The following is a 72,089-nucleotide window of genomic DNA, read 5'->3' on the forward strand; positions in this document are numbered from 1 at the left end:
GTGTCCTCAAGTCTACACAACATACTACCTGATAGCTGAAGGTTGGGACAGGAAGAGTAACTGAGTACAGAAGACGAAGAGGTCTTGTATGAAAACAGGAAACATTGGGGATGCATCCTGTGGCTATGAGGAAATGTTGTGTGGGGCAGAGTGTTAAGGTAGCAGAATGCAGTCTTAGCTCTCGCTCACAAACTGAAGGTTGCGGGTTCAATCCCCACATGCTTCTGTTACGTCCGCTGGGTGCACTCAAGCGCTGGGTGCACTCACGCGAAAATTACGTTGGAGGAAACACTTTATCATTAAGGAGAAAGAGGAAATGAGGGAATTGGGCCTTGACTTTAGCGACCATCCAGCCATTCAAACCCTACAAGATCTAGAGGACGAAAACCAGAGACCAGCTGGAATTGGGCCCTTCACGAATTTGAAACCAACAAGTCGTGCTAATCCACCATCCTTATGTAGCCCAGAAATAGACATATTTGAAAAATTGGTTCTTAAAGAATTAAAAGCATTGAATCCTCCAAAATATAATCGCTCTAATCTTACTAAAGGAGAATCTTTTGCCCTTAAAAAACTTGAAAGCAATAAAGCAATCATTATAAAAGCTGCCGATAAAGGCGGGAATATCGTCGTGATGGATCGAGTACAATATGTAGACATGTGTCAACGTTTACTGAATGATACTACCACCTACGGTATTCTATCACATGACCCAACAGTTGATTTCTTACGGGATTTACAAAAAATGTTACAAAAAGCCCTTGATCTGAAGGTTATTGATCACACTGAATACCAATTTTTGTATTCCAAAAAACCAACCACTGCTACTTTTTATGCACTTCCAAAAGTGCATAAGGGCCTTAGCCCACTCAGGGGACGACCGATTGTCTCTGGAGTTGACAATCTAACCCAGAACCTCAGCACATACGTCGACAGAATTCTAAGACCCTTTGTATCATCTTTACGTTCTTTTGTCCAGGATACGATGGACGTTTTACGTATTCTGGAAGGCCTCACAGTCAATCCTGACACGATTATGGCCTCCTTGGACATTGAATCTTTGTATAGTTCTATCCCACATCAAGGAGGCCTTAAAGCAACAGAATTCTTTCTCAAACAAAGAGGTCCTTTGTTCGACACACATAACAAATGTGTCCTGGAATTTCTGGAATTCATCTTATGCCACAATTTTTTCCTGTTTGAAGCCAAGTACTTCCACCAGCTCAGGGGTACTGCGATGGGGACTCCTTGTGCCCCATCGTACGCCAACCTGTACCTGGGCTGGTGGGAGGAACGGTTAATCTTCAACAGTGACAACATTCTTGAATTAGATAACATCTTATTATGGATACGATATATAGACGATGTGTTACTGTTCTGGAATGGCAGTCGGTCGTCCCTTGAGTCTTTTATTGAGAATCTTAATCACAACGATCTAAATCTTCGGATTACTTCAGAAATCCACACCACCACATTGTCTTTTCTTGACCTTCAGATCAAGAAAGACCCATTGGGTCAAATAACCTCTTCCTTGTATCGTAAATCCACGGCTACAAATAGCTTACTCACTTGGGATAGCTTTCACCCTATACCACTTAAACGTGGTATACCTAAAGGCCAGTTCCTCCGCCTTCGGCGGAATTGTTCAGATGATCTCAGTTTCGAGTTGGAAAGTAAGAAATTATACAATCGTTTCAAAAATCGCAAATATCCCGAGCATATTATCAATGAAGCATTCCATTTTGCCTCAACACAAAGAAGAACTGATCTTCTCCAACCCAAAATACGCCAATCTGACAACAAGGCTAGGATCATTGGTACATATGATACGTGCTCAGTGCAAGTAAGGAATATCCTTGAATATTATTGGGATATCCTCAAACGCGACAGAGACCTCCAAGACCATCTTCCCGACAAACCTTCCTTAACATTCCGCCGAGGCCATAACTTAAAGGATCACCTGGTAAAAAGCCATCTCCCTCCTAGTGAGTCCCAAATTACTTGGCTTGGTTCCAGCAGACCTCAGGGTACCTTTGCATGCCATGGCTGTCTCGCCTGCCCATTTATTCTACGTGGTAACACCTTTAAATCATCTTCTACTGATACGGTTTATTCATGTAGAGACTTCATAAATTGCAGGACGCAAAATATAGTATACCTAGCTACATGTTCTTGCCCCATGAATTATGTGGGCAAGACGATTCGACAATTCCGGCGTAGAATACTTGATCATCTGGGTAACATTAGACGTCACGAGTCAACCCCTCTAGCTGACCATATGTGGAATTTCCACAATGGCGATACAAAACTATTGAAGTTTCAGGGTATTGAAATCTTAAGGACTCATGGTCGACGTGGCGATATAGATAAAAAATTGTTATGCAAAGAGGCTGCTTGGATTTACCGTTTGAACACAATCAACCACAACGGTTTAAACGAGAATCTCTGCTTTAATTGCTTTCTATAAAATTCCTTTTGATTTTTTCATTACTTCGGAGTCTACAATCGATATCTACAACCATTTACTCTATTATGAGATTATCATATCATCTTTACATTAATGATCACTGCTGCGTCCTCTTATGGACTAACTAGAATTGGCCTACCTATATTTACCATCCGCGTTTATCTGACATGATATGTATCGTAATTACCGTACTACTGCTTTAGGTCCGGTTTATCAATCATATGGCATAACATAAGAATTTGTGTATGTCTCTTGTCTGATCAAGATTAGCCTTATACCTCTGTTATAACATCTCTTTTATTTAACAAGTTTATATTGAGGTACTTATACGTTTCATTCCATCTTGAGCCAAAGGAATCATCTTCCCAAAACCTCTATAAGAAACATCAAGTAGTCTTTACCTTCAGTTCGGCGCTGATTCCTGTATCTTGGATCTACTTCTAACATGTTTTACTTACGGAGTTATCCGATCATGTGATGTTACTATGTCATCCTATCATATGACCGCCGTTACCGGGGTGATGCATTTTCCCCGTTGTAATAAGCGGTATCCAGCGATATCTTGAACGTCATGACGCCGATCACATGATATAACGTGATGACGTCATGACGTAACGCGCATAAGCGCGATTAACAGTATACTCTGTTAACCCTCTCAATTTATCCCTCATCACATGATCGCCGTTGCTAGGGCAACGTATACTCTCCGTTATATGAAGTTTATCCCACGTCATGACGTCGGTCACATGATGAACGCGATGACGTCACAGCGCCGCGCGCGCATGCGCGATTACACTACACCACGGCGATTCTACTACGACTAATCTCAGACCTAAAATGATCCATATGGATCATCAGTCTATGCGGTAAGATCTCACTCCTTTCCCCTTCACCGATACTATCAGTAAATGTTAGAATAGCGGATGGAATAAAGTTTTTTTTTTTTTTTTTTTTTTCTTCATTAATGAACTGGGGCTATCTAGCCCCACCTACTATAACCTATGATTGGCCAACCACTTATACCAACCCCCTTTCTGGGTATATTAGCAGCAGCACACTGGGCTTTCAAACAGATTGCCTGAACTCACCATCAGAGTTCTAGGCTCTACCATTTTTTTATTTTGAATGGATGTGTGTGATAGTTAGCTCTCCTAGCTGGGTAGCAAAGATATCGTTCTGCTCCCGCTATTATGCTGTTCATGTTTGACTAACTTTGAATGAATGGGATCCAGTTGCTCTAATAATGGCTGGGATTTATTCCCTTTAGAGGATGACTGTCACTATTTGTTTCTGCTTAATTTATCTAGGCAGTAATAGGTCTTGATCTGAAAACTACTCTACCTCTACATAGAGCTTGGGAATCAATTATCATCTCAATTGGTATCCCTGATGCCAATTTTCATTCATTCTGTCATCTACTATCTCTCACTAGTCCATGGACAATATACACTAAGGTTATATTATCCTTTTTGAACCTGTGTTCCACATTCTACCTGAGAGCTCTTTTATACTATCACACTAACGATAGCTGACAGAGGCTACCTTACTCTGTTGTGTGATAGTTAGCTCTCCTAGCTGGGTAGCAAAGATATCGTTCTGCTCCCGCTATTATGCTGTTCATGTTTGACTAACTTTGAATGAATGGGATCTAGTTGCTCTAATAATGGCCGGGATTTATTCCCTTTAGAGGATGACTGTCACTTAATTTATCTAGGCAGTGATAGATCTTGATCTGAAAACTACTCTACCTCTACATAGAGCTTGGGAATCAATTATCATCTCAATTGATATCCCTGATGCCAATTTTCATTCATTCTGTCATCTACTATCTCTCACTAGTCCATGGACAATATATACTAAGGTTATATTATCCTTTCTGAACCTGTGTTCTACATTCTACCTGTGAGCTCTTTTATACTATCACACCAACGATAGCTGACAGAGGCTACCTAACTCTGTTGTGTCTCAGATTACCACTGTGGCACTTTTTGAGACTATATTCTCTCTTTTTGCCAAAAGATATCAGTATGGCAAAATATCTTTGATGATACTGTCAACTCTAATTGACTAAAAACTCATTTAACCGCTCCTGATGAACTACTATCTACCCTGGTAGGGAAACGCGTTGAGCGTCAATTAATCCATCTGAGAGGACTACTCTCCTTCTCAAGTGGTTATGAGGTTATGATACCCCCAGAAAACTGAGGAGACACCATTACCTCCCCAGTTAGACGGGTCCTTGAGTTTCTAAAAAATACCTAAAATTTGAGATCTTCATCTACTTTTGGCGTTACTCTTATCATCTAGATATTGGTGTGGGTCGCTTCTTAAATATATGAGATCCTTGGATTTTTCTTTTTACATCTTCAATACTGAAGTCCAGCGCTGCTGACTTTTGAATTTAGTCAGCCTCTGCTGTCATTCGAATTATTGTCAACACCACGCTCTTTGAGGGTAATTTTACCTATGTGGTGAGTGGCTTATGAATTGTTGCTTGGTATCGCACCTAGCCACATAAACCACATACCTCTAATTTTGGAGCTTGAGCTCTGTTGACTACTGAATGAATTTATCCTGTGACACTATCTTAAGTAATCTATACTCCACATGTATGTGTAGCTTACGTATCAATGATTGTTACTGTCACAATCTAAGATCATCTCGCATCACATTAGCGACCACCTAGTCTCAAGTATCTACAAGTTTAGTTTGGGTACTACTACCTTTTTATCTACCCACGCTGACCATCTCTGTTCTCTGTCTCTATGTATGTCTGGTTTGTCTTAGCCCTAATTGTTTTATAAATATTCTTAAATAAAAGTTATATTTTAGTTGTCTTATACTGTGAAGGGTTTCGATTTGATTATTGAGACAAATTCTGCCCCTGCGATTCTTTTGCTCCACAGGTAGGATGCAAACGTGTCCATTTGAAACTGCAACCACACAGATATAGTACTTGCATGGACCAATTGCATCTCTCCAGGAGGAAGAATGAACAACTCTCCCTAACTGATCAGGGAAAGAGGGGCACCTCTGCCTAAAAGCGGAGCCATAAAGCGGAGCCATAACCCCACTGTCTTTCTCTACTGACTTGGCTATCCCTAATCAGGGAGCTAGAGAGATGCACTAAACACTCAGAACACAACACTGTTCACACACACACTGTACACAGAACAGTACTGCACAGACCTAACATACGTCGCTGTAAACACCAACATATAGTGTAACACATACCACATAGAACAGGACTGTACACATCAAATGTCTGGCCACTTGCACAGACATACAACACAAGTCACTGTTCACACTAACATACAACAGGTAGTGCATACAACACGGACCCCACCCAGAGCTCACATGCATACCAATGGCAAACCAAAGCAGCCAAGTGTCCCCACTCCAGGGGAATAGGGAGAGTCAGCCACCATGCTGACATAGGGAGCAGTGTCAGGCATCACCCATCTGACCCACACATAGGACATCAGACGTCTGCGGGCCGCACCTGCCCAGGGATAGGGAGAAACCTGCAGGTCGCCTGCTTCTATGTGGTCACAGTACCGCACACTACACAATGCACTGACCCCAGAAACTGTAAGAAGGGGAGGGACAGTAGGTGTCCAGACCATCTTCAGAGGAGGAGAGAGACACTTCTAACAAGCATGCAACCACTAGCTCTGTGTGAGATAAACAGTGATACATAAGGCACTAAAATGACCAGCAATCTCTCCCAAGAGTTTGCTGGTATTTATCTGCTGCAAACCAGGGGGATTGGCTGCTGGAGGATACCACATCCAGCTAGCTCAATTAACCCCTACCTGTGAAGGTGTGCACGAGGAAGCCTGTAGAACCACAGGTCCCAGATGCACAACTGTAATAGGTTCGGGTAGCCGGCTGAAGATTAACTCAGCCTTCTATCCTTCTGAAGTTGGTAAAATGAGTACCCAGCTTGCTGGGGGGGTAATAAATAAAAATTATTGGAAAGTGCTGCGGAATAAGTTAGCGCTATACAAATAACAAGCCTTCCCATTTTGGTGTTTTAGCTATCTGGCACAAATACACTGACTGACTTGGGTAGGGTGCAGACGGCTTTCCCATTGCAGTGTTTTACCTATCTGGCACAAATACGCTGAATGACTTGGGCAGAAGTGTGGCCCGAGGTCCTGGGTGGGGTGAAACTCTGCCATATTTGGGCACTCTGATTTCTTCATGTGTAATACTGTCTTTGGGTTTCATGGACTCGCCTATGCTGTGGGTGCACAAAGATTTCCCATTGCAGTGTTTTAGCTATTTGGCACAAATACGCTGAATGACTTGGGCAGAAGTGTGGCCCGAGGTCCTGGGCGGGGTGAAACTCTGCCATGTTTGGGCACTCTGATTTCTTTATGTGTAATACTGTCTTTGGGTTTCATGGGCTCGCCTATGCTGTGGGTGCACAAAGGTTTCCCAGCGCAATGTTCAGCTATCTGGCACAAATACACTGAATGACTGGGTAGGGTGGAGGCTGCTTTCCCAGTGCAATGTTCTGCTATCTGACACCTACACAGAATGAAGTGTGTGGGGACACACAAATTTGCAATAGCTATATAACTCATGGCACCTTGGGTCACACAAGGTGGAGGCTGGGACCGAGCCTGACCCTGGGCCCGCTCACATGCTTCCCACACAGAGTATTGCGGGTCCTACCTCGGTCATGGTTTCTCAGGCTTATTTTGCCACCTCCTCTTCCTGCTTGGGGTTTGGGGATCTGCACTGGTCGACATGTATTATCTCTCGTGCTACAAATTAGCACAGTTATCTGAGATACTGGATTGGAGCGTTCACAGGAAGCGTAACAGATTTATTGAGACTTTCACAGGGTCACTGTATAGCTGTGGTGGCTACTTTTGCGACACCTCCTGCTTGAAACCAATCTTTGGTATTAGTATGCGCTGCTGTATTGTGGAGATGTGTAGAAGTGCTGGCACCTGAGTCCCCTTTATGCCCACGTTCACACGGGTGACAAAGTCGCACGATTTTGCAGCATTGCTACACTGCTACAAATCACATGTATAAGAAGCCCCTGCTTTCCTATGGGTTACTTCACACATGCGATATTGTGCAGCACGCGACAATCAGACACAAAAACCTCGTGGGTCCCGCTATATGCACGCGACTCGTAAAGTTTCATAGTTCATGTTTCCCTATGAAGCCTTTCTCTCTGTTGCATTGCACGAAAATGTGATTTTTGCACGGTGCGATGCAACTATGACAGTAGGAAATACTGCTTCCAAAGCTAAAATTTAAGCCCTGGCTGCAGAAAAGAAAAAAAAACCCACACATACTTCACCTCTCTTGCGCTGTCAGCCCGGCCGCATCTGCTCCCCAGGTCCTGGCATTGATCTTCTTCTCTTCTCGGCGGGGATTCAAAAATCACAGCCATTCATCGAGTGCTGGCTGTGATATGAATCCCCAGCCAGAAGAGAGGAAGATGATCACTGCCGGGGACCCGAGGAGAAGATACGGCCGGGCTGACTTTGTAGCACCACATGTGACTTTGTAGCGCTACAAAGTTGCAGCATCACCGCGATAAGTAGCAGCGATATCCCATGGACCAGCGAAGCGCTATCACTGCAATTTTCCAGCAGCTATGCCGTGTGAACGAGCCCCTAGCAACACAGATTTCCTGCTGCTGTTGTCAGTCACCAAATAATCTGTCCGTGGAGCGATGAGATTAATAACTGAAGTCCCTAATCTGCATGAAACAGTTCAAGGTTAGGGCTCATACCCACAAGCTTTGCGGTATACGCTCGTGGATTTACGCCATGGAAGTAGCAGGTTTAAAAACACTGGTGCCGGCGAGTGGTCGCGGAATTCCGCCACAGATTTCCGTGGGCTCCATTAATACTATATTTATGGAGACCTTCGGCTGTGGAAATCCACAATAAAATAGAGCATGCAGCGTTTTTTTCCCACAGCAGAAATCCGCGGCAAAGTTCCGCATGTGAGCACTGGCAGGCAGAAAGCTATTAGGTTCAATAGAAGCTAATAGCTGCGGAATTCCATCATCGGAAACGCAGAAGAAATCCGTCCGTGGGCATTAGCCCTAAATCGCAGAATGAGACTGAATTCATTGTCTGGTAAGAGCATTTTCTTATCTAGAATCTTATTTAGAGGTTCAGATCTATAAAAGTTTCTTTTTATTGCAGGTAAACAGAATTTTTAAAAACTTGAGGTAAGAGAATAAATATCAGGGCTTGCAGATAACCCGCTAAAGAACAGAAACCTCTCAAAGTTTTTCAGGAGCTAGAACTGTTTTTAAAATTTTTCTGTCAACATGCTGTATGAGGGTTTGTTTTTTGTGGGACAAGCTGTATTTTTTAAAAGCTTTATTTATTTTGCCATACGATGCATTGAAAAACTTTTAAGCATTTTTAAGTGGAATGAAATAGAAAAAAAATACACATTTAACCCTTTCCAATCCAATGTCGGGCCTGCCCCGACATCATAATTTCCCTCCACAGCTCCGATGTCGGGGCAGGCCCGACACTGCAGTGCAGGAGTGCATCTGCACCCGATCATCAGACACATCGGGTACAGATACACTCCTGCACTGATCCTCATTGAGGACCCCCGAGGAGAAGGCAGAAAGGGTTTTTAACCCTTTCTGCCTTCTCCTTTACACATTACATAGCGCTCAATTAGTGCTATGTAATGCACAGAGATTCCGGCCGGCGATCATGTGACCGCCGGTGTCATCTGATCCCCAGGGGTCACATGAATGCCGAGCCGGGAGCCTGCACCGTGGGGGGGCCTGCTTACCTGTCCGGCATCTTCCGCATTCTCCCTTCTGTCTCCCGCCTCGGCGATCATGTGACCGCTGGGTGCCACCTGACCCCAGCGGTCACATGATCGCCGAGCTGGGAGGCAGAGGGAGAATGCGGAAGATGCCAGACAGGTAAGCAGCCCCCCCCCCCCCCCCCCCACTGGGGATAGTTTGTCTCATTGCGATTAGGAAGCAATTTCAGAGTGATCGTTGGATCTTTGCGACCGAGCCCGCTAACCATTGCACCATTAAAAAATTATTTCTATGGCAATATACTAAGACCCATAACTTTTTTTAGTTTTCCGTTGGTAATGCTGTGTGGGCGCTTGCTTTTTGCAGGGCGACTTTGTAGTTTTTATTTGTACTATTTGAAGGTACGTATGACTTTTTGATCACTTTCACTGGTCAACACTGAAATTGTTACTGACTTTAAAAGGCCCTAATCTGTAGTATCTTGGTGTGCTGAACACGAATATGACCATGAACATTTTTTATTGGCTCTCGTTTTGACGTTTCAGAAAGGACGGTAATCTGGTGTTCTGTTCCGATATTGAGGGCCTCATGAATGCCTTAGAAATCACTCATGACCCAGAAGAATGGAGACTATTTGTAGACTCTTGGAAACTGAGTCTTAGGGCTGTGCTTTTGCACAATGGAAACCATCTTCTATCAATTCCAGCAGCGCATGGTGTCCACATGAAAGAGACGTACAATAACTTAGAGCAGCTACTGAATTCCAAGTACAGCTGACACCTCTGTGGTGATTGGAAGGTAGTTGCCCTTTTAATAGGACTGCAGCAGGGATATACAAGATACATATGCTTCTTATGTGAGTAGGATAGCCGAGCAAGGGCACTGCACTACTTGCGGAAGGAATGGACTCACAGACAAAATATAGCAGTTGGAGAGAAGAATATCCAGCACCCAGCTTTGGTCAAGGCTCACAAAATCCTGCTACCACCCCTTCACATCAAACTAGGTTTGATGAAGAATTTCATAAAAGCCATAGACCGGACTTCGCCAGCTTTCCGATACCTTCATGAAGAATTCCCATGCTGGCAGACTCTTGCTGGACACTCCACAGAGATGCTCCCGAACAGCTGGACAAGAGACAAGCAAGGAAATCTAAGACGTAGTCTATGACGTGATGTTCTTACAGGTGTTAACCAGAGGCCTATTACTATTGGCATGCATTTTGTGATGTAAACGACTATTGCAGATTACAAAAAAAATAGAGCCAATTTTGCATTTTGTGTTGAACACATGTGAAGTGATAAGAAATGACTCATTTTATTTCAATAACATGAATTTTGTAAACGTTTGTTAACCAGTGTTTCTATTCCAATTTCTTTAGGAGATGGGATGCACAATAAAAAAGCAATTTTGGCATTGTTTTTTTTCCTAAGACGTTCTCCGTGTAGGACAAATAATTATATATTTTAATAGCTTGGACTTTTACAGACGTGACAATACCAAATAGGTTTATTATTAGAGATGAGCGAACACGTTCGGCCCCGCCCCTTTTTCGCCCGAACACCGAACCTTGCGAACACTTCAGTGTTCGGGCGAAAAAGTTCGGGGGCCGCCGTGGCAGCGCGGGGGGGTGCGGCGGGGAGCGGGGGGGAGAGGGAGAGAGAGAGGGCTCCCCCCTGTTCCCCGCTACTGCCGCCCGCGCCGCCGCGCATCTCCCCGCCCCCCGGCGGCACCCGGACACTTACGCGCGAACACTGCAGTGTTCGGCAAAGCGGGTGTCCGGGTGCGGATGTGTCCGTAACGGACACGTTCGCTCATCTCTATTTATTATATTTAGTTAACTTTTAAGTGAAAAATGGTCTAGGGCTCATTCAGACGAATTTAATGAATGGCTGACTACTGCCTCTGATTGGCTGAGTTCTCTGACCAATCAGAGGCAGCGCTCAGCTGTCATTCAATGAATAGCTGATCGCTCACTCTGATTGGACACAGCGCTCAGCTAATCAGAGGCTGCGCTTTCAGGAGGCAAGGACTTTTCAATCCCCGACCCCCAGATACAGATGCAGACTGACAGGGATGGGGAGAAGAGCCGAATAGCGGTTCAGGAAGGGGGGGGGGGAACATTTTTTTTTCTTTTTTCACAGCTAGGGATGATTTTCAGGGTAGGGCTTATATGTCTAGCACCCCTTCTGAACATCATCACTGCAGGGGTTGCCTTCATCCCATTGCTTTCAACGGGGTGGCAGCAGCGCTGGCCCCATTGAAAGTAATGGGATAGCAGTGACAGGATTCTTTCGTCCCAGCTACAGCCCCCTCATCACTGAACACTGTGACAGTCCTGTCAACAATCTCCTGCTTTGTTTACAGGTTGCCATAGAGACCATCGGCTTGTCAGAAGCAAGCCGATGGTCTCTGTGGCAGGGAGAGCTAGCGCTTGGCTGTGAGAGGACAGCTAGGTACTAGCTCTTACAGCAGAGATCAGAGAAAACCTCCGATCTCTGCTGTGTTAACCCTTTACATGCTGCAGTCTATGTGACTGCAGCATGTAAAGGGCTGTCACTGCATCATGTAAAGGGCTGTCACCATCGGACCCCCGGAATGTGATCAGACAATTAGACCATTTTAAAAAACCTGCCCTGGTGGGCACGACAGGGTGGTAGGAAACCCGCCACTCAAGGGGTTAATGCCCTGTAGATTAAAATGATCATACTATGCAGCATTACACATAAAAACGATATTCTGCTAACCTTTTTATTCCTTATCTTCTCCTTGTAAAGCTGACCTAAAGATGGCGCCACCAGGGTAGTTCCCATGATGCGCTGCTCTCTCTCCTCTTGAGCGTGCGTGCTCCTGACGATGCCGGTCACATGACTGAAAGACTGGCGTCATTAAGAGAGGCGCGTGCTGTGATGGGAAAAGCAATATCAAGCTGTGAGTGACGGCCTGATATCGCTCTCTCCATCCATGTGAGTCTCCTGGATGCGCGGCGTTTCATGTGAAAACAGCCACGTACCCCTGCGGGGAATCCCTTTACTGCTTTCAACGGGGCCGGCAGCCGTGCGGGACATTGCCTGTCTTTTCAATGCGGCCAGCGGCAGCCCCGGGCACGGCGGGGATGAAGAAATCCTCTGCCACAGCTGTGACAGCTGTGGCAGAAGTGCAGCATGCTATCCCATTGCTTTAAATGGGATCGGCGTTGCTGCCGATCCCATTAAAAGCAGTGGTTTTTGGAAAACCCTGCAGCATGATTTTCGGGGAAGGGCTTGAAATATAAGCCCTTCCCTGAAAAATCATCAATAAGTGGTAAAAAATTTTTTTTAAAAAGTACTCACCTATCCGCTGCTCACACGCGTCCTCCAGCTGGCTCCCCGACACTGCTATTGGCTGAGCGCTCAGCCAATTACAGATAGTTCTTAGCTATTCATTCATGAATAGCTGAGATAGTGCTATTCATTAATGAATAGCTAAGCACTATTTGTAATTGACTGAGCGCTCAGCCAATAGCTAAGCACTAGCTGCTATTGGCTAATCGCTCAGCCAAGCAGCACAGCACTTTCAGGAGGCATTTTTAAATCCCCGCCTGCTGAAAGTGCTGGATAGCAGTGTCGGGGAGCCAGCCGGAGGACGCGTGTGAGCGGCGGATAGGTGAGTACTTTTTTTTTTTACATTTTTTTACCACTTATTGATGATTTTCAGGGAAGGAAGGGCTTATATTTCAAGCCCTTCCCCGAAAATCATGCTGCAGGGTTTGCCAAAAACCACTGCTTTCAATTGGACCGGCAGCAGCGCCGATCCCCTTGAAAGCAATGGGATAGCATGCTGCACTTCTGCCACAGCTGTGGCAGAAGTCCACGGTATTCTCCTCATCTTTTCAATGGGGCTAGCGTAGCTGCCGCTTGCCCCATTGAAAAGACTGGCGATATCCCAGTTTCATTGCGGCTTCTTTCTTGCGCTGTGAGGCAAGCGTTTTCACTTGCTCTCGCAGCGCAAGATAGAAAATGTCACCAGTGGGTGTCCGCCCTCAATGGGAGAGCATTGCGATCACTTACCACTGCTGGTGATAGCTCTGACAGGAGATTCCTTCAACTCCCCGGCATGTCCCCTCATCACTGAACACTGTGACATCATTGTCACATCATTATCACATCATTGTCACATCATTGTCACAGTGTCCAGTGATATGGAGACATGCTGGGGAGATGAAGGAATCTCCTGCTACAGTTGTCACCAGCAGGAGCAGGAGATCGCAATGCTCTCCCATTGAAACTATTTAAAAGTGAGAGTATTCCCACAGTGGCCCACACAAACACACAGTGGCCCCCACGATGCACCTACATAGTGCCCCCACAGTGCTCCTACAAGGTGTACCCACAGTGCCACCACATGGTGCACCTAGTTAGTGCCCCCCATGGTGCACTTAGATAGTGGCCCCACAAGTAGCACCTGCACAGTGCCCCCACATGGTGCACACACAGTGCCCCTACATGGTGCACCTTTATAGTGCCCCCACACAGTGCCCCTATATGGTGCCCCCACATGGTGCACATGCATAGTGTTCCCCTCAGTTCTCCTACAAAGTGCCCCTACATGGTGCCCCCATATGGTGCACAACACGGTGCCCCCATGCTGTTCGCACAGTGCGCCCCCACATAACATAGTGCCCCCACAGTGCGCGCCTCCCTGCACAGGCAGGATTACACTGAGAGGAGACACCTATATATAGATAAAACAGGACCCAACATTCACAATAGTCACTGCTCACCTCCTCCCATCACTGCACAGACAGGATTACACTGAGAGGAGACACCCATATGTAAAAAACACAGGAGGCACCATTCACAATAGTCACAGCTCACCTCCTGCCATCCCTGCACAGACAGGATTACACTGAGAGGTGACATCTATATATAGATAACACAGGATCCACCATTCACAATAATCACAGCTCACCTCCTCTCCTCCCTGCACAGACAGGATTACACTGAGAGGTGACATCTAGATATAGATAACACAAGACCCACTATTCACAATAAGCACAGCTCCCCTCCCTGCACAGGCAGGATTACACTAAGCGAGAACACCTATATATAGATAACACAGGACCTACCATTTACAATAGTCACAGCTCACCTCCTCCCCTCCCTGCACAGGTAGGATTACACTGAGGTGCTCCCAAATAGTACCCCCATAATGCACCCCCAACATAACATAGTACCCCTATACTGCTCCCGCATAGTGCGCCCCCACATAACATGGAGCCCCATAGCGCTCCCACATAGTGTTCCCACATGGTGCTACCACAGTGCCCCCACATAACATGGTGCTCCCACATAGTGCCCCCACACGGCGTACCCACAGTGCCCCCACATGGTGAACCTACATAGTGCCCCCACAGTGCCTCTAGATGGTGCACCTACATAGTGCCCCCACAGTGCCTCTACATGGTGCACCTATATAGTGCCCGCCCATACAGTGCCGCCACATGGTGCTCCCATAGAGCCTGCCCACATATCATAGTGCTGCCATATTGCTCCCACATAGTGCTCCCACAGTGTACCCCCACAGTGCACCCCCACATAACATAGTATCCCCACAGTGCTCTCCTCCCTGCACAGGCAGGATTACACTGAGAGGAGACACCTATATATAGATAACACAGCACCCAACATTCACAATAGTCACTGCTCACCTCCTCCCATCCCTGCACAGGCAGGATTACACTGGATGGGAGGCTGGCTGGGTCAGTCAGTGGCAGCGCCAGTAATACTACCCCTCACAACTCTTATTGTGCCCCCACATGGTGCTACCACAGTGACTTCACCTAGTGCCTCCACATAACATAGAGCCCCCATAGTGCTCCCACATAGTGCCCCCACATGGTGCTACCAGTGCCCCCCCCCCCCCACAGTGCCCCAACATGGTGATCGTGCAGTGTGCCCCCAACTAACATAGTGCCCCCACATAGCATAGTGAAACACTCCATAATAGCCACAGCAGCATCAGCGCCCCCTCCATATTAGCCTCAGCAACATCACTGCCCCGACAATAGCAGCCGCAGCAGCATCAGTGCTCCCCCAATAGTTGCTCCAGCAGTAATAGTAACCCTCAATAATTGCCCCAGCGGTAATAGTGACCCCCAATAGTTGCTCCAGCACTAATAGTGACCCCCAGCAATTACCTCAGCACTAATAGTGCCCCCCAATAATTGCCCCAGCGGTAACAGTGCCCCCCAATAATTGCAGAAGTGATAGTGACCCCCAGTAATTAGCACTGCTGGGACAATTATTGAGGGGTCACTCACTGCTGGGGCAATTATTGGGGGTCACTATCACTGCTAGGGGAGTCACTATTTTTGCTGGGGCAACTGCCCTAGCAATAATAGTGACCCCCAATAATTGCCCCAGAAGTGATAGTGACCCCCAATAATTGCCCCAGCAGTAATAATATGGGGCTTCACTATCACTGCTGGGGCAATCATTGGGGATCACTATCACTGCTGGGACAGTTACCCCTTAATAATTGCTCCAGCAGTAATTGTGACACACAGTAATTACCCAGCAGTGATAATGACACCAAGTGATCATCACTGCTGTAGCAATTATTGGGGATTACTATCACTGCTTGGGCAATTACAAACCTGTCCCAGTACTGCACCCGAACCGAACAGTGACAGCCCGACAGCGACCACCCCGCCCTCGGCACAACAAGTTACAGCAACAGCCCCCCCTCCGGCCACCAACCCGCCCCTGTGCAACAAGTAATGGTAACAGCCCTCCCTCCCCACACCCCGTGCGACAAGTTAGGGTAACAGGCCCCCCTCCCCCATGCGACAAGTTTATGTGACAGCCCCCCCACCCCCTGTGTGACAAGTAATAGTAACAGCCCTCCCTCCCCACACCCCGTGCGACAAGTTAGGGTAACAGGCCCCCTCCCCCGTGTGACAAGTAATAGTGACAGCCCACCTCCCCACACTCACCCACGCCCCATGCGACAAGAAATGGTGACATCCCCCCCATGCAACAAGTAATGGTGACAGACCCCTTTCCCCCACCCAACCCCCGTGCGACGGGTAATGGTGACACCCCCACCCCCCAAACGACAAGTAATGGTGACAGCCCCCGCCCCTAGTAATAATACTTACCCTCCAGCTGAGACCGGCGGACCCTCACCGCGAACTGCCGTGCGAACCCGAGACAGCAAGCGCTACTGCGCATGCGCGAAGACACAGGCACGCACTCACAGCCCAAGGAGCGCTACTGCGCATGTGCAAACAAACGGGACGCGAGTCCACAGTTCGACTAGAGGAGAAGACAGAAGCAAGAAATTTGTCGGAACCAGGGACAACAGGACCGTCAACACAAGAAGGGGACACTCCTGTAAGTATATATCTTCTGTATGGCTCATTAACAATGCACAATGTATATTACAAAGTGCTTTGTAATTGCCATACAGAAGTGCATACATACACTTGTCTTGGCCAGACAACCCCTTTAAGGTATTTTTTTTATTTAAATAGATTTTATTTTTGTAATATTTAAAAAAAAAATTAATAATCCTAATTTTTTTTGGTCCCCATTGGTGATTTGACCTTGCAACAGTTTGGTCACTTCTACAGTAGTATATAGTATTATTAACGATGCTTTATTGAGAGCTGACTGTGACAGAGCTTAATAGACTGCAATACATGGCAGACCCAGGAACCTTCCCTTGATTCTGGGCTGCCATGTGAACCCATCTGCACCTCACAATACCTTCATGTAGAAGCTCCTCTTTTCATTTTACCCATGAACTCATAACCTTTTTACTCATTTAAATAAAGAAAATATCAATCTCGTAAGTGTTCTATCTTCCTTCATTAAATAACATGAGGTATTGGTTTATATCTTGGCCAAAATACGCAAACATGTCAAGTTCCACCATATTGTTAACTTATCCAGGTCTTAGGGCTTCTTCACATGGCCGTGTTTGTGCACGTTTTTTCATCACTGAAACTGATTCTTCATTGTGTGGATGCAAATGAACAATAAATAATATATTGAGGAGATGCCAGTGACTGCTCAGTGTGTTTATATATGCACTGGGTATGGTCTGCCAGAAAAAAAAAGTCATGCACTGACAATGCAGTGGCATGAATATATGACCTGGCAGATACTCCAACACCCCAAGTGCACCAAACGTACTAACACCACGCTATGCCAATATAAAATCAAAGTGTATGGACAAAGTAGAATGCAATACAGAGGTGTTAGTTTCCACCGCTTTTGGCCAAGATATGTAAGCTCGCAACCCACGTCAAGGGTCCTCATTACCTTGCGAGTTCCCTATCCTAAAAAAAAAACAACAAAAAAAAAACCAGGCAAACACACGGAAAACAAGCTCCATGCACAGCAGATGTTGCCATAGCCAAATTTCTAGGGGTTGTTTAGTTGTGAACTTTTGGTGGCCTATCATCAGTTTAGGTCATCAATAGTAGAGTGATGTGGATCCATCACACAATACCCTTACCAATTAGCTGTTTACCAGGCCAGGGTGATTGTACACTGAGCTGATTTCTGTAGGAAGCATATAGCTCCTTTCACATTGTAGCGGCCTTGCTTTGTGGTGCAGTCCAAATTCCCTTTGAAAACTGCCCTGGGAATAGAGCTGTCTTCTTTCTGCAGAAATCAGCTGAGTGCTTGACTACATTAACCTATGTCTGTGAATACACCCTGGCGGATATGCTAGCGATGGCCTATTCTAAAGATAGGCTATCAATCATTTGCAAATGGACAACCCCTTTTAATTATGGCCCTACAAGGCAGCAGTGATAATCTCTAAGACACCATGCTGCCCACAAATACATAATAACACAGGCTGAAGAGAGACAATGTCCATCTAGTTCAGCCTGCCCCCCCCCCCCTGTTGATCCAGAGGAAGGCAAAAAACCCCCAATGAAGCAGAAGCCAATTTAGCCCATTGGAGGAAAAAATTCCTTCCCGACTCCATAATGACAGTCAGAATAATCCCTGGATCAACATTTTGAAAGTTGGTACAGCAGATTGATGTTATCTATGCAGCAAGACAAGATGGCCAATATTTCTAGCAGTAGAGGAAGAGTTGAAGCATGGAGAATGTCAGCTGAACTGATAAGCCAATGGTGAATGTGGAATGAGTGGTTGTTGAGAAAAGGTAGTAAATTAGATTGATGTTTTCTCAACTTCTACACATTCTCCATCGACTTATCAATTAAGCCCACATTCTCCACGGTCAATATCTTTCCCTTCTGCTCCCAACATGGGGCATCTTCTCCTGCTGTATAGAAAACATCAATGTGCTGAACCACCTTTTGTCACTTTCCACACATTCTACATTCTCCCTCGGCTTGTCATTTAAGTCCATGTTCTATATGCTCAAAATCATTCTCTACTGCTCTAAATGTGGCACATGTTGTCCTGATGCATAAATACCATCATTCTGCTGTACCACCTTATCATGTTAATCCAGAGGAAGGCAAAAAAACCCCAATGAGGCAGAAGCCAATTTAGCCCATTGGGGGAAAAAATTCCTTCCCGACTCCATAATGGCAGTCAGAATAATCCCTGGATCAACATTTTGAAAGTTGGTATAGCAGATCGATGTTATCTATGCAGGAGGACAAGATGCCCAATATTTCTAGCAGTAGAGTAAGATATGGAGCATGGAGAATGTCAGCTGAACTGATAAGCCGATGTAGAATGTGGAATTAGTGGAAGTGGAGAAAAGGTGGTAAAATAGATTGATGTTTTCCCAACTTCTACACATTCTCCCTTGGCTTATCATTTAAGTCCACAGTCCCCATGATTAAAATCTTTCTCTACTGCTCTAAATGAGGCACATGTTGTCCTGATGCATAAATACCATCATTCTGCTGTACCACCTTATCTTGTTGATCCAGAGGAAGGCAAAAAAACCCCAATGAGGCAGAAGCCAAATTAGCCCATTGGGGGAAAAAATTCCTTCCCGACTCCATAATGGCAGTCAGAATAATCCCTGGATCAACATTTTGAAAGTTGGTACGGCAGATCGATGTTATCTATGCAGCAAGACAAGATGCCCAATATTTCTAGCAGTAGAGTAAGATGTGGAGCATGGAGAATGTCGGCTGAACTGATAAGCCAATGGTGAATGTGGAATGAGTGGTTGTTGAGAAAAGGGAGTAAATTAGATTGATGTTTTCCCAACTTCTACACATTCTCCCTCGGCTTGTCATTTAAGTCCATGTTCTCCATGCTCAAAATCTTTCCCTACTGCTCTAAATGTGGCACATGTTGTCCTGATGCATGAATACCATCATTCTGCTGTACCACCTTATCTTGTTGATCCAGAGGAAGGCAAAAAACCCCCAATGAGGCAGAAGCCAATTTAGCCCATTGGGGGAAAAAAATCCTTCCTGACTCCATAATGGCAGTCAGAATAATCCCTGGATCAACATTTTGAAAGTTGGTACGGCAGATCGATGTTATCTATGCAGCAGGACAAGATGCCCAATATTTCTCGCAGTAGAGTAAGATGTGGAGCATGGAGAATGGCGGCTGATCCAAAATAATCCCTGGATCAACATAAAATAGATTGATGTTTTATCATTGCCCATTTCCCCTCCCTTCCAATCGCAGGCTTACCTCTTGTTCCTCCCCGCTGGTTCTGTGCAATGGAAGGGGCGGAGCTAAGCATAGGAGCCCATGCAGCGGCCGATGTTCCTGGACTATCTTTTGGGCCCAATGTAAAAACGCCCAGAGCTATATTGGCTTGGAAATACGGCCGTGTGATCTGATGCATTGGAACACAGGTTGTGTTAAATTGCTGTCTGTCAAGGCTCTGGACGATATTATGGTCATTTCCATATGCGGGGAGCAGCCCATGAATACATTGCGGCAGAAGGAAAGGCTTCTTCACCTCCGTCTAGAAGGGATTCCCAATTCTGAAATCACGTGGGAAACGGCACATTCATCTCCAATATTGTCTTTAACCCAAAGTCTGCCGGCCAATCCAAGGAGCAGACTTGTTGTTCCAGGTACTGAGCCAAAAACTGAAGAGGAAGATACATGGGAGTGCTGGCATAGCTCTTGCCCAGTGAGACCAACTTCAGGTTCAGCAGTTGCATCCTGTCGGCAGCATCCATCTCTACGCTGTCCTTCAACTCTGTTTGTATGATTTCCTTCCATATCTGCTGCACCAAGAAAGCATTAGAAAAAGAAGCACATCTAAGGATTGCAAGCTTGCACTCTGAAAGCTGGAATGGGTCTGCAAATTTCTCATACAGAGCTGTAAGGTCCATTACCTGTGAATCAAGCTGCGCCGCAGCAGTCTGTGCTGGAGGATGTTGGGAGTATTTCCTGAGTAGCACTTTCTGGATTTCAAGCTGTACTTTAGCGACATCCATTAAGTCTTCCAGCTCATGTATGAGTTCTGAATCTTCAGCACGTCCATACTGGCCATTGGTGGTTCTGGCACACAAGATGGCTCTAGATAAGTATTCAATCCTTCCTTTCAGAGAGATGTTGGGGCTCTCGTAGTCCGCTAGTTTGGCCATCACCCTGGCAGCTTTGATGGGACTTCCCTGCTTCTGGTAGTAACAGAACAATAAATTCATGTAGCGCACTTCGTTGTCCTCATGGTTGGACATGCGCACCAAATGAGACTCCAGAAAAGGTGACTTCAGCTCCAGCAGGACGTCTGTGAGATCAACCTTGATGAGCCAGTTGAATAACACAATATGGAAGAATTCATCTGCAGAGCGCGGAAGCAATTCCAGTATCTGGTGAAAAAGAAGTCCAGAGGGGCCGTGCTTTGTGGTTACTCTTCGGGGAGCAGATTTCCTTTGGTTGACCAGCTCTTGCAGTAAATCAATGATGATTTTGTAGCTGTGCATCTTGGTTTCAAATGCTTGTAAGCCCAACTCATCGCCTTCGGGCTCACCGTTCTTCAGATAGCGCAAACCAAGGCCTTGCGGATCCTTGTTTCCAGCATATGTAAGGCACAGCTGTACTACACCCTCATAAAAACACTGCTGTCTGTACTTGCCACAAACACTAGCCAAGTCAAGAAGGTGACATACTTTCTGGTACTCCTGCAGTGACGCGCGCAGCAATTGTTCTTTATCATACTTGTTGTTGACTTGAAGGGATCGTTGTATAAGTACATAAGCCTTGGACAATATGGCATCTTCACTGCTGTAAAATATCGGGCACATGTGCTGCAGGTAAGAGATCACCTCATCCGTATTTACATTGTGACGGATATGGCAGTCGATCAATGATGCGATGAGAGTCTTGGTCAGCTTCTTCCCCCGGATGACTAGATCTTTAAAGGTCATGTTTTTCAGCTGCTTCTGCAACTCCTTGCGAAGCCCAGACACTACCTGGTGAAAGTGGGGCTCACAGAACTGGTTCCACACCGCTAAGGTTTGGCAGGTCTTCTTCACCAACTGGTGAATTCCTTGAAGGGAGGTCTTCTCCGTTAGCGGGGCCTCAGTGTGACACTCGTCATGTACCTCTTGGTGATGGCAGGTGTTGGTATCACGCTTTAGGAAACTGAAGGCTTTTCCAGAACTGTTCTTCAGCTTCTGCCTTGTGTCGGTGGTCGCCCTGTTGCCACGAGGGATCGTGCTCTCATATTTAGACTTTAGATCTCTGAGGGTGCCCGTTCCAAAATTAAAATTTCTCTCCAGAAATTCTTGTAAGTCTCTGAGGTCTCGTAGAGCTGATTGCAGAAGTTCTCCGGAGATGCCACTATCCATTTTTATGAAGTCACCGTTGTCATTCTTGCATGTTCTTTCGACTATGAGGTCTTTATCCCAGATGAGGTGAATAATGCTGGTAAAATAGATGTAAATCCCATTGTGTCCTCCAGAAAAATGTTGTTGAGTTGAACCCTGGAAGCGTTTATTTGGTATCTGGCTACGTGTGGGTAAGGGTGACCCAACAGATATGGTGTTATTTGCCCTGGTGTTATTGGGTGCGGGAAGTGAAGAGTTATTCTTCACCTGCGCTATTCCTCCATATCTGAAAAATACCTCAGTAGCCCAGGTAGACAGCTTCTGATCGGAGGCAGCAGTAGAACACGCAAGGTGTAAACTAGCTGCACAGGCCTGGTCCGGGTGATACACCTTAAAAAGTTGTTCAGTCTTCTGCTCATCTTCATCTTCATAAGCGTCGATGAGAGGATCCTGAAGCTGCTCCACCGGTCTGACCAGAGAGAAGATATGGCTTCCATGTGCGGAGAGCACAACAAACATCTTGGCTGGAACCATATGTTGTTGGACGGAAGAGTCCTTGACAGACGCAATTACACAGGAATGACCCCGCAGATGTTTTACGGCATGTGTTTCCATTAATTGGTTCTGAAATGGGACGCAGTTATGGTTGATGCACCATAGTTGGTCATAGACGGCGTTTTCAGCAGCTGCCATAAGGAAAACGCCATCGCTATAAAGCACTTGATGGACGTTTGATGGCTTGTCCACGGTGGCAGAGTCTATAAATCCGGGCGGTAGGCGAATATGGACTAAATCCAATCGCCAGGGCTGAGCTGCGGGCCGCTTTGACGGGGCGGATGTAAAGTAAAGGCGGACGCCGGCGCCAGTAATAGCCACCAAGTCACAATTCACAGATTCTGAATCTTCAATGACAGCAATCTGAATGATGGGCCTGAAGAGTGACGGGTCGGCTGTCTTGGCGATCCCTACAGCAGCGGATACAATGGCGTCCTGGAATACTGACGCCTTTTTGGTTATTCCGCTGCCATCTGGACCCAAGTCATAGACCTGTAGTACGCCGCTCTCAGAGCGGGTATACAAGATGTTCCGGCTGTCATCCACAGCGATCTGAACGACGGGGTCATGTCTGCTTAGAAGCCAGGAGGCGAGCAGCACGCCGGCCGCGCTCCGCGTACAGTTAATAATCTGCCACTTGGGGCTAAGCCAGCCGGCTTCAGCCCGGTAGACCACTTCATACAAGCAGCCGGATGTACCAGACAGAAAGATGCGCCCATTGTGTGTGCCGGCGACAGATACGTAGGTATCTTCTGCAGCGGCAGAATACAAGGGCTCTTCTAGCAGCTGGATCTGCCCAGAAGGGTTGTCATGGGGATCTTCAGGCTGCAGACAGCTCACTCCTAATACAACAAGTGTGACCGGAGTGGCAATGATCAGCAGATGAGACGTCTGTGGCTGGACGACACCTTCTTGAGGTCTGACCAGTCCAGCACACACGATTGTGTCCCTGAGGCCACCAAAGCGAGTGACATTCCGGCCGGTGCGGAAGTCCCACAGGAAGAGGTCACTGCTAATGGCCAGCCAAGCCTGGCTGATCTCAGGGAACACTCCCATCATGCAATGAGTGTTCTTCATGGGGTTAAAATAATCTAACATCTCCGGGGGAAGCGGCACTGTGTGCACAGCGCTGACCACCGGGAGTGTGGGGGCGACACCGAGCAGATGAGGGGCCTGCAGAGGGTAATCAGCAGGGGAGTTACCTGACAGAGCAGGGCTGTCCCGAAGGTCCAGGGAGGATGACAAGTCCCTGTAGGCTGAGGCCTCGTGCAGCAGGCGCTGGATCCTCTTCTTGGCTGCGTCCATCGCGTCGTCCATACGGGTTGAGCGCGACTCTCAACTGTCAGTTGAGCCGTGTGCAGTCTCTTGTGACATCAGGTGCGCGCGGGAGGACACGTGACCCGCGGAGCTCGAGCGGGGTTTGACAGCTCACGTGACTACTGTCTCTTCTTCCTGCAGAACTGCAACACAGAGTAGCCGGGAGGCATATTTGGGATTTCAGCCGCAGTTCAGTAGCAGTGAGCGATTCCAGCGACCTGATTGGTTGTTGGGGACACACCCCCTTTGGAGATGTGCACGTGTGGCCGGGTAGTTAAACAAGCAGCAGCACGGCCGTAGGAGGGTCGGCAACTAAGCCCAAGCCTAAACCCTAACCCTAAGGTTGCTTGAATTGCTGAGTTTAGGCAGAACTGGGGAAGAAAAAGTTAATATGCCCTCCGCAGGATTACATCATGGTGAGCGGCTCTGCGGAGCCTCGGAGCTCCTACTGCCGAAGGAGAGAAGCTTCACTCTGCTGCACGTCTGGTGTATGTAGTCTGCTCATATGTGTGTATATTTGCTGTATACTATGTATGTGTTAATATGCTGTATACTATGTATAGTGTGTGTATATATGCTCTATACTATGTTTGTGTGTGTATATGGCTGTATACTACTGGTATGTATAGTGTGTATATATGATGTATACTATGTTTGTGTGTGTATATGGCTGTATACTATGTATGTGTGTGTATATGGCTGTATACTACTGGTATGTATAGTGTGTATATATGCTGTATAGTATGTGTAGTGTGTATATATGCTGTATACTATGTATAGTGTGTATATATGGCTGTATACTACTGGTATGTATAGTGTGTATATATGGCTGTATACTATGTATGTGTGTATATTTGGCTGTATACTACAGTGTGTGTGTGTGTATATGGCTGTATACTATGTATGTGTGTGTATATGGCTATATACTACCGGTATGTATAGTGTGTATATATGGCTGTATACTACAGTGTGCAGTGTGTGTATATATGGTAGTATAATACACTGTGGGCATAGTGTGTATATTCTATATGTAGTACACTGTATATAGATATGCCTGTATACTATGTATAGTGTGTATATATGGCTGTATACTATGTATGTGTGTATATATGGCTGTATACTATGTATGTATGTATATATGGCTGTATACTATGTATAGTGTGTGTATATATGCTGTATACTATGTATGTGTGTGTATATGGCTGTATGCTATGTATAGTGTGTCTATATGGCTGTATACTACCGGTATGTATAGTGTGTATATATGGCTGTATACTACAGTGTGCAGTGTGTGTATATGGTAGTATAATACACTGTGGGCATAGTGTGTATATTCTATATGTAGTACACTGTATATAGATATGCCTGTATACTACACTGTATAGTTGGTATACATTGTATATGACTATGGTCCCCTGCACACGGGCGGAAATTCCACGGCGGGATTTCTCGCAGAATTTCCGCCCGTGCCCGCCTGCATAGGATTGCTTTGCAAAACGCAATCCTATGCAGACGGCCGTGATTTGTCCGTGTGAAATCACACGCGGTAAACAAATCATGACATGTTCTATTTCTGTGCGGGTCTCACAGAGGCCCACACAGAGATGTCACCCCTGGCACGCCGCCTCCGCTCTGCGCATGTGCCCGCTGGGTGGCAGCCTGCACATCACAGAGTGGAGAAGACGCGGAAGAAGGTGAGCCGCACTGCTCACTGCCAGGGCGCGGGTCGGATCCTGCTGCGAGAATTCTCCGACCCAGCCGTCTGCAGGCGGCCTAAATAATACACCGTGTGCATGCTGTGAATGCACATTATACCTTGTGTGCATACTGTCTGTATATGATGCTCTGGATGTTGTATAACGTTTGTATATGTGTGTTCTATATAAATATTCCCAGCGCTGCAGTGAACGGACTCCAACAGACATATAAATGTGCCGGACCTACTTCACAGGGTGCCTTACACCGAGTGCACCCCTCATCTAAAGAAGCGTTGTATAATCCCCTGGGCCCGCCCCTTCCGCATGGTCCGGACCGCTCGCTGGGGATTTTTATTTAGTTTCTGCTATTGTCTATCTCTCTCCGGTTTATACTTATATATTCGTATTTCCCTCCGATGCTCTCCATGATGTGATGTCGTAAGGACTGGCGACCAGCATATCTATCACCTCAACCACCCGATTATCTGGTTCTTCCTGCTGGCCTGGATCTTTGACCCAGCGGCGCTCCCCAGGGAAACCCGGTTACCGCAGGGTGAGATAAAAATATTATATTTATTAAATTGGTAAATATAAATCCCCCCCCCCACTCTGGGGCGCTGCCTTCTGATCTCTGTTCTGTATATATATATATATATATATATATATATGATAGAGTATATGTGTCCAACCCCATATTCCTGTGTAGAAGGCGTGTATGGCCGGTGGATGATGGTGCTGTATGTATGGTGTGAGCGCTATGCGCATACGGGTGTTGTGTGTGTATATATATATATATATATATATATATATATACTGGCTGATATACTCGGCTTCGCCCCAGTTAGTTTGGTACAGAGAACAGGAACCGAGGATTATAGTATGTTCCCCATTTTGCCTGGTTCTTCACGTTACCCAGGAAACACCGCGTGGAGGTGACCACGTGCTTCCTTGGCTAGAATTGTATAATCCAGTTGTGACCCCGTTACTTTTCCTACTTAGGATCTAAGGAACAGTTGCGCCAAATGTCATGTTTGTCCGCCATGGGGAGTAAGGCCGCTCTCACACAGCCCGCTTTTTACTGCGATGCTTAATCGCGGCACAACGCCTCCATTGATTTCAGTGATGTTCTGCCGACTAGCGCTCGGACGCAGCATGTCTAACGCTGTGATTTTCAAGCGCTGTCTGCTCTATTTTCGTGCATTTTAGCACTTTTTAACGCACCTCATCACCCATAGTGGGGCGCTTCAAAAAACGCTGACAAATAGTGGAATGCCTTAGAAAAGGCCGCGCGAAATCGCAGTAAAATGCCATGATGTGCTAATGCGTGCGTGAGAGCGGCCTTAGGGAATTAGTGATGAGTCAGGCCGGCTTCACACGGGCAAGATTCTCCCACGAGTCTTGTGCCTTGCGGGATGTGAATATGATCCCCATTCTTTTGAACGGGGTCATACGCATGAGCGATTGTTTACCCACATTGCACCACAAAGCGATACAGGAAAAGAATCGCGACACGTACCGTCTTTGGGCGCGCCTTCACATCGCAGCGGCCATTGTTGTCAGTGGGGCCGGCGGCAGCATCGCTCCATGTGCTAGATGCACGCGATGCAATGAGGCGTCTCACCAATGAGAACGATGGGAGAAACTCCATGATCAGCCGCGGCGGAGGATCGCTACTTCTCCGAAGTGATGCCAGATGTTTTTAATACAAAAGACGCCTCGCATCCGCGGTGAAATCGCACGTTGACGAGCGCAGTGTGAAGTCAGCCTCAGAGTCGGTCAGTGAGGGCTCACATTATATATAAAATGTGTGATAACTGTCGTTATCTGTATATACAGGGGGCATATGGGATGTACAGAAGTGTATATATGATGCAAGTGATGGTTATATATTTTTTGCTCTGTATATATGTGTTTTAACCCCTTAATGACACGGCCCTTGTTTTTCCATTTTCGCTTTTTCCTCTCCCCTTTTAAAAAATCATAACTCCTTCATTTATTCATCGACGTCGCTCTATGAGGGCTTGTATTTTGCGGGCCGAGTTGTGTTTTTCAGTGGTACTATATAATGTACTATATAATGTACAGAAAAACTTCTCAGTGGAGTGAAATGGAAAAAAAACTAAATTCCGCCATCTTGGGTGTGTCTTGTTTTTACGGCGTACAGACTGCAACAAGAATGACCTGATAACTTTATTCTATGGGTCAGTACGAATACTTATAATACCAAAGTTATATAGGTTTTTTTTGGGCTGTACTCCTTTTTTTTGTTTTTCGAAGATATGTAATTTTTAAAAATTATTTCCTGCTGCCATCGTCTGACAACTATAACTTTTTCATTTTTTCGACATAGTTGTGTGACATCTCATTTTGTGCGGGACGCCCCGTTGTTTCCATTGCTACCATTCTGGCGTACATACGGCTTTTTGATCATTTTTTATTAAATTTTTTCTTGGATATAGGGGTGACCAAAAAAGCACAATTCTGGTGTTCTTTATTTTTATGTTCTGAGGTGAGCGAACCTACTCGTTTCGAGTAATTACTCAATCGAGCACCGCGATTTTCGAGTACTTCTGTACTCGGGTGAAAAGATTCGGGGGGCGGCGTGGCGGAGCGGGGGGTAGCAGCGGGGAACAGGGGGGATCCCTCTCTCTCTCCCTCTCCCCCCCACTCCCGCTGCACCCCCCCACTCACCCACGGCGCCCCCCGAATCTTTTCGCCCGAGTACGGAAGGTCTCGAAAATCGCGGTACTCAGGCAAAAAAGGGGCTTGGCCGAGTAGGCTCGCTCATCTCTAGTTCTGATGATGTTCACCATGCAGGGTAAATAATGCATTACTTTGATAGATCAGACTTTTACGGACGCTGCGATACTAAATATGTATTTTTGTATTACTATTTAGATCCCTTTATTATAAATATGGCAAAAGGGTTTTTTTTTAACTTTTATTAGCTTTTTTAATTTAATAATCAGTAAAAATGTAATTTTACCTTTTTCTTTAGTCCCCAGAGGGGACAACAACTTGTGATGCGTTGATCGCTCCTACAGTATGATCTAATGTATAGCATTACATCATACCGCGATCTGTGGTCCTGTGATGTTAAGCGGTTAACCCCTTATGGACATGGCCTATTTTGGGCTTAAGAACGCAACGATTTCTGAGGGATTTTCATTTACAGTTTTCAAGAGCCACAACTTTTAATTTTCCAGTCGACACAGTCGTATAAGGTCTTATGTTTTGCGTGGTCAACTATAGTTTTTATTAATTAATTCTGCCATTGTTTTAAATTTTTTTTTTTTTACAGCGACAATCTAAGGCCTCATGTCCACGGGGAAAATCAGGCCCGCCGCGGATTCTTCATGTAGAATCTTGCAGCGGGTCCCTCCTGCCCCGCGGACATGATGCCTAAAAATCAGAATAAACTCACCTGCTCCGGAGGATGCGGATCTTCCTTCCTTCACGGCCGGATCTTCATTCTCCGACCCGGCGGATGTGCTCGACACGCCGGCGGCGTGCCGCGCATATGCGCCGGGCACATCTGCCGGGCCAAAGAAAGAAGATCCGGCCGCGAAGAAGGGAAGAACCGCATCGTCCGGAGCAGGTGAGTTTAATTCTGGTACGGGTCTCCCGCGGATCCGGACGGCTTCGATAGGCCTCAATAGAAGCCTGCGGGAGCCGTCCCCGCGGGAGACCCGCACGAAAATGGAGCATGTCCATTTTTTTTCCCGCACACGGATCCGCGCCTGACGCGGGAAATGACATCCAAAGGTATTTAACTACCTTCGGGTGTGCAATGCATCCCTATGAGGCGCGGATCCGCGTGCAGGAGAAACGCTGCGGATTCTAAGCGCGTGGACATGAGGCCTAACAGTATAAATGACGCAATACATTTTTTCTGCGGTTCGATACGTTTACAACGATGCCAAAAACATAATTTTTTTAGGTTTTTCCACTTCATCACATTCAAAGTCACATAACGTTTTTGATTTTTTCATGGACAGAGCTTTGTCAGGGCTTGTTTTTTGCGTCACGAACTGTAGTTTTTATTTGTACCATTTCGGGGTACATATGGCTCTTTGGATTGCCTTTATTGCTCTTTTTTGGAGGTATTTGCTGCGCAGGATAGTTCGTGTGCTCATTACGGACACAATGATACCACATATGTGAGGTTTTTCTGAAATTAGTAATTTTTTTTCTTGCAAATAGCGGTAAACAAGTAAAAAACCAAGGTATTTTATTTTATTTCTTTACATTATTTCTTTAGTTTATTTACACTGTTTATTTCCCTGAGGGCTTATTCAGACGTCCGTATATTGTCCTGGTTTTTACACCCGCCCAATATACGGTGTCCCTTTCTGCAGGGGGAGGAGGCGGGCCGGGAGCAGTGCACTGAGCTCCTGCCCCCTCTACGCCCCTCGCCACTGTTTACAATGGGAGGGGCAGGAGGGTGGGGATGGCAGAGATAAGTTCCACCTCATCCTGCCCCCTCCGATTGCATATAGTGGCGAGGGGCAGAGATGGGGCGGGAGCTCAGTGCACTGCTCCTGGACCAGCCCACCTCCTCCACCTGCAGAAAGGGACACCGTATATCGGACAGGCGTGAATAAGCCCTGAAGCGGACCTGCTCCATAGCAGCAGTGATTGCTATGGTAAGGCATTCCATGACTTCTGTACAGCAATACCTTATCGCTGGTTATAGCGCTCATAATCAATGGGTGAAGCACAACAGCGCCGCTAGACTTAACATAGGAGCTTTGACCCGGCCTGAGAGTCACTCAATGCATCAAACTCTAATTTCATGATTTTACGGCGGTGGTGAGGATGTCACAAATCTAATGACACCAAAATCATCCACCAAAGGTCACACAAAGGGGTCAAAGTGCGGTGCAAGAAAAGCCTGCAGGCGGTTTTATATAAGATTCGTTTCTCTTCCCCACATTCAGAAAATCCTAACCGTTTTATTTTTCCGATAACGCAGCTGTCTGAGGGCTTGTTGCTTCTTGTGGGGCGAATTGTAGTTTTTTATGGTTCTCTTTAATGCACCATATAATGTATTGTGAAGCTAAATAAATCCGCTGTGGGATGTCACTATGAACACTGAGGTCGCTGTGCGCAGTCACTATTACCGCTGGGGCGATAAATAAGTGGGTTTTGGGTTTCAGTTTGGGCACTCGGTCTCTAAAAGGTTCGTCATCACTGCTATAGGGTGTCTGGGGGACGCCAGGTCTGATTCTGCTGCGATATTTCACAGGTGGAAATGGACCCGGCCATGGGCATGAGGCCATACTGTGTAATGCAGTACCATAGTATTGCATTATGCTGTATGCTGACAGTCAGTCTCTTCATGGTAGCCTTGGGAATCTTCAGGAGGCCCAGGGTGTCATGACAACCAAACCGCACCTTGCAATCTCATCGCGAGGGGGCTGTTTTGGACCACTAAATGCCGATTGGGGCATTTAAATGCCGCTGTCAGATCGATTTAAAGGATTAACAGCTGCGATTAATGTGAACGCTGAAGGCGGCTGTTAGGGCGAGCACCCACTGGCGTTTTTTTACCTGCGTTTTGCGTTTTTCCTGCACAGCCATAGAGATAACATGTGTTCCTGTCCACTGGCGTTTTTTTTGCGTTGCGTTTGCGTTTTTAACATAGGAACTGTCAGTTGCATATGTGTCCTTATTTTTCTCCTAATGCACCCATGAAAGTCAATGGAAATTAATGGAAAAGCCGCGAAAACGCCGCGAAAAACGCGCGGAAAAATCGCGGGAAACGCGGCGAAAACGCTGCGTTTTTTTCCAGCGGAAAACGCAAACGCCAGTGGGTGCTCGCCCTTACAGGCGGGTGTCAGCTGTCAGAGACAGCCGCCCTGCCATGGATGGAGCGGATGAGGGGTAAAGTGGTTAGTCTTCTCCACTGCTCCAGGCTTCTTCGCTGGCTTTTGTTGACATGCTGCTGGGGTGACATGTTCATATACACACATGACTGCCGTGGCCAACCCCTGACCCCAGCCGTGTGCGGCGGCAGCGCTATCCCAGCACATGAGCCAAGGGGGGGCTATAGCATATTTCCATCTGGGTGGAATTTGTGTTTTTTATGAAATAGTGAAAGGAATGTAGCCGCGATCTGCTGTCAGCGCAGTTCTGTACGTTTCTGGTCTTGTCATCTTTTGCTAGGATATAAAGGTTTTGTGGGCTGTATACATGTGAGCGCGGCGCATAGGTGCCCATGAGAAAATGTACACCACCTACCATAAGGCCTCATGTCCACGGGCGGGTCGGATTCCGTGGCAGTAGCCCGCAGTGGATTCCCACTCTGTCCGTGGCCGAGGACACTGCTTACCCGTCCGGGTCTTCTATTTTCTTCACTACGTATGTGTGCGGCAGTGCCGGCTGGCGTGCCGCCGTACATGCGCAGTGGAGGATTTTTTTCAAGTCTCCTGCTTTCCCGCGGGATCCGCTGCCCGGCGGCACAGTTAGATACGCGTGGGCCGCGGGTCAGACTGCTTCCATTGACTGCAATGGAAGTCGTCCATGAGGGATCCGCACTGAAATGGAGCATGCTGCAACTTGTTTCTGGACCGAAAGGTCCGCAAATCAAATCCACATGCTTTATTTCATTGCGGACGGCCATGTTACCCTGTGTGTATCTTTCGGTTGGGGACATTGGGCCTCAGTGTTTGCCCTTGAGCCTTATTGATGGTCATTACAAATGCTCTGGTCATCAGATGCGCTAGAGCTGACTTGTCTATATGCACTCCTCACTCAGTAACGGCCATGTTCTGTGATTGACTTGTCCTTGTGAGGCGAATTACAGGAAGAGCAAAAAATGGATGGGAAATACAATTGTCAAAATCATTTCTTACACAGCTAGGGTAAAATAAAAGCTGTGCTGTGATTGGTTGGTATGTATTATACTACTGACGTAAAGTAAAAGCTGTGCTGTGATTGGTTGGTATGTATTATACTACTGACGTAAAGTAAAAGCTGTGCTGTGATTGGTTGGTATGTATTATACTACTGACGTAAAGTAAAAGCTGTGCTGTGATTGGTTGGTATGTATTATACTACTGACGTAAAGTAAAAGCTGTGCTGTGATTGGTTGGTATGTATTATACTACTGACATAAAGTAAAAGCTGTGCTGTGATTGGTTGGTATATATTATACTACTGAGGTAAAATAAAAGCTGCGCTGTGATTGGTTGGTATTTCTTATACTACTGAGGTAAAATAAAAGCTGCGCTGTGGTTGGTTGCTATGGGAAACCCAGATTTTCTTTAAGATCTCAATCCATGGTAATGTGGCATTCATTCAAGTTTTAGGCTGGGCTCACACAGGGCGGATTTGCCGTGGATTTGCCGCAGCAGATCCGCCCGCGGCCGCTAATCTCGGGATTAGCCAGCCATGTGGATGAGATTTCTCAGAAACCTCGTCCACACGGGACGGCTAATCCGCTGCATTAAATCCGGTTGAAACCGCGGGCGCGCTCTCCTCTATGGGAGCGCCGGCCGCAACGGAAAAGCATGCGGCCGAGCTGCTTCAAAGCCTCCGCAGCTTAAACCGCGGCGGTTCTCCCGGCGGAAATCTCGCGGTTTTTGCTGCGGCCAAACCGCGAGATTTCCGACGGGAATCCACCCTGCGTGAACCCACCCTTAATCCAGGGCAACGCTGGTACCCCTGCTAGCCTAATAATCACATACGTGCGGCAACGACGTCTGCCCTCAGGTGTCTGCCCGTTTGTGGAGGCCTAGCTTATGATGTGCACTCCGCTCCACCGCACTTTATGGCATTGTCTGGCCCTGACAAATGTATGTATGCACTTCTGTATGGCCATTACAAAGCACTTTGTAATATACTTTGTGCTTTGTAAATCAGCCATACAGAAGATATATACTTACCTACAGGAGTGCTCCCTATCTTCAGTCTTCTCCTCTTGTCGGGCCGTAAACGCACTTCTCTTTTTTTCGGGCATACGTAGTAGCACTCCTCGGGCCAGGGGTGCGCGCCTGTTTTTTTGCGCATGCGCAGCAGCGCCTGCCGGCTCAGGAACACGCGTCAGATTATTTGCGCATGCGCAGTCCGTACTAGAGATGATCCGGACAGGAGTGTCCACCGGTCATCAGCTGGAGGGTAAGTATTACTACTGGGAGCAGGGGCTGTCATAACTTCTCTCATGGGAGTGGGGGAGGGGGCTGCCATAACTTATTGCAGGGGGGGAGGGGAGTGGGTTGTATAACTGCCCCTGCCACCGACCTGCCCAGCGAGCCACCAACCCACCCACTATAATCCTGCCTGTGAAGGGAGGAGAGGAGGTGAGCTGTGACTATTGTGAATGGTGGTCCTGTGTTATCTATATATAGGTGCCACCTCTCAGTGTAATCCTGTCTGTGCAGGGAGAGGAGAGGTGAGCTGTGACTATTGTGAATGGTGGTCCTGTGTTATCTATATATAGGTGTCACCGCTCAGTATTATCCTGTCTGTGCAGGGAGGGGAGGAGGTGAGCTGTGACTATTGTGAATGGTGGCTGCTGTGTTATCTATATATAGGTGTCACCTCTCAGTGCAATCCTGTCTGTGCAGGGATGGGAGCAGGTGAGCTGTGACTATTGTTAATGGTGGGTCCTGTGTTCTCTACAAATAGGTGTCACCTCTCACTGTAATCCTGTATGTGCAGGGAGGAGAGGAGGTGAGCTGTGAGTATTGTGAATAGTGGTCCTGTGTTATCTATACAGACGTGTCTCATCTCAGTGTAATCCTGTTTGTGCAGGGAGGAGAGCCATGACTATTTTGAATGGTTGAGGTGCGGACAACTAGTTGCTGTGTGGGTTAGGGTGCTGACAACTTGTCGACACGGGGGTTGGGGTGCTGACCACTAGTTGCCGCAGGAGTTGGGGTGCTGACAACTTGTCGCCGCGGGGGTTCAGGTGCTGACAACTTTTCGACACAGGAGTTGGGGTGGTGACAAATAGTGGACGCAGGAGTTGGGGGGTGACAACTAGTCCCCGCGCGGGTTAAAAGCTGACAACTAGTCGCCGCGGGAGTTAGGGTGCTGACAACTAGTCGCCGCGGGGGTTGGGGTGCTGACAACTAGTTGCCTCGGGGTTTAGGGTGCTGACAACTAGTCGCCACGGGGTTTGGGTGCTGACATCTTGTTGCCGCGGGGGTTGGGGTGCTGACAACTAGGCGCCGCGGGAGTTGGGGGGCTGACAACTTGTCGACGCGGGGGTTGGGGTGCTGACAACTAGTTGCCGCGGGGGTTGGGATGCTGACCACTAGTTGCCTCGGGGGTTGGGGTGCTGACAACTAGTTGCCGCGGGGGTTTGGGTGCTGACATCTTGTTGCCGCGGGGGTTGGGGTGCTGACAACTAGTCGCCGCGGGAGTTGGGGGGCTGACAGCTTGTCGACGCGGGGGTTGGGGTGCTGACAACTAGTTGCCGCGGGGGTTGGGATGCTGACAACTAGTCGCTGTGGGGTTTGGGGTGCTGACAACTTATCGCCATGGGGGTTTGGGTGCTGACATCTTGTTGCCGCGGGGGTTGGGGTGCTGACAACTAGTCGCCGCGGGAGTTGGGGGGCTGACAACTTGTCGACACAGGGGTTGGGGTGCTGACAACTAGTTGCCGCGGGGGTTGGGATGCTGACAACTAGTCGCTGTGGGGTTTGGGGTGCTGACAACTTATCGCCATGGGGGTTGGGGTGCTGACAAGTAGTTGCCTCGAGGGCTGGCGTGCTGACAACCAGTCGCCGCGGGAGTTGGGGTGCTGACAACCAGTCGCCGCGGGGGTTGGGGTGCTGATAACTTGTCGCCGCGGGGGTTGGGGGGCTGACAACTAGTTGCCGCGGGGGTTGGGATGCTGACCACTAGTTGCCTCGGGGGTTGGGGTGCTGACAACTAGTTGCCGCGGGGGTTTGGGTGCTGACATCTTGTTGCCGCGGGGGTTGGGGTGCTGACAACTAGTCGCCGCGGGAGTTGGGGGGCTGACAGCTTGTCGACGCGGGGGTTGGGGTGCTGACAACTAGTTGCCGCGGGGGTTGGGATGCTGACAACTAGTCGCTGTGGGGTTTGGGGTGCTGACAACTTATCGCCATGGGGGTTTGGGTGCTGACATCTTGTTGCCGCGGGGGTTGGGGTGCTGACAACTAGGCGCCGCGGGAGTTGGGGGGCTGACAACTTGTCGACGCGGGGGTTGGGGTGCTGACAACTAGTTGCCGCGGGGGTTGGGATGCTGACCACTAGTTGCCTCGGGGGTTGGGGTGCTGACAACTAGTTGCCGCGGGGGTTTGGGTGCTGACATCTTGTTGCCGCGGGGGTTGGGGTGCTGACAACTAGTCGCCGCGGGAGTTGGGGGGCTGACAGCTTGTCGACGCGGGGGTTGGGGTGCTGACAACTAGTTGCCGCGGGGGTTGGGATGCTGACAACTAGTCGCTGTGGGGTTTGGGGTGCTGACAACTTATCGCCATGGGGGTTTGGGTGCTGACATCTTGTTGCCGCGGGGGTTGGGGTGCTGACAACTAGTCGCCGCGGGAGTTGGGGGGCTGACAACTTGTCGACACAGGGGTTGGGGTGCTGACAACTAGTTGCCGCGGGGGTTGGGATGCTGACAACTAGTCGCTGTGGGGTTTGGGGTGCTGACAACTTATCGCCATGGGGGTTGGGGTGCTGACAAGTAGTTGCCTCGAGGGCTGGCGTGCTGACAACCAGTCGCCGCGGGAGTTGGGGTGCTGACAACCAGTCGCCGCGGGGGTTGGGGTGCTGATAACTTGTCGCCGCGGGGGTTGGGATGCTAACAACTAGTTGCCTCGAGGGTTGGGGTGCTGACAACTAGTCGCCGCAGGGGTTGGGGTGCTGACAACTTGTCGCCATGGGGTTTGGGTACTGACAACTAGTCGCCACGGGAGTTGGGGTGCTGACAACTTGTCGCCGCGGGGAAGAGGGGGGGGGGCTGTCAGTGTTACTTGTCATGTGGGGGGAAAGGGGGCTGTCAGTGTACTTGTCGCGCGGGAGGACTGTCTCCGTAACTTGTCGCACGGGAGGGGGGCTGTCACCATAACTTGTCGGGAGGAGGGGAGCTGTCGCTATAACTTGTCGCACTGGGAGAGGCGGAGGGGTGTTCTCACCATAACTTGTCGCAGGGGGGAAGGGGCTATTGCTATAACTTGTTGCATGGTGGGAGGGGGCTGTCACCATAACTTGTCACGGTCGGGGGGAGGTGCCTGTCAAGCGGGTATCCTTGTTTCACAGTGGGGCGGCTGCAGGAGATTTCTCTCCCCGCTCTCCCCCGCCCCTCTCCATTCACTTTGCACAGCGGACGTTCAGTACTGAACGGCTGCTGTTTACACTGAACTCTCGTCGTTCAGGATTTTATCCTGTGAGTATAGACAGTCTCTCCTGACCCCGCCCCCTCTAAGTACACTGTACAGCAGGAGAACATGCTGTCCTGTGGAGGGACTTAGAGGGGGCGGGGCCTGGGTGGGAAGATACTTAGATTAGTTCACTAGAGGTGGGCGTGGCCAGGACGGGAGCTGAGCGAGGCCAGTCATTGGGAGCTCGCACACCGAGGGGGGAGAGCGCAGGGCATTGTGGAAAGTCAGCACAACGGCGCCATCTTTCAAAGCTGCTTTGAACATCAGATATCAGAGTAAGAAACTGACCTTCCGGCTGATCTGCCTGCCTGAGCCCTGTATGCGGTGTGTGGGAAAAATCACATCTGCATGCTTGTCATTGCTTTGCGGACATCCATGCATCCCTATGGACGGCTTGATTTGCGGTTCTCCAGCGCTGGTTCCACAAATCGAATCCGCCTGTGGACATTGGGCCTTACTTTAGCATGTATACTATTAGTATGGATATCCGGCAGCGGACGTGGTACTTGTGTGACAGAATATATGATGTGCTGCAGGGATATGGTGTATTATTGGGAAGCCCGTCCCGACGGCGACTGCAATCTATATACATATCTCCATGCTCGGGAGAATTACTCAGCGGCCTTAGGGCTCATGTCCACAGGTGCCCTCGCAGCGTTTTACCAGTGTTTGTGATACCGCGTACGGGCAGCGAGTGTACTGCGCATATCTGCGTATCTCACGGCCGCGGTCATGCGCAGTGTGGCTGTCTTTTTTTTAATCCCCCGCTGTGTCATATCTGCGTTGCGTATGAATCGCCGCCCGTACATAATGTATTGTGTATGGACAGGTTTGCATACGCTGCTTATACAAACGTATACGGCTCACTCTGCGTGGTACGCCGGAGAATAGAGCATGCTGCCATCTAGTTCTCGCTGGTATCTACATGCAGTGTCTATACGTGTGCAAGGACTAATGAAGGTCCATTTACTCTCATTAGCTCCATTCAGCACGCATTACGTGGCCGTGCAACGCATGTGTAATAGGCGGTGAAAGACCACCCGAGGACACGAGCCCTTAGGAATAATAGTTATAATGTAAAGGCGTCCTCTGTTCCTAATCCACAAAGTACTCGGGGTGAACCAACATGGAGGTCCCTCTGCATGCCCCCTCCGCCATATTTCTGTAGCCACGGGGGGACTGTTCAGCAGCTTCCAGACTTTTGTTATATTCTTGGCGCATCTAATTACAATATTTCCCAGTAAGCAATATTCTAACGAAGCTTCTTGTACAGGATGGGCCACGGAATATTAGCCCGGCACCACACTCTCATCAAAGCTGTCTAAAAGAAAATCTTTGTTGTCATAGCAACCAATCACAGCGCAGCTTTCATCTTACCTCAGCAGTATAAGAAATGAAAGCTGCGCTGTGATTGGTTGCTATGGACAACATTGATAGACTTTCTTATAGACAGTGTGGGCTGCCGTCCTTTTCCGTGGACCGCTCTGTAGATGCTATGGTGATGATGAGTGAGTGTGAGGCATAGCGTGTAGTTACATCATACGTACACAGGGGGCGCACCGCTTCAGCCTAAGATTGAGCCAGAATTTTGCCTTATTCAGTTTAGTAAATCTCGCACTTATATTCGGAGAGATCGCTCAGCTGTTTGAGAACAACGGTCATATTGCTTTATTGTTACTGCATTGTAGATAGTAAATATAAGGTATATGTCTATGTTTAAGGACTCTCCGGTTACCGGACAACCCCTTTTCAGTAGGACGCCCTGTGTGAAAATAATATACAGAGATACACGCGTGCGCCAGGACTCAGCACTGCAGTCTGCTGCAGACTCAAGGGGAGGGGCATAGGAAGTCACGTGACCTCTGTAGCCAATGATAAATGCAGCATCATGTTCTTGAACTCCTGGCATCGCGGCTAGCAGGGTCTGAGCGCCGATGCCAGGAGAATGGATGGTGACACTGCAGCTTCTCATTGGCTGCAGCGGTCACCTGATTTCCTGTGACATCATCTGTCAGTGGGATTATGGGCATCTGTAACAATTTACACTTTCAACTTTAACCTCTTAGTGACGGCCCCATTGCCTTTTTACGTCCTAGCTAAGTGGGCTTTAATCCTGGAGGACATAAAAACATGCATCCTCTTAGAATTAAAGCCCTATTGCCCTCCCCCCCCCTCCCCGGCAATGTGATTCGGTGTATAGCGCCGATCGCAATTAAATGAATAAATAGTTAAAAAAAGATTAAGATTCAGCTGCCCTGATGGATCCGATCCATCAGGGCAGCTGAGATTACTCACCCGCCTTGTCCATGGTGTCCCACGGGGAATTGGTTCTCTGGGACCCGTCACTGCTCTTCTGCATATGTGTGCCAGATGTATGACGTCACGCGCATGCGCAGAAGGCCAGGAGCCCCGGCAAATTTAAAGTCTCCTGGATGCCGACTCCTGAAGGTAGCCGGGAACCAGGAGATGTCACTGGAGACCAAGGTGACCGGTCCCCTGTGCACGTGATTGCCACTATCCAATGGAAAGCGGCGATTACGAAAAAGTTTTAAAAGGTTGGAAAGAAGTTTGTTCCATCTCCTCTCATGGATCGGATCCATAAGGAGAGGTGAAAATACTCACTCCGGGTCCTCCGCGATGTCCCAATCTTCTGGGACCTGAAGTATCCTTCTGCGCAGAGGGGCTCGTGCCCCGGGAAATTTTAAATCCCTCTGCTCCTGGGTACCATGTGCAGAGAGATGTCACCGGGGACGTGATCACTGTTATCCAATAGATAACAGTGATGATTTAGAGTAAAAAAAAATGGCACCGATAAAAACTATAGTTCGCCATGCAAAAAACAAGCCCTTATATGGCCGCGGCGACAAAAAGTGGCTTTTGAAAAATGGATATAAAAATCTGCCAAAAATAGCTGCATCCTTAAGCCCAAAATAGGCCGTGTCCTTAAAGGAGATGTCCCGCGCCGAAACGGGTTTTTTTTTTTTTTTAAACCCCCCCCCCCCCCGTTCGGCGCGAGACAACCCCGATGCAGGGGTTAAAAAAACCACCCGCACAGCGCTTACCTGAATCCCGGCGGTCCGGCGTCTTCATACTCACCTGCTGAAGATGGCCGCCGGGATCCTCTGTCTTCATGGACCGCAGGGCTTCTGTGCGGTCCATTGCCGATTCCAGCCTCCTGATTGGCTGGAATCGGCACGTGACGGGGCGGAGCTACACGGAGCTACACGGAGCCCCATAGAGAAGAGGAGAAGACCCGGACTGCGCAAGCGCGGCTAATTTGGCCATCGGAGGGCGAAAATTAGTCGGCACCATGGAGACGAGGACGCTAGCAACGGAGCAGGTAAGTATAAAACTTTTTATAACTTCTGTATGGCTCATAATTAATGCACAATGTACATTACAAAGTGCATTATTATGGCCATGCAGAAGTGTATAGACCCACTTGCTGCCTCGGGACAACCCCTTTAAGGGGTTAATATAAGACAGGGTCTTCTTTTTAAGGAAGCACGGTATCTTAGTGTCTATTACGCACTGTAGAAGCCTATTGAAATCAATGTGCATGCGCAAATGCACACAAAATACACAGGAAACCTGCGTAATCGCTACGTATTTACCCACAAAATCAAGAAGATTTCGCACGTTTCTATTACATGCGGAAATACGCTGCATATTTATGTGAAGTAAAAGAATACCAATACGCCGCAAAGCACAAGGCAACAGCGTATTTACAGACCGAAATACGCAAGCGCCCATGTGAATGCGGAGAAATGGTTACTTGTGCTGGTCTTCATTTTCTTGTTACTTCTATAGCTCCAACATATTCTGCAGCAATGTACAGAGATTGTCGTCCCTAATATCTGTCATGGTCGCCGGTAACGCTCACAATGTAATGTTTCTATCGCAAACACACACTACACGCGCCTGCAGATGCGGGACAGTTTCATCAACGGCCATTTAACCTAGACATGTGTTTGGCGCTAGTAGTCCATAAGTGTGCACGGGGGGCCATAATATGCACATGTCAGTAAAAGTAGGTGGAAATGATTGGAATCCTGGCCAGTGTCCGTAGATGTTCTACAACTTGTAGGCAGGACATACAATAGTGCAGTCTGGTCAAGAACGTTGCTTATGCGTTTTTCTATCCTTCTGTTTGCAGATGGCTCAGAGGGATTCCTTTGTGAATCCGTGTTCAGTTATCAAGTCGCAACAGCGCTGAAGCAGGTGAAACATGGTAAGTAACGAGTGCAAATCATGACCGTAATCCAGTCTACACCAGCAAACAGAAACTCATCCTACAGATTTCTCTTCTATCAAACTGTATTAAGTAATGCATGCCTGTTTTATGGCTGAGGGAAGTGAATTAAAGAGTTTGTAAACTATTGGTGACCTATCCTGAAGATAGATCATCAATAGTAGCTTGGTGGAAGTCCGTTACCAGGAACCCCACCGATCAGCTGTTTGTAGGGCCAATGCACTAAGTTTAAATCTGCAGGAAGCAGACAGCTTCCTTCTCAGTGCGGTGGCCAGCCCTGGCATTGCTGTCATTGAAATGAATGGAAAATTTGATGCAATACCGAGCCCTGCCACTGCAGTGATTATGGAGCTGTCTGCTTCCTGCAGAAATCAGCTCAGTGCACCAGCCCAGAAACAGGTGAGATGGGACGGGGAGCTGGTGAACTGAGATCCCGTCCCCTCTCTGACCCTCGCCATTGCTTGCAATGGAGGGGGCAGAACAGGATGGAACTTAGCTCCGCCCCTGACCCAACCCTCCATTGCAAACAGTAGCAAGAGGCAGAGAGGGGGCGGGAGTTCAATGCACTAGCTCCTCCCCTTGCAGAAAGGGGCAGCGTATATCAGCCGGGCGTGAAAACCTGACCGATATATGCCCTTCTAAATAAGCCCTAAAGGGAGAATGGTGGGGTTTGGGCATTTTTATTGTTGTTTTTTTTATAATTTTTTAACTTTTTCATTTTTTTTACATTTTTGTCTTTTTTAGGGAACTTGCATAATCCTTTTTTTTATTCTTCTAATACTCTGGAATGCTGAGGCATAGTAGGGTATTAGACAGGCTATGAAGCTCAGAAAGAGTCTTAGCGCCATAGCCTAATTTAGCTGGCAGACCTGGAGGCTATATTCAAGCCTCCGGATGCAACTGAGACCCTTCAGAACCGCCTGATCACATTGCGAGGGTTCTGATGGTGACACGGCTTTCATTTGACAGCCGATCACCAGCTCTCCCTGCCATGGAGACCATCGGCCGGCTTCTGACGAGCCGATGGTCCACGTGGCAGGGAGAGCTGTCCAATGGTGACAGAGGGTGCCCTCTGCTTCTGTCTTCAACACATCAAGGGGTCTCTGAGGACTGGAGTTGAGAAAAGTTGGTCTAGAAGTCTTGATTTTCACAGCCAATTACACTGTAGAAAATCTCCAAGATTTTGTTGGCTTTCAAGGAAATGCACCATTTGAGTTGTACTTTGCTATCGTTGACTGCCTCTGCTTATGCTACACCGTAATTTACTGACCATAAGTCAAGTAAGGCACCCACTATTTGTATTTTTGATAAAGGCATTTTATGCAAAATTAAAAATGGGGTATTTTACACTTGGATGGACCTCCTTTTCTCAATCAAACTATCCACTTCCTCTGAATATCCAGCCATATTTGATCCTGATAGTATAATAAACCCTCCATCCACAGCCAAAAACTAGGCTGGATTCACATTTGCACTATTATTTCCATTGTTTGGCTCCATCATAGGAGCTAAACATTGGAAGTGCTGGACCCCATGCTTAACTGACATGAATGATGTCCATAGGACCCAGTTGACTAGCATGGTGTCCTCCGGGCTTCCGCCAGGCTGCTCGGGAATCTATGTCAGCTGTGTGCCGAAGACGCTTGCACAGATATGAACAGTCTAACCTGTGCCTACACTAATTGGGTAAAGAAGCATCCCTAAAGAACCTTCTAAGTCTTCTAACTGCTCAGACAGTCTGTCACCAGCTTGAGAGCACCTTGTAAGTGTCAATGTACACTGTTATAAGACTATGTTCCTGTCAAAAGCAGTGATTTCTTATGATCCTTCTCAGTGATTACCCGACATCATGGAGCAACCTGGAGAGACTGGAGAGAATCCTGTTCTAATTGCAGTAACATTTGTTTAGGTCTAATCTTTTCAGATCAACAAGTATCCCGGATGGAGAAGTTGGCCGGATTAGTGGAAGAGTTGAAAGCAGATGACCCCTAGCCCACTTCCACCCCTGAGCCGGACCATACTAAACGATTAAACTGTTGTGTGCAAGCATGAGAAGGTACTACCAGGGCTCAACATCCTCTACCATGTCTTCAGTTGTTCTTCTAAAACCAGCATCTTATACTGCAGTCGTTGCCGCTCCATAGAATGAGTCTACAAATCGCTACACGTTGAAGTCTTCTACCATTTGTGACTATCCGGACCCATAAAGCCGTTTACCATTGTACCTTCACTGGGAATGAACAGGGACGATTGTTTTCAGATTTGTATACAGTGAAAACTTGTGTATAATGTTACATTTTTGCTAAATGTTTTTATTTTCTAAAATAAAGATGAGTATTGTAGTTACATTTTTATTAGTGTTTTAATTGTGAGGAAAGATGTAATGTTGTGCCAGCAAGAAAAAACTAAAGTGTAATTTAGAAATCCACTGTCCAGAGTGTAGAGGTATCTAATGACCTCTTACAGTGCGATGATCCCTATACTTCTTTAATTTGCTCATTTACATTTAACAAAAGTCTCTCTCAACATGCATACATGAGCCTATGGTGCCCATGACCCTGTCACCAGTTGTCCTTCTTCGAACCGCTTTTGGTAGGTACTAACCATTGCATCTTGGGAACCGCCCTCCCTGGTATTCTGGAGGGCTCTGTTCCAGTCGTCTAGTCATTACTATTTCGCCAAAGTTACTCAGTTTCCTACACTTGCCCATTTTACCTGCTTCCAACACATCAAGAGCTGACTCTTCACTTGATGCTTAAAGGGTTGTACCAAGATATAAAGTTATTCCCCTGCCTACAGGATAGGGGATAACATTATGATCCGACCACCGATTACAATAATGGGTGTTCCGATGAACCCCTCATGGCTGGATGTGAGGATGAGTGTGATGCGTGCTGCAGCTCCATTAACTTCAGTGACAGCGCTCAGCAATCTCTGGCGCTCATACTCGACAATTTCAGGCACTGTCATTGAAATAAACGTAGCTGTGGCATGCTCGTGTGTCCTTTGCTCCATTCACGTGGAGACCATTGGGACCCCCATTTTTGCGATTGGTCAGGGTCCAACCACTAGGACCCTAACCAATCATATATTGTGGATAGGGGAATAACTTTATATCCTGGTACAACACCTTTAACCCCTTCCCGCCATAGGACATAGGGTTATGTCATGGCAGGGTGGTACTTAAGGCAACATTACATAACCTTACGTCATGTGGATCTCGCGGGATCTAAAACAATCCTGCGCCATCTGGCAGCAGGAGCTGGCTTATACCGATAGCCTGCAACAGCGGGGGTGCATTGGGACAGTGATCCCCGCTGTTAACCCTTTACATGCTGCAATCTATGTAGATCGCTGCGTTTAAAGGGTTCACAGAGGGAGTGCGCTGCCTCTGGACATTACTGGACCCACGCAATGTAATTGCGAGGACCGTCGGGTTGTCGTGGCAACAGGACACCAGATACAGGCATCCTGCTTTGCCATTGCCTATGTTCGCTAAAACCAGCGAAAAGCCATAGCAGTCCTGCAATGCCCTATCATAGCTGTTATGAATGAGGTCCCCTTCAGGGACATAAACAGTGTAAAAAACAAAAGACATGGTGTAAAAAAAATACCGAAATACAGAAAGAAAGAAAACCCTTTCTTGCTCATTTTCCCCTATTTCTATAGAAAAAAAAACGCAAATGTGGTATCCTCGTGTCTTTAATGACCTGTTTGAGCACCAATTTGAGCACACTAATTATCCTGCACAGCAAAAAATGGTAAAAAAAAATGGAGGCAAAATGCTTATTTTATTTATTTTGGTCGCCTGCAGACGGCCGGATCAGATCCGGCAGCGAGAATTCTCGCCGCGGGACCCGACCCGAGCGCCTGCAGAGAGCAGCGCATACTCACCCATGCCCCGCAGCTCCGGATCTTTCATGTACCGGCAGCTGGCGCATGCGCAGACCGGAGCCAGCAGCGGGTGAGTGACGTTTCTGTGCGGGGCTCGCAGAAATAGAACATGCCGCGGTTTGTTTGCCACGCGAGATTTCACAGAGCCTAACTGCGGCCGTCTGCATAGGATTGCGTTTGTTAACGCAATCCTATGCAGGCTTCCAGCGGCAGAAATCCCGCCGCAGAATTTCCGCCTGTCTGCAGGCGGCCTTTACCTCCAAAAAAGCAAAATAAAAGCAATCAAAAAAGCCATATGTACCCCAAAATGGCATATAAAGCACAACAGCTTGTGACGCAAAAAAACAAGCCCTCACAGAGCTCCGTCCATGGAAAAATAAAAAAGTTATGCGACTTTGAATGCAATTATGCAAAAATAATCATCAATTCCAAAAAAGGGTTTTATTATGCAAAGTGGAAAACATTAAAAAATTATGTTTTCGGCCTATGCAGACGATCTTCTTTTCTTTATCTCAGACCCATGAATTACTCTACCAAACCTTATGGCCGAGTTCAAACATTATTCAGCTTTATCCAATTTCAAAATCAATTACCATAAGTCAGCTGCGCTCAACGTTTCACTCACACAATCCCTAGTGGAGGAACTCAAGGACTTCTTCTCTTTCACATGGGCAAGGGACCACATTAAATATTTAGGAACAAACTTAACGCCGAGAAGCGAGGACTTATACGCGGCTAACTTCCCGGCGCTCCTAAACAGGGTCAGACAAGACCTCAGCCAGTGGACCAAAGGTACGTTCTCCTGGTTTGGCAGAGGAGCTATTATTAAAATGAATATCCTCCCCAGAGTCCTCTACCTAATCCAAGCCCTCCCCATACATGTCCCAAAGAGCTTCTTCCAACATCTCCTCTCTCTCACCACCACATTTATATGGGCAGGAAAGACATCCCGGATAGCACATAATACGCTGACAAGACCAAAAAAAGAGGGCGGCCTAGGGCTGCCGGACTTCGTGAAATACCACCAAGCGGCTCACCTGGTGCGCATCATAGACTGGCATCGGCATGCTGCACTCAAGCAGTGGGTAGCCATCGAACAAACGGCGTCACATGCACCGTTGGTGACCCTCCCCTGGTCGGACGGTCCCGGCTTAGGAGAGGTGATGCGACACCCCACCATCGGCCCCACACTGTCAACTGCGGCCAAAATACTAGAGAAGATAGACATATCCCCCAGGCCATCCCCACTGTTCCCGATCTTGGGTAACCCGAACTTCCACCCGGGAGGAGAGAAGGGAGTGTTCCGCACTTGGTTAACAGAAGGCAGATATAGGGCAGAACACTTCCTACAAAATGGCCAGTGGCTTTCGGTGGACACGTTGAGAGGGCCCACCGTTCCAACCCCTCTCCCACTCTGGCAGATATTACAGCTAAGACACTTTCTACAGTCCCTACCTCAGCCAAATAGGTTTTCCCGTCCAAAAACACAATTCGAAGTAATCTGCACGGGAGAAGGCCCCTCGAGACATACACTATCTAGAATCTACAATATCCTTGTCTCACAACCGGGAACCGCCCCCCCAAGGTACATTGAAAAATGGGAAGGGGATTTGGGAATCAACCTCACCGCCGAGGAAACAGACAAAATATACACTATCACACACTCCGCATCCATCTCCAGCAGAATACAAGAATCCGGCTTCAAGATCCTCTCCAGGTGGTACAGGGTGCCCTCTCATCTGAATAAGATATTCCCGTCGGTCTCTCCCACGTGCTGGAGATGCGGATCGGAGCGGGGGACCATGCTGCACGTCTTTTGGGAGTGTCAGGTGCTGACGGGCTACTGGTCAGAGGTCTGGCGGGTCACCTCTAAATTTACCCACTACACCCTCCCGAGGACGCCTGCATTCTTTCTCCTACATCGTAGTGACATCCCGTTGGCTTCCTATAAAAAAATCGGTGGTCTGCTTTTTGGTGAATGCGGCGAGGTCGTGTATAGCCAGGCGGTGGAGACAGACAGCTCCGCCTTCGTTGGCATTTTGGCTAAATACAGTCAACTGGATTAAGGAGATGGAGGACCTCTCAGCAGCACTAAAGGGTACGCAAGAAAGGTTCCGGAAAACATGGTACCACTGGATAGACTTCCAAAACACGGAAGAATACCGCCAACTACTTAACCCCCAAACTAACTAAAATACCCCCCACCCCTACCCAACCACACACCCCCCTGCCATAACCCCATCAACAACAAACTCAGTCGCAACCCTGTACACACCCCTCATGTGTCTAGTCTGTTTCATTAGTTACCTTTGAATATGCTATACAATGTATAAAGCCATAAAGTTCGGCATAGTGTATTGTGGAAAGTGCTGCAGACGGAGCTAGGAAGTTAGGCGAGACCTGATTTATTATTCCATTTGACATGTTTTCTACGTTTACATGGAAATTTTCTCTAGTTAATCTGTTTAATACTGAGACACGCAGGCAATGTGAACGAGATTGAACCTCAAAGTTGTTTACTCAGTTGTCATTGAATAACTTCCTGAAATAAATAAAGAATTTATAAAAAAAAAAAAATTATGTTTTCGGTATTGTTGTAATCGTACTGTTTCGCAAAAAATATATATTGTGTCATTTATGCTGTTTGATGAGAATTAAAAAAGAATGGCAGAATTGATGTTTTCTCTCCGTGCTCTCAAAAAACATTATAAAAGTTTTACAATATATTATATGCACCCAAAAATGATACCAATAAAAACTACAGTTCGCCATGCAAAAAACAAGCCCTTATTTGGCCGTGTCGATGGAAAAATAAAAAAAAGTTATGTCTCTTGAAAAGCGGAAACGAAAATCCCCAGAAAATCGTTGCGTCTCTAAACCCTAAATAGGTCATGTCCTTAAGGGGTTAATATATCCCACCCCTTGACAGGTGAGATTATAACAAGAAAATGTTTTTCACTTCACACTTCACGTGTGACAGGTTTTAATTTTAACCCCTTAACGACCAGCCCATAGTGTTTTTACGTCCTGCCCAAGTGGGCTTTATTCTCTGAGGACGTAAAAACGTGTCCTGCAGAGAATAAAGCCCCTCGGGCTCTGGACGTGACAGCTCCATGCTGAAGTTACTCACCCGAGTCCGCCGCACTGCTCCCCGCTCTCCTGGTCCTCCGGGCCCTGAAGCCGGCCTTCTGCGCATGCGCGCCAGGCGGCATTACGTCAGCCGCATGCCCCGGCGGCCCGGGAAATTTAAAATCTCTTGGCTCCAGGAAATGTCAGCAGGGACCGCGATGAGCGATCGCCGTTATCCAATGGATAACGGCGATCGCGGAAAAGTGAAGTAAGATGTAAAAAAAAGAAAAGCTTCACCTCCCCTCATGGATCGGATCCATGAAGGAAGGTGAAAATACTCACCCTGCTTTCTCCATGTCCTCCGGTCAGTCTCGGGACCCTCCGCTGGCTTCTGCGCATGCGCCGATGTGGCGCGCATACGCAGAAGGCCGGTGAGCCCGTCCGTCAAATTCAAAATCTCCCTGCACCCGGCTGCCACAGATAGCCGAGTGCAGGGAGATATGACTGGGGACCGCTGTATGCGGTTTCTAGTCATATGATCACCGTTATCAATCGTATAACGGTGATCATATAACGTTAAAAAGTTTTTTAAAAAAAGTTAAAAGTTTATAAAGTTAAAGTTTCATCTCCGCTTACGGATCGTATCTGTAAGGGGGGATGAAATTACGTACCCAAGATCCCCGGATTTGTTCCCTGGTGGGATGTTGATCCGCGGACCTTACCACAGCTTCGGCGCATGCGCCCGTCAGCATGATGGCGGATGCATGCGCAAAAGTGAAAGATTGCCCAAGAAATTTAAAATCTCCCTGCTCCTGGCTACCAAACGTAGCCAAGAGCCTGGAGATGTCACGGGGAGCTGCGGTATGCGGTCACTGATCACGTGATCGCCGTTATCCAATGCATAATGGCGATCATGTAAAAGTTCTTAAAAAAGTGGAAGTTTCATCTTCCCTCACCAATGCGATCGATGAGAGGAGATGAAACATCTTCTCAGAGGCTTCCGCATTTGAATCCAGATGCGATTATCCTCCGTGGATCCTGCCGGCTACTGGGTATGCACCCGCCGGCAAAATGCATTCACAGGAGCCGGGGAGCCCAGGAAATTTTAAATCTCCTTGTGTTGGTCGCTGAGTGCTTGCAGCAGTGATCGGAGGCCTCGTTGAGCGGTCCCCGGTCACGTGATAAATTAGCGATATAACATTAGGCCGGTCACGCATGACTGGAGAGGAATTCTGGGTTCTGCATGCGCTTGATCAGCGGTAATCCACGGATCAATCACATGCATTGGATTACACAATTCCCCCCAATTAGCGGGTTGGAATTACGTAATCCACTCGCAGAAACAGAACACTGCATGCTATATTTTACCGCGGATATCCGTGACCTAGAGCCCATTGTGCTCTATGACCGCGGATATACTCGCAGCCCATGTGCAAATACACTGTGTACGGGCTGCGGGTACCCGGGTCATCTCTAAGCAACAGCACGGGAAATATAAACAAAAAACGGTGTACTGCGCATGACCGCCTGTGTGAGTAGGCAGTTATGCGCAGTACATTACGCAGCCATACGCAGGGTCACGTCCGGGCTCACAGCTGGGATCCGCTGCGGGCCTCCGCAAGCGGATTCTGCATACGGCCGTGAGAGCCCGGCGTTATTCAGATCGCTACCTGTAATCCGTAATTTACAAGAAGCCCCGGGAACGCTCGACTACCTGCAGTTCCAGGAGCAGCTTGTTGAGCGCCTTCTGTGTGAGACCGCCGCACCACAGCAAGCTTACGAAGCTTCACAGAGCGCCACTTTTTACACCCCCATCCCTGCCGCTGAGGTCACGAAATACCCCCAAGCGAGAGAGAAGGGGGGATACCCGGTTTTCTTGCCCCATGTGCCCATCCCAACCAGCCACTGTAATTACCCCTGTCTTCGGACATAAAACACAGTTTATATTATTACTTTTATCTAATATTTAGGGAATACCAAAAAAATGGGGATGGCGGGGGGGATTATTTTTAGGAAGTCAATTTTTTTTCCGTATAACTGGGCAATGGAGCCTTGAATTTATTCAGTTGTACCCTGAAATCCAGCTGGCATTCCCTCCATTATGGGCCTAGCCATGTGTCCTGTAAGTAGATTAGGGCCACAATGGGTATGTTTCTGAACACGGGACAAATGGGGGTATCCATTTTGGGGTGACCGTCTTCATTCCTATGTACACTGTACAAAAAAAAAACAATTTTTAAATTGACAAAATTGCCAAAAAAATGAAAATCGTAATTTTTTCCTTCTGCTTTGCTTAAATTCATTCAAATACCGTGGGATCAAAATACGCAGTACACCCCTAGATAAATTCGTTAAGGGGTCTAGTTTTCAAAATGGGGTCATTTGTGGGGGTTCTCTAATGTTTTGGCCGCTCAATGTCTCTACAAGTGGGCAATGGGGCCTGGAATTTATTCAGTTGTACCCTGAAATCCAACAGGTGCTCCTTCCATTATAGGCCTAGCTATGTTTCCTTTAAGTAGATTAGGGCCACAATGGGTATATTTCTGAACGCGGGACAAACAGGGGTATCCATTTTTGGGGTGAACGTCTTCATTCCTATGTACACTGTACAAAAAAAACTGTTTTTAAATTGACACAATTGCCAAAAAAAATGAAAATCATACTTTTTTCCTTCTGCTTGGCTTAGATTCATTCAAAAATTGTAAAGTCAAAAAAATCATCGTACCCCTAGATAAATTCTTTAAGGGGTCTAGTTTTCAAAATGGGGTCATTTGTGGGGGTTCTCTAATGTTTTGGCCGCTCAATGTCTCTACAAGTGGACAATGGGGCCTAAATCTCCTTCAAGCAAAATTTCTGTTCCGAAAGCCACCGGTTGCTCCTTTCATTTTGGGCCCCATTGTGCATACAGACGTAATACTAGGGCCACAATGGGTATGTTTCTGAGCACAGGACAAACAGGGGTACCCATTTTGGGGCGAACATCTTCATTCATATATGTGCTGTACAAAAAAAACTGCTTTTAAAATGACAGAATTATCAAAAAAATGAAAATCGTAATTTTTTTCCTTCTGCTTCGCTTAGATTCATTCAAAAACTGTGAAGTCAAAAAAGTCATCGTACCCCTAGATAAATTTGTTAAGGGGTCTACTTTTCAAAATGGGGTCACTTGTGGGGGTTCTCCATTGTTTTGGTCACTCAATGGCTCTACAAGTGTGCATAAGGGCCTAAATCTCCTTCAAGCAAAATTTCTGTTCCGAAAGCCACTGGTTGCTCCTTTCATTTTGGGCCCCATTGTGCATACAAACGTAATACTAGGGCCACAATGGGTATGTTTCTGAGCACGGGACAAACCGGGGTATCCATTCTGGGGTGCAAATCCTCATTTTCATGTGTACTATGGAAAAACGTCCTGTCTAAGGATGAGCGAGTATACTCGCTAAGGCACTACTCGTCCGAGTAATGTGCCTTAGACGAGTATCTCCCTGCTCGTCCTTAAAGATTCAGGGGCCGCCGCGGAGCGGGGAGCTGCGGGGGAGAGCGGGGAGGAACGAAGGGGAGATCTCTCTCTCCCGCCCGCTCTCCCCTGCTCCCCGCCGCGACTCACCTGTCAGCCGCAGCGGTCCCCGAATCTTTATGGACGAGCAGGCAGATACTCGTCTAAGGCACATTACTCGGACGAGTAGTGCCTTAGCGAGTATACTCGCTCATCCTTAGTCCTGTCTTTAAAATAACATATTTGCAAAAATATGAAATTTTTGTTTTTCCCTTCTAAATTGCATTGACTCGTGAGAAAAAACTGTGGGGTTAAGATACTCATGACATCCCTCAGTGAATATGTTAAGGGGTGTAGTTTTTAAAATGGGGTCACTTGTGGGGGTATCTATCATTTTGACTCCTATGAGCCTTTCCAATCTTGGCTTTGTGTAGGAAAACAAAGTGTTCCTCAAAATGCTGAAAAGTAATGTTAAATTTATACGTCTCCTAAATGGTTAAAAAAGACAAAAGTTTTTCCAATGTGCGCTCAAAATAAAGTAAACGGGTGGAAATATATATCTCAGCAAAAATTTCTGGATAATGTTTGCAGATTATTTGAGATATTGCAGTTGGAAATGTGAAAAAATGATGATTTTTTCAAAATGTTCCCAATTTTGGCGCTTTTAATAAATAAACACAAATTCTATCGGTCTTTTTTTTCCGCCTAAATGAAGTACAACATGTGGCGAAAAAACAATGTCAGAATCGCTTGGATATGCAAAACCTTTCTGGTGTTTTTCCATGTTAAAGTGACACATGTCAGATTTGCAAAATTTGGCCTGGTCATTAAGACGCAAACAGGCTTGGTCACTAAGGGGTTAAGTAAAGAGAAAAAGAGGATGACTCCTGCGCTCAGGGTGACCCGTATAGTGCCAAATGTGACCGCCTAGGGATGGACATGTGTAGGTGTGTGGACTGGTGAGGTCCGTAGGATGTACTAGGAAGTAACAGAGCCCTCTGTGGTGAAATAGATAGATTTATTAAACAGAGCTCCAGTGGACTTTTAATTTTAATTAATTTTACAGCTAATCAGTAAGGCTACCTATACACAGGGGCGAACGCGATATCCACGGCAAAAATGCCTCAAATCACTTCAGTAAAGTAGCGATCCTCCGGCGCAGCTTTCAGCCGTGTCGGAGGATCGACAAGTGCACTGTGGTTTACTGTCCAACTGGAAACAATGGCAATGCGTTCCAAGGAACGTGAAAAGATAGAACATGCAGCGCGTTTTACATTGCTTATGCGTATGACTCCAAAGAATAGGGATCATATTCATGCGGGATTTGTGTGCAACGCACAAATCTCATGTGAGTTTCTTGGTCGCGTGAAACTGACCTAAATGTATTGGGGTTTCTTTCTTTAATTTTTTTCTAGGTGTTTTATAACAATACAAAAGAGTAATAAAATCTATTAATAAGGAATATGAGCAGTTTTGTTTCATAAGGGAGGAAATGTTAGAATATGCATTGCACACCGCTCTCCTTGTACGCTTAAAGGTGCGTTAAGACGCAACAATTATCGTTCAAACAATTGTTAAGCCTAAGGCCTCCTTCACACGGGCGACACCGCATCGCTGCGAGAAAATCGCTGCGATATCGCATCGCTGCACTGTATGATATGGCTGCGATTTTCTCGCAGCAATACCGCGATTTTGTAGCGCTACAAAGTCGCAAGTGACGCTACAAAATCACGCGACTTTGTAGCATCTGCTACTGTCAAAGTCGCACCGCATCGCATGCAAACCGCGTTTTCGTGCGATGCGATGCAACAGAGAGGAAGGCTCCATAGAGAAACATGGGCTACAAAACCTCCCGTGTCGCGGGCATATCGCCGGACCTGTGAGGTTTGTGTGTCGTTTTGTAGCATGCTACAAAACATCTCATGTGTGAAGGAACCCATAGGAAAGCATGGGCTTCTCATACATGCGATTTGTAGCATCGTAGCAGTGCTACAAAATCGCGCGACTTTGTCGCCCATGTGAAGGAGGCCTAATGAAAGTGAACAAATCGCTCAGTTTAAATGCGAGCCAACGACTAACCTATCGTTCATTGTTCAGTTTCAGCCAGCACAATAATCATCTTTGGCTCGCTCACTTCTCGGTGGATTTAAACACTCCCCAGTCAGTGTTTTATATAGGAATGGCGGTCAGGGTGCCTTCACACTTGCGATCGCGATATTGCTGCGCTTTCTTAACGTGCATGTCAACGGGACTTTCTAATGTTAAGGCATTGCACAAAAATCACAAAGCATAAACTTGCGATTTTTGTGCGATGCATTTTTAACATTACAAAGTCCCATTGACATTCGCGTTAAAAAAATGCAGCAATATCGCGTTTGCAAGTGGGAAGGCACCCTCAGAAAGTGTATCGTTTCTCCTTAAGGTTATAAGTTATAACCTAGAAGGTCAGTGAGGAGACCAGCATTCCTGCAAGGCATTGTCTGACTCTTTATGTAAGTCTTTATAACAATGACTTGCATGAATGTTGTCTTCCAATAGGTGGTGCTGCAGAGGTATTGTTCCATGTTCCCTTTTTGCATATTTCCAAAAGAGTATCGATCGTCTTATAAGTCTTCACACACACCTAGGTCAGTGGGTAGGTCACGCGTACTAGAGGTGGCATGCAGAGCCCTTCATAGTTGTGCCGCTGGCAGCGCTGATCACGGCGCATGTTCTGATGTAAACGTGAGCATTCGGGATCCTCCTCCCCTAAGTCCTGTCCTTCATTCCGCAGGAGAGGACAAGGGAAAAAATGTTCCGGGCACTTGCACTGCTGTCAGTGTGTACCCGGGATCAGCGCCAAGAAGAGGAGGAGCTGCGCTGACTGCAAGGAGGAGGTAAGTATATGCGTTGGGGGGACTATAACTACTGGGACCGATATAGGGGTTCGCTATTACTACTGAGGCTACTGTAGAGGTAACTATTACTACTTAGGCAACTGTGCACGATACTATTACTACTGGGGCCACTGTGGGGGTTAATATTGCTTCTGAGGCCACTGTGGTGGACTCTATTATACATGGGTCTACTGTGGGAATCACTATTGCTACTCAGGTCACTGTGGGGGTCACTATTACTAGTGGGGCCACTGTGGGAGTCACTATTGCTTTTGAGGCCACTGTGGGGGGGTCATTATTACTACTGGGTATACTGTGGGGATCACTATTGCTATTAGGGCCACTGTGGGAGACATTATTACTATTAGGGCCAATATCAGAGACATTACTACCGGGGCCGATATAGGGGACACTATTACTACTGATGACACTAAGGTGGACACTATTTCTACTAAGGCCACCGTGAGACTCACTATTTTTACTAAGGCCACTGTGGAGGTCACTATTACTACTATGGTCAATATAGGGGGCACTATTACTACTATGGTCAATATAGGGGGTCACTATTACTACTGAGGCTACTGTGGGTGTCACTATTTCTACTGAGGCAACTGTGGGGGACACTATTACCAGTGGGGCCACTGTGGGGGTCCCTAATACTACTGGGGCCACCGTGGGAGCCACTATTGCTACTGAGGCCACTGTGGGGGTCATTATTACTACTGGGATCGGTATAGGGGGTCATTATTACTACTGAGGCTACTGTGGAGGTAACTATTACTACTGAGGCAAGTGTGGGGGATGCTATTACCACTGGGGCCATTGTGGGGGTCCCTAATACTACTGGGGCCACCGTGGGAGCCACTATTGCTACTGAGGCCACTGTGAGGCTCACTATTACTACTGGGATCGGTATAGGGGGTCACTATTACTACTGAGGCAAGTGTGGGGGTCACTATTACCACTGGTTCTACTGTGGGGGTCACTATTACTACTTGGGCCACTGTGGGGGTCACTTGCTACTAGGGCCACTGTGGGGGACACTACTACTACTATGGCCACTGTGGGAGTCACTACTGCTTTTGAGGCCACTGTGGGGCACATTATTACTACTTAGGCAACTGTGGGGGTACTATTACTATTGGCACCACTATGGGTGTCACTGTTACTACTGAGGCTACTGTGGGGACAGTATTGCATTTGAGGCCACTGTGGGGGATACTATTACTATTGGGGCCACTATGGGTGTCACTATTGCTACTGAGGATACTGTGGGGGTCACGATTACTACTGTGACAACTGTGGGGATAATATTACTACTGCGGCAACTGTGGGGGTCACTATTACTACTGAGGCCACTGTGGGGGGACACTATAACTGCTACGGCTACTGTGTTGGTCGCTATTACTACTTGGGCCGATATAGGGGACACCATTACTACTGGGGCCATTGTGGGAGTCGCTATTACTACTGGGTCTACTGTGGGGTCACTATTATTACTGGGGCCAGTGGGGGACACTTTATCCACTGGGGCCACTGTGGGAGTTACTATTGATTTTGGCGTCACTATTACTACTGAGTCTGCTGTGGGGGTCACTATTACTACTGGGGCCAGTGGGGGTCACTATTACTAGTGGGGCCACTGTGGGAGTCACTATTGCTTTTGAGGCCACTGTGGGGGGGTCATTATTACTACTGGGTATACTGTGGGGATCACTATTGCTATTAGGGCCACTGTGGGAGACATTATTACTATTAGGGCCAATATCAGAGACATTACTACCGGGGCCGATATAGGGGACACTATTACTACTGATGACACTAAGGTGGACACTATTTCTACTAAGGCCACCGTGAGACTCACTATTTTTACTAAGGCCACTGTGGAGGTCACTATTACTACTATGGTCAATATAGGGGGCACTATTACTACTATGGTCAATATAGGGGGTCACTATTACTACTGAGGCTACTGTGGGTGTCACTATTTCTACTGAGGCAACTGTGGGGGACACTATTACCAGTGGGGCCACTGTGGGGGTCCCTAATACTACTGGGGCCACCGTGGGAGCCACTATTGCTACTGAGGCCACTGTGGGGGTCATTATTACTACTGGGATCGGTATAGGGGGTCATTATTACTACTGAGGCTACTGTGGAGGTAACTATTACTACTGAGGCAAGTGTGGGGGATGCTATTACCACTGGGGCCATTGTGGGGGTCCCTAATACTACTGGGGCCACCGTGGGAGCCACTATTGCTACTGAGGCCACTGTGAGGCTCACTATTACTACTGGGATCGGTATAGGGGGTCACTATTACTACTGAGGCAAGTGTGGGGGTCACTATTACCACTGGTTCTACTGTGGGGGTCACTATTACTACTTGGGCCACTGTGGGGGTCACTTGCTACTAGGGCCACTGTGGGGGACACTACTACTACTATGGCCACTGTGGGAGTCACTACTGCTTTTGAGGCCACTGTGGGGCACATTATTACTACTTAGGCAACTGTGGGGGTACTATTACTATTGGCACCACTATGGGTGTCACTGTTACTACTGAGGCTACTGTGGGGACAGTATTGCATTTGAGGCCACTGTGGGGGATACTATTACTATTGGGGCCACTATGGGTGTCACTATTGCTACTGAGGATACTGTGGGGGTCACGATTACTACTGTGACAACTGTGGGGATAATATTACTACTGCGGCAACTGTGGGGGTCACTATTACTACTGAGGCCACTGTGGGGGGACACTATAACTGCTACGGCTACTGTGTTGGTCGCTATTACTACTTGGGCCGATATAGGGGACACCATTACTACTGGGGCCATTGTGGGAGTCGCTATTACTACTGGGTCTACTGTGGGGTCACTATTATTACTGGGGCCAGTGGGGGACACTTTATCCACTGGGGCCACTGTGGGAGTTACTATTGATTTTGGCGTCACTATTACTACTGAGTCTGCTGTGGGGGTCACTATTACTACTGGGGCCAGTGGGGGACACTTTATCTACTGGGGCCACTTTGGGAGTCACTATTGATTTTGAGGCCACTGTGGGGGTCGCTATTACTACTGGGGCTACTGTGGGGGCCCTGTACGTTTTGTAACACTTGTGATGAGAATCATACATCGGATAAGCCCCACCCCCTGACCACACCCCTTTGTCCTGGTTTGACCCTTGGAAAAATCTGATCAACTAGCTCACTTTTATATACTGGAGGGACAGCTATATAATGAATGGGAAAAAAAATCACTGGAATGGCCCTTTAACCTCTTAACTCTAGAGTACGTAAGTTTATGTCCTAGCTGTCATATACTTAACGGTACAGGACATAAATTAAGTCCTGTGCATGGCGGTGGTTCAGAAGCTGAGCCAACGCTATCCCACAGTGGGAGCCGGCTGTTACTTCTCGAAGAGAAGAAGCGGCGCTGACTGTAAGGAGGAGGTAAGTATATGGGTTGGGTGAGTACTATTAATACTGGGGCTACAGTGGGAAATAATATTACTACTGAGGGAGTTAATTACTGGGGTTACTGGAAGGGGTAATATTATTACTTGGGTTGCTGGGGGGGTTACTATTACTCAATGTATGTTACGGTACTAGTGGGGTGCTTAGGTATGCAAGGCGCGGGGCTCCCTGATCTACACCCACGCCACTGTCCCTTCCTGGAGATATCCCTGATGGTGAACTCGTCCAGGCCGCCAACTCTAACCCTACGCTTACTAGGGGGGACAGACAGGGACCGCAGTACCTATGCAAGAGACTACTACCCACTAGCACCGACAGGAAAGGCAGATGGTAAGGTGTGGCTGATAACAGCGAGGCTTAGCAGACAAACTGACAGAAGCAAGATACAAACAGAGGTGGACTGGAAAACAGTGGCTGATAACAGTGAGGTCTAGCGGACAAGGTGACGGAAGCAGGATACCAAAACGAGGCAGACTAGCAAGCAGACTGAGGGAAGGACACAAAGTACCAGGGCCAGATTACCAGCAGATCAGAGTAGCTGAACTACACAGCAGACACTGAAAACTGAAAATAAAAGCAAGGTCTAGCAGACAGGCCTGGCAGATAACAGAAAGTAAAGCAGACAATAGCAAGGTCCAACAGACAAGAAAATTAGAACAACAGAACAATAATTGGCAACTTCCAGGCAGCATGAGCTGGATCTTATAGGAAGGCGGGAGGAGCCGATAGGTAAATAGACCTGTCAATCACCAGCACACTCCTCAGACACATAGCAGGATAATTAACCTGACTAGGAGGCACGGGAGATGTTAACCCTGGCTTGTCTGGACAGAACGAGGTGTGCTGGCAAAATAAACTATGAGCTGACAGGCGTAACAATGTACTGTGGTGTTACTACTATTACTGGGGCCAGGGGTGTAACTATAGGGGGTGCAGGGGATGCGGTTGCACCCGGGCCTAGGAGCCTTAGGGGGCTCAAAGGGCCTCTCTTCTCCATATAGGGAGCCCAGTACTATTATTAAACCATTATAGTTGGGGCCCTGTTACAGGTTTTGCATTGGGGCCCGGAAGCTTCAAGTTACGCCTCTGACTGGGGCTACTGCGAGGGGTTCATATTACTACTGATGCTAACATGGGGTTAATACTACTTAGGGGGTTATTTTTATAACTGTGGCTACTTTCGGGTTAATATTGCTACTGAGGAGGTTATTACTGGGGCTAATGTGTGGATCACTATTACTACTAAGCCACTGTAAGAGACACTATTACTACTGGGATCACTGTAGGAGTCACTATTGCTGAGGCCACTGTGGGGGTCACTATTATTACTGAGGTTGATATAGGGGACACTATTACTACTGGGGCTGATATAGGAGGTCACTATTACTACCGTGGCTACTGTGGGGGTCACTATTACTACTGAGGCCACTGTGGGGGACACTATTGCTACTGACGCCACTGTGGGGGTCACGATTACTTCTGGGGTCGATATAGTGCACACTATTACTACTGAGGCCAATATATGGGGTCACTATTAAGGCTGAGGCAACTGTGGGCATATTATTATTACTGGGGCCAATGTGGGGATCACTATTGCTGTTGAGGCCACTGTAGTGGACTCTACTACACCTTGGTCTACTGTGGGCATCACTATTGCTTCTAGGGTCACTTCGGGGGACACTATTACTACTGGGTCCACTGTAAGAGTCACTATTGCTTTTGAGGCCACTGTGGGGGTCACTATTACTACTGCGTCTACTGTGGGGGTCACCATTAGTACTGGGGCCACTGTTGGGGACACTTGCTACTGAGTGTACTGTGGGGGGTCACTATTGCTACTAGGGCCATTATGGGGAACATTATTACTACTGGGGTCAATATTAGGGACACTATTACTACTGGGGCTGATATAGGGGGTCACTATTACTACTGAGGCTACTGTGGAGGTAAGTATTATTATTGAGGCAACTGTGGGGGATACTATTACTACTGGGGCCACTGTGGTGGACCCTATTACACCTGCGTCTGCCATGGGGTACACGATTGCTACTAGAGTCACTCTGGGGGACACTATTACTACTGGGGCAACTGTGAGAGTTGCTTTTGCTTTTGAGGCCACTGTGGGGATCACTATTACTACTGGGGCCAATGTAGAGGACACTATTACTACTGGGTCTACTGTAGGGGTCACTATTGCTACTAGGGCCACTGTGGGGACACTACTGCTTTTGAGGCTATCATGAGGGTCATTATTACTACTGCAACAACTGTGGGGGATAATATTACTACTGTGGCAACTGTGGGGGTCACAATTGCTAATGAGACCACTGTGGCAGATATTATTACTGAAACGCTACTGTGTGGGTTGCTATTACTACTGGGGCCACTGTGGGGGCACTATGACTACTGGGTCTACTGTGAGGCTCACTATTGCTACTGGGGCCACTGTGTGAGTCCCTTTTGCATCTGAGGCCAGTGTGGGGGGTCACTATTACCACTGAGGCAACTGTTGGGGTCACTATTACTACTGAGGCCACTGTAGGGGACACTATTATTACTAGGTCCACTGTGGGGGTCACTATTGCTACTGGGGCTACTGCAGGACACTATTACTACTGGAGCCACTGTTGGAGTCACTGTTAGGGCCACCGTGAGACTCACTATTTTTACTAAGGCCACTGTGGAGGTCACTATTACTACTACGGTCAATATAGGGGGCACTATTACTACTATGGTCAATATAGGGGGTCACTATTACTACTGAGGCTACTGTGGGTGTCACTATTTCTACTGAGGCTACTGTGGGGGACACTATTACTACTGGGGCCACTGTGGGGGTCCCTAATACTACTGGAGCCACTGTGGGGGTCCCTAATACTACTGGGGCCACCGTGGGAGCCACTATTGCAACTGAGGCCACTGTGAGGCTCACTATTACTACTGGGATTGGTATAGGGGGTCATTATTACTACTGAGGCTACTGTGGAGGTAACTATTACTACTGAGGCCACTGTGGAGGTCACTATTACTACTGAGGGCCACTGTGGGAGTCACTATTGCTGAGGCTACTATGGGGGGGTCACTATTACTACTGATGCAACTGTGGGGGACACTATTGCTACTATGGCCACTTTGGGGGTCACTGTTACTACTGGGGTCGATATATGGAGTCACTAATATTACTGAGGCCACTGTGGGAGTCACTATTGCTGAGGCAACTGTGGGGAGTCACTATTACTACTGCAGTCGATATAAGGGACACTATTATTACTAGAGCCATTATAGGAGGTCACTACTACTATTTAGGCTACTGTGGGGGTCACTATTACTACTGAGGCCACTGTGGGGGACACTTTTGCTAATGAGGCCACTGTAGGGGTCACTATTACTTATGGGGTTGATATAGGGGATACTATTACTACTGGGGCTGATATGTGGGGTCACTATTACTACTGAGGCTATTGTGTGGGTCACTATTACTATTGAGGCAACTCTGGGGGATACCATTACTACTGGGTCTACTGTGTGGGTCACGATTGCTACTGGGGCCACTGTGGGGGACACTTGCTACTGTGTCTACTTTCGGGTCACTATTGCTACTGGGGCCACTGTGAGAGTTACTATTGCTTTTGAGGCCACTGTGGGGGTCACTATTACTACTAAGGGAACTGTTGGGGATACTATTACTACTGGGGCCACTGTGGGTGTCATTATTGCTACTGAGGCTACTGTGGGGGACACTTTTGCTTTTGAGGCCACTGTGCGGGTCATTCTTACAACTGATGCAACTGTGGGGGATACTATTACTACTGGGGCCACTGTGGGTGTCATTATTGCTACTGAGGCTACTGTGGGGGACACTTTTGCTTTTGAGGCCAATGTGCGGGCCATTCTTACAACTGATGCAACTGTAGGGGATACTATTACTACTGGGGCCACTGTGGGTGTCACTATTGCTACTGATACTACTGTGAAGGGACACTATTACTATTGAGTCTAATGAGGGGGTCAATGTTAGTACTGCGACAACTGTGGGGGTCACCATTAGTACTGTGGCCACTGTTGGGGACACTTGCTACTGAGTCTACTGTGGGGGGTCACTATGGCTACTAGGGCCACTGTGGGGAACATTATTACTACTGGGGTCAATATTAGGGACACTATTACTACTGGGGCTGATATAGGGGTCACTATTACTACTGAGGCTACTGTGGAGGTAAGTATTATTATTGAGGCAACTGTGGGGGATACTATTACTACGGGGGCCACTGTGGTGGACCCTATTGCACCTGCGTCTGCTATGGGGGTCACGATTGCTACTAGAGTCACTCTGGGGGACACTATTACTACTGGGGCAACTGTGAGAGTTGCTTTTGCTTTTGAGGCCACTGCGGGGGTCACTATTACTACTGGGGCCAATGTAGAGGACACTATTACTACTGGGTCTACTGTAGGGGTCACTATTGCTACTAGGGCCACTGTGGGGACACTACTGCTTTTGAGGCCACTGTGAGGGTCACTATTACTACTTAGGCAACTGTGGGGGATACTTTTACTACTGGAACCACTATGGGTGTCACTATTGCTGCTGAGTCTACGGTAGGGGACACTGTCACTACTGAGGCTATCATGAGGGTCATTATTACTACTGCAACAACTGTGGGGGATAATATTACTACTGTGGCAACTGTGGGGGTCACAATTGCTAATGAGACCACTGTGGCAGATATTATTACTGAAATGCTACTGTGTGGGTTGCTATTACTACTGGGGCCACTGTGGGGGCACTATGACTACTGGGTCTACTGTGAGGCTCACTATTGCTACTGGGGCCACTGTGTGAGTCCCTTTAGCATCTGAGGCCAGTGTGGGGGGTCACTATTACCACTGACCAACTGTTGGGGTCACTATTACTACTGAGGCCACTGTAGGGGACACTATTATTACTAGGTCCACTGTGGGGGTCACTATTGCTCCTGGGGCTACTGCAGGACACTATTACTACTGGAGCCACTGTTGGAGTCACTATTAGGGCCACCGTGAGACTCACTATTTTTACTAAGGCCACTGTGGAGGTCACTATTACTACTACGGTCAATATAGGGGGCACTATTACTACTATGGTCAATATAGGGGGGCACTATTACTACTGAGGCTACTGTGGGTGTCACTATTTCTACTGAGGCTACTGTGGGGGACACTATTACTACTGGGGCCACTGTGGGGGTCCCTCATACTACTGGGGCCACCGTGGGAGCCACTATTGCTACTGAGGCCACTGTGAGGCTCACTATTACTACTGGGATTGGTATAGGGGGTCATTATTACTACTGAGGCTACTGTGGAGGTAACTATTACTACTGAGGCCACTGTGGAGGTCACTATTACTACTGAGGGCCACTGTGGGAGTCACTATTGCTGAGGCTACTATGGGGGGGGGTCACTATTACTACTGATGCAACTGTGGGGGACACTATTGCTACTATGGCCACTTTGGGGGTCACTGTTACTACTGGGGTCGATATATGGAGTCACTAATATTACTGAGGCCACTGTGGGAGTCACTATTGCTGAGGCAACTGTGGGGAGTCACTATTACTACTGCAGTCAATATAAGGGACACTATTATTACTAGAGCCATTATAGGAGGTCACTACTACTATTTAGGCTACTGTGGGGGTCACTATTACTACTGAGGCCACTGTGGGGGACACTATTGATAATGAGGCCACTGTAGGGGCACTATTACTTCTGGGGTTGATATAGGGGATACTATTACTACTGGGGCTGATATGTGGGGTCACTATTACTACTGAGGCTATTGTGGGGGTCACTATTACTATTGAGGCAACTCTGGGGGATACTGTTACTGCTGGGTCTACTGTGTGGGTCACGATTGCTACTGGGGCCACTGTGGGGGACACTTGCTACTGTGTCTACTTTCGGGTCACTATTGCTACTGGGGCCACTGTGAGAGTTACTATTGCTTTTGAGGCCACTGTGGGGGTCACTATTACTACTAAGGGAACTGTTGGGGATACTATTACTACTGGGGCCACTGTGGGTGTCATTATTGCTACTGAGGCTACTGTGGGAGACACTTTTGCTTTTGAGGCCACTGTGCGGGTCATTCTTACAACTGATGCAACAGTGGGGGATACTATTACTACTGGGGCCACTGTGGGTGTCATTATTGCTACTGAGGCTACTCTGGGGGAGACTTTTGCTTTTGAGGCCAATGTGCGGGTCATTCTTACAACTGATGCAACTGTAGGGGATACTATTACTACTGGGGCCACTGTGGGTGTCACTATTGCTACTGATACTACTGTGAAGGGACACTATTACTATTGAGTCTAATGAGGGGGTCACTGTTAGTACTGCGACAACTGTGGGGGATAATATTACTACTGGGGAAACTGTGGGGGTCACTACTGCTACTGAGTTACTGTGTTGGATGCTATTACACCTGGGTAGAGATGAGTGAGCACCAAAATGCTCGGGTGCTTGTTACTCGAGACAAGCTTTTTGTAATGCTCGAGCACTCGTTTCGAGTAACGAACTCCATTGAAGTCAATGGGAGAGTCGAGCACTTTTCAGGGTGACCGATGATCCTGGCGGAGCATGCATTGTTTTCAATGGAGCCGCGGCTGCTGCCAGTGGCTCCATTGAAAACAATGGTCTGCTGGCACCCCTAAATTGTTTTTCACGGAAGGGATTTCCATATAAGCCCTTCCCTGAAAAGCAATAGTTTTAGTGTAAAAAGAGAAAAAAAATTTTAAAAACGAACCCGCCGCCGCGTCCCCCGCTGGAATGAAGAACACATCTATCGCATGCATCAGATGTTTCCTTCATCCCTGCTAGTAAGAACAATTCCCTGCTGCTATATCTGCCACATCTGTGACAGATGCAGCAGATGAATTCTTCAATTCCCTACCACAGCTGTCACACATTACAGCTGCGGTAGAGGATTCTGCTGCCTGCACCCGTTATTGGATTTCAGGGAAGGGCTTTAAATGATACTCACCTCCCTTCAGCTGCTGGGGCTCAGCCACATCTTCTCCACCCTGTCCCCAGCTCTGTAGTCCTGATCTATCAGCAGGCGGGGATTTTCAATCCCCACCTGCTAAAAAGTTCAACGGCGCTACAGAGCCGGGGTCAGCGCGGCTAAGACGTGGCTGAGCCCCGGCAGTTGATGGTTTTTCAGCGAAGGGCTTTAAATATAAGCCCTTCCCTGAAAAACCATGAAGAACAGTTTAAAAAATAAAAAAATGATACTCACCTACCTTCAGCAGCCAGGGCTCAGCCTCATGCCACATGCTCGCTTGATAGCCACACTACCCTTATGTCTATTTATAAGTGCGTCTTGGATGAGGAGGAACCGGAGACACACACTGCAGAGGGTTGGCAGTGCCTGCCAGCGACCCTCTTTGAAATCGTGGGCGATAGCCCACAATGCTGATGAGAACTGATAATAAATTAACGTACAATCATAATTCCAATCCTGTGCCACCTCCATCACAAAATTGTCAGGAGCCGCAAACGTGGGCATAAAGGGGACTCAGGTGCCAGTACTTCTACACATCTCCACACTGCAGCAGCGCATACTAAGACCAAAGATTGGTTTGAAGCAGGAGGTGTCACAAAAGTAGCCATCACAGGTATACTGTTACCCTGTGAAAGTCTCATTACCCCTTTCCAATCCACTGTCTGATGTCTGAAGACATTCTGATTGAAGGCTGTACAGCTCCGATGTCAAAAGACATCCGGCAGTGTATTCTTACTGTATATTACTGGCCGCTCTGTTGTCGGGGGCCTCTCCAGCATGTCCCATACCGCAGTACTGACTTTAGCCAGCAGATGGTGCCATTGTATAATGGCAAAAAGAGAAAGCCCCCTAGGAAACCCTGAATCCAAAATTGGATTGCAAAGGGTTAAATCAGTTACGCTTCCTGTGAACGCTCCAATCCAGTATCTCAGATAACTGTGGTAAGTTGTAACACGAGAGATAATACATGCCGACCAATGCTGACTCCTAGGGATGCGTGCGTTTATCACACCTAAACCAATCCGGCAGTTTACAACTCATGGCATTATACGTCAGCGGACACCCAAAAACAGGCTTGTCAGGGACAGGCAATGTACAATGAGTTGACCTGTTAAACAGCCGGAATGCTTGCAAAAGCCTAGTGCGCACTACTAGACACAACAAGCGTGGGCATGAAGCAGACTCGGATGATAGTACTGCTGTGAACATCTCATTAATTCAGATACGCTTCTTTTGATTGGTCCAAACCAGTGTCTCGGATAACTGTGGTAACATGAGGGCAAATGCATGTCGACCAGCGCTGATCCCCAGACCCCAAGCTGGAGGAGGAGGTTGCATAATAAGCCCGAGAAACTGTGACCGAGGTAGGACCCGCAATCCTCTGTGTGAGAAACATGTGAGCAGGCCCAGGGTCAGACTTGGTCCCAGCCTCCACCTGGTTGACCCAATGTGCCGTCAGTTACGGTTCCTTTCATCGCTCCAAAGACTGGATAAACCACCAAGAAATTCCACTGGCCAAACCTGGCACAGTTGCACCCCCACTGCCCCAGGACCTCGGCCTCTGCCCACATACTCAACAATCGTGGGCATAAAGCGGATTCGGATGCTAGTACTGCTGTATGAACCGTGAAGAAGTTGGCGTGGACAAAGCAGGGCAATTCATTCTGTGTATGTGTCAGATAGCTGAACACCGCTATGGGAAATCCTTGTGTACCCACACAATTCATTCTGTGTATGTGTCAGATAGCTGAACACCGCAATGTGAAACTCTGGTGTACCCACACAATTCCTTCTGTGTATGTGTCAGATAGCTGAACACCGCAATGGGAAACCCTTGTGTACCCACACAATTCTGTGTATGTGTCAGATAGCTGAACACCGCGCTAGGAAACCCTTGTGTACACACACAATTCATTCTGTGTATGTGTCAGATAGCTGAACACTGTAATGGAAAACCCTTGTGTACCCACACAATTCATTCTGTGTATGTGTCCGATAGCTGAACACCTCAATGGGAAACCCTTCTGTACCCACACAATTAATTCTGTGTATGTGTCAGATAGCTGAACACCGCGCTGGGAAACCCTTGTGAACCCACACAATTCGCTCTGTGTGTGTGTCAGATAGCTGAACACTGCAGTGGAAAACCCTTGTGCACCCACACAATTCATTCTGTGTATGTGTGAGATAGCTGAACACAGCAATGGGAAACCCTTGTGTACCCACACAATTTATTCTGTGTATGTGTCAGATAGTTGAACACTGCTATGGGAAACCCTTGTGTACCCACAGTATAGACGAACCCCTGAAACCTTTCTGTAGCATGAGTATAGGCGAACCCCTAAAACCTTTCTGTAGCAAGAGTATAGGCGAACCCCTGAAACCTTTCTGTAGCAAGAGTATAGGTGAACCCCTAAAACATTTCTGTAGCAAGAGTATAGGCAAACCCCTGAAACCTTTCTGTAGCAAGAGTATAGGCAAACCCCTAAAACATTTCTGTAGCAAGAGTATAGACGAACTCCTGAAACCTTTCTGTAGCAAGAGTATAGGCGAACCCCTGAACCTTTCTGAAGCAAGAGTATAGGCAAACCCCTGAAATATTTCTGTAGCAAGAGTATAGGCGAACCCCTGAAACCTTTCTGTAGGAAGAGTATAGGCAAACCCCTGAAACCTTTCTGTAGCAAGAGCATAGGCGAACCCCTGAAACCTTTCTGTAGCAAGAGTATAGGCAAACCCCTGAAACATTTCTGTAGAAAGAGTGTAGGCATACCCCTGCAACCTTTCTGTTGCAAGAGTATAGGCGAACCCTTGAAACATTTCTTTAGCAAGAGTATAGGTGACCCTCTGAAACATTTCTGTACCAAGAGTATAAGTGAACCCCTGAAACCTTTCAGTAGCAAGATTAAAGGCGAACCCCTGAAACCTTTCTGTACCAAGAGTATAGGCGAGCCCCTGAAACATTTCTGTACAAAGAGTATAGCTGACTCCCGGAAAAATTGGTGTAGCAAGAGCATAGGTGAACCCCTCTAAAATTGGTGTACCAAGAGTATAGGCAAACACCTCAAACATTTATTTACTAAGGGTATAGGCGAAGGCCTAAAAAATTGGTTTGCTGTGAGTATAGGCAAAGCCCAGAACAATTAGTTTGCTATGAGTTTGGACGAAGCCTGGAAAAATTCCTGTACCAAGAGTATAGGTGAACCCCTGAAGAATTGTTGTACCAAGAGTATAGGCAAACACCTCCAACATTTATTTACTGACAGTATAGGCGAAGCCCGGAAAAGTTGGTTTGCTATGAGTATAGGCGAAGGCCTGAAAAATTAGTTTGCTATGAGTTTGGACAAAGCCCAGAAAAAATTTTTTGCTCTGAGTTTGGACGAAGCCCGGAAAAATTCCTGTACCAAGAGTATAGGTGAACCCCTGAAGAATTGTTGTACCAAGAGTATAGGCAAACACCTCCAACATTTATTTACTAACAGTATAGGCGAAGCCCGGAAAAGTTGGTTTGCTATGAGTATAGGCGAAGGCCTGAAAAATTAGTTTGCTATGAGTTTGGACAAAGCCCAGAAAAAATTGTTTTGCTCTGAGTATAGACGAAGCGCGTAAAAATGTGTGTACCAAGAGTACAGGTGTACCCCTGAAAAATTGGTTTACCCACGGTGCAGGTGAAACCCAGAAACATATTTTAAAGATACAACTCATAGTTGCTTAATTTGCTAACAATACCTGGAGGCAGCCCTCGGAAAAAAAATTGTTTTAACGGAGCCTTTTGGCCCTCAGAAAAATTGGCTGTTCAGCGTGATGACATGCTGGTTTAAGAAGAGGAGGAGGAGGAAGATCAGAAAGGGATAGACCAAGCAACTTCTCCCCTTTTTTGGGTGATATAGGATGAATGGTTCTCTTGTTCCGGCTGAAAGAACCTTTATGTTCCGCTGCATTCCACCGGTGGAGAAGAGAAGTCTGGGGAAATCCAGCCTTTGTTCATCTTAATAAGTGTAAGCCTGTCGGCGCTGACAGTTGACAGGCGGGTACGCTTATCCGTGATGATCCCCCCAACAGCACTAAACACCCTCTCTGATAAGACGCTAGTGACAGGGCAGGCTAGCACCTCCAAGGCATACAGTGCAAGTTCGTGCCACGTGTCCAGCTTTGACACCCAATAATTGTATGGAGCAGAGGGATTACGGAGGACGTTGGTACGGTAAGCTATGTACTCCCTCACCATCTTTTTACACTGTTCCCTCCGACTCAGCCTAGACTGGGGAGTGATGACACAGTCTGGCTGGGGAGCCATAAAACTGGCAAAGGCCTTGGAGAGTGTTCCCTTGCCTGCGCTGGACATGCTGCCTGATTCCTGCGTGTGCCCTGCTAGTTGGCCCACTGACGTACGTCCTGTACCGCTAGTGTTGTCAGCGTTGTCAGATGGGAACCTTAGCCTCATCTTTCCCACCAGGGCCTTGTGGTATTGCATCACTTTCATACTCCTTTCCTCTTCGGGAATGAGAGTGGAAAGGTTCTCCTTATACCGTGGGTTGAGAAGGATGAACACCCAGTAATCCTTGCTAACCAGAATGCGTCTAACGCGAGGGTCAGGGGAAAGGCAGCTTAACATAAAGTTAGCAATGTGTGCCAGAGTCCCAGTATGCAACACATCGCTGTCCTCACTAGGAGGATGACTTTCATAATCCTCCTCCTCCTCTTCAGCCCATACACGCTAAACAAATGTGAGGGAAGTAGTATGGGTACCCTTTGCAGTGTGGGAAGCAGTCTCTTCCCCCTCCTCCTCCTCATCCCCCTCCTCCTCTTCCCATACACACTGAGAAACAGGCGTGGAGGTGGTCTGGCTATCAAGCGACATACTGTCATCCCCATCTCCTATTCTAACCGCAAAGCGTCAGCCTTTATGCTTAGCAGCAAACTTCTCAGCAGGCAAAGCAGCGGGATGGTTATGCAGATAATGGCCGCGTCATCACTCACCATTTGTGTAGACTCCTCAAAGTTTCCTAGGACCTGACAGATGTCTGCTATCTATACTCACTCCTCTGTGAAGAACTGTGGAGGCTGACTACCACTTCGCTGGCCATGTTGCAGCTGGTATTCTACAATGGCTTTACACTGCTCGTACAGCCTGGCCAACATGTGCAATGTAGAATTCCAGTGCGTGGGCACGTCGCACAACAGTCAGTGCACTGTCAGCTGGAAGCGCTTTTGCAGTGTCCTGAGGGTGGCAGCACCTGTGGTGGACTTCCTGAAATGGGCGCACACACAACGCACCTTGGTGAGCAGGTCAGACAAATGGGGGTAGTTTTTCAGAAAGTGAACCACCAGATTGAACATGTGGGCCAGGCATGGCACGTGTGTTAGCCTGCAAAGATGCAGAGCTGCCACCAGGTTACGCCCATTATCACACACGACCATGCCTGGTTGGAGGTTCAGCGGCGAAAGCCACTGCTCGGTCTGCTCTGTCAAACCCTGCAACAGCTCTTGGGCGGTGTGCCTCTTCTCTCCCAAGCTGAATAGTTTCAGCATGGCCTGCTGACGCATGCCCACCGCAGTGCTACAGCACCTCGAGCTACCGACTGCCGGCGACGTGCTCACACGTTGTAATAGAAAGGTGGAGGGTGTGGAGGAGGAGGGAGGGTGTTTGGAGGAGGTGGCATAATTCTCCGGTGAAACCTTCACCGAGGTAGAACCCACAATCCTCGGTGTGGGTAGCTTGTGAGCAGACCGAGCCCAGGGTCAGACTCGGTCCCAGCCTCCACCAAGTTCACCCAATGTGCAGTCAGGGAGATGTAGTGTCCCTGCCCGCCAGCACTTGTCCACGTGTCCGTTGTTAAGTGGACCTTCCCTGTAACCACATAGGTGATGAAACGGTTTATGTTGCGTGAGACGTGCTGGTGTAGCGCAGGGACAGTACTCCGGGAAAAATAGTGGCAACTGGGGACCGAGTACCGAGGGACAGCTGCCGCCATCATGTTGCGGAAAGCCTCCATTTGTAATAGCCTGTATGTCAGCATCTCCAGGCTGAGTAGTTTAGCGATATGCACGTTTAAAGATTGTGCATGCGGGTTGGTGGCCGTGTATTTCCGCTTTTGTTCCAACGATTGGGTTAGCGACAGTGGAACGCTGCGCTGGGACACATTGGTAGAGGCAGTGGAGGACCGTAGAGGTGAGGGTATAGGTGTAGGCTGGGAGGCGCTCGTGCCTGCATCCTGGGAGGTGGAATGTACCTCTGTGCCAGGTTGTGACACGGGGGAAGAGGCAGTGGTGTGACCCGCAGGCGGTGAATGGCTTTCGTTCCACCTCATGCCTGTGCATGTTGGTGGTGGTCAAGATGGTAGTGGTGGCTCCCCGGCTGATCTTGGTGCGGCACAAGTTGCACAACACTGTTTGTCGGTCTTCCGTGTTCTCACTAATAAACCACCAGACCTTCGAACACCTAGCCCTCTGCACGGAGGCTTGCCGCGAGGAATTGCTGTGGGAAACAGTTGGTGGAATATTTGCTCTGGCCCTGCTTCTCCCCCTGGCCACCCCACTGCCTCTTCCAACCTGTTCTGTTGCAGCACTTGCCTCCCCCTCTGAAGCTCTGTCTTCAGGAAGCTTTGCAAGCCAGGTGGGGTCAGTCACCTCATCGTCCACCAGCTCTTCCTCTGACTCCTCAGTCTGCTCCTCCCTTAGACTTACTACCCTAACAACCACCTCGCTGACAGACAACTGTGTCTCATCCTCATCATCCACAAATAGATCTTGAGAAAGTAATTCGAAGTCCCCACCCTCATCACCCTGAGTCTGTGAAAGTTCCACATTTTCGGCATCGGTCATGGAAAACTCCTCACGTGGCTGTTGAACCGTTTTTTTACACTCAGGGCAGGGACCCGAGAAGAGTTCTTGGGTGTATGCCTGTTCATCATAATCTCTCCTTTTCCTAGAGTGACCAGGCTGGGAGGAAGGAGGAGCAGCCTGAGGATTCAGAGATGCATTCCCTTGGGTGGCGTGAGTGGACTGCGTGGAAGACTGGGTGTTGGATAAAGTAGTGGAGGTGTTATCCGCTATCCACGTCAGCAGCTGATTGCACTG

At 47.7% G+C, this 72,089-nt stretch overlaps 1 protein-coding gene and 1 pseudogene across 3 annotated transcripts; one reads left to right on the plus strand and one right to left on the minus strand.

The window, feature by feature from the left end:
• Nucleotides 1-20,184: 20,184 nt before the first annotated feature.
• LOC136626635 (nuclear pore complex protein Nup155 pseudogene) lies at nt 20,185-23,930 on the minus strand (annotated as a pseudogene).
• A 47-nt stretch (nt 23,931-23,977) lies between these two features.
• LOC136626095 (anaphase-promoting complex subunit 16-like) lies at nt 23,978-43,498 on the plus strand. Of its 3 annotated transcripts, none has more exons than XR_010792632.1 (4): nt 23,978-24,335; nt 25,988-26,097; nt 41,055-41,129; nt 43,075-43,498. XR_010792632.1 is itself a non-coding variant. In XM_066600836.1 (4 exons), coding segments are annotated over exons 1-4 (270 nt in total). In that variant the 5' UTR covers nt 23,978-24,352; the 3' UTR covers nt 43,143-43,498. The 3 variants fall into 3 exon arrangements, 2 of the variants coding, with proteins under 2 accessions (XP_066456933.1, XP_066456934.1); XM_066600836.1 differs by having other exon boundaries at nt 23,978-24,354; nt 43,060-43,498; XM_066600837.1 differs by having other exon boundaries at nt 23,978-24,354.
• Nucleotides 43,499-72,089: the final 28,591 nt, after the last annotated feature.

This window comes from Eleutherodactylus coqui, chromosome 4, assembly GCF_035609145.1.
Source record: "Eleutherodactylus coqui strain aEleCoq1 chromosome 4, aEleCoq1.hap1, whole genome shotgun sequence".
NCBI classification, from domain to species: Eukaryota; Metazoa; Chordata; class Amphibia; order Anura; family Eleutherodactylidae; genus Eleutherodactylus; species Eleutherodactylus coqui.

Bases quoted from the DNA above. Each gene is read 5' to 3' on its own strand.
- LOC136626095 (XM_066600836.1), top strand. The intron at 26,098-41,054 runs GTGAGATAAAAA...TTCTGTTTGCAG, and splicing joins GGAAACCCGGTTACCGCAGG to ATGGCTCAGAGGGATTCCTT. The intron at 41,130-43,059 runs GTAAGTAACGAG...ACATTTGTTTAG, and splicing joins GCTGAAGCAGGTGAAACATG to GTCTAATCTTTTCAGATCAA.